The sequence below is a fragment of the Stylophora pistillata genome, chromosome 7, assembly GCF_964205215.1.
Source record: "Stylophora pistillata chromosome 7, jaStyPist1.2, whole genome shotgun sequence".
Taxonomy (NCBI): domain Eukaryota; kingdom Metazoa; phylum Cnidaria; class Anthozoa; order Scleractinia; family Pocilloporidae; genus Stylophora; species Stylophora pistillata.
This window is the reverse complement of record NC_142525.1, coordinates 23,161,029-23,225,716: the sequence shown is the minus strand read 5'-3', so window position 1 is coordinate 23,225,716 and position 64,688 is coordinate 23,161,029. Positions and strand designations below refer to the sequence as shown.

At 38.8% G+C, this 64,688-nt stretch overlaps 6 protein-coding genes, 1 long non-coding RNA gene, 1 other non-coding gene and 1 pseudogene across 19 annotated transcripts in view; 7 read left to right on the top strand and 2 right to left on the bottom strand.

Annotated features, from left to right (window-relative positions):
• The first annotated feature begins 4,401 nt into the window (after positions 1–4,401).
• LOC111331670 (bile acid-CoA:amino acid N-acyltransferase) lies at positions 4,402–10,809 on the top strand. The gene is made up of 2 exons (XM_022936825.2): positions 4,402–5,511; positions 8,749–10,809. Exons 1-2 carry the CDS (start codon positions 5,028–5,030, stop codon positions 9,570–9,572), a joined length of 1,308 nt encoding a protein of 435 aa, XP_022792560.2. The 5' UTR covers positions 4,402–5,027; the 3' UTR covers positions 9,573–10,809.
• Positions 10,810–12,170: 1,361 nt separating this feature from the next.
• LOC148727161 (uncharacterized) lies at positions 12,171–14,057 on the top strand (annotated as a pseudogene).
• Positions 14,058–16,665: 2,608 nt separating this feature from the next.
• LOC148727160 (uncharacterized) lies at positions 16,666–18,154 on the top strand. The gene has a single exon (XM_088728670.1). It carries the CDS (start codon positions 16,997–16,999, stop codon positions 18,152–18,154), a length of 1,158 nt encoding a protein of 385 aa, XP_088584796.1. The 5' UTR covers positions 16,666–16,996.
• A 791-nt stretch (positions 18,155–18,945) lies between these two features.
• On the top strand, positions 18,946–20,148 carry LOC148727159 (uncharacterized). The gene has a single exon (XM_088726443.1). It carries the CDS (start codon positions 18,946–18,948, stop codon positions 20,146–20,148), a length of 1,203 nt encoding a protein of 400 aa, XP_088582569.1.
• LOC148727158 (uncharacterized) lies at positions 20,081–21,269 on the top strand. The gene has a single exon (XM_088728671.1). It carries the CDS (start codon positions 20,298–20,300, stop codon positions 20,961–20,963), a length of 666 nt encoding a protein of 221 aa, XP_088584797.1. The 5' UTR covers positions 20,081–20,297; the 3' UTR covers positions 20,964–21,269.
• Positions 21,270–22,966: 1,697 nt separating this feature from the next.
• On the top strand, positions 22,967–23,039 carry Trnas-acu (transfer RNA serine (anticodon ACU)). Its single transcript has one exon. It is a non-coding gene; the product is annotated as a tRNA-Ser (tRNA).
• A 7,531-nt stretch (positions 23,040–30,570) lies between these two features.
• On the top strand, positions 30,571–34,845 carry LOC148727156 (uncharacterized). Of its 7 annotated transcripts, none has more exons than XM_088728574.1 (6): positions 30,571–31,608; positions 31,796–31,899; positions 32,379–32,494; positions 32,677–32,734; positions 32,973–33,068; positions 33,568–34,845. In XM_088728574.1, the coding sequence occupies exons 2-4, from the start codon at positions 31,797–31,799 to the stop codon at positions 32,716–32,718; spliced, it is 261 nt and encodes an 86-aa protein (XP_088584700.1). In that variant the 5' UTR covers positions 30,571–31,608; position 31,796; the 3' UTR covers positions 32,719–32,734; positions 32,973–33,068; positions 33,568–34,845. The 7 variants fall into 7 exon arrangements, with proteins under 7 accessions (XP_088584700.1, XP_088584699.1, XP_088584694.1 ...); XM_088728573.1 differs by having other exon boundaries at positions 32,349–32,494; XM_088728568.1 differs by having other exon boundaries at positions 30,571–31,899; positions 32,349–32,494; positions 33,568–33,623; positions 33,843–34,845.
• Positions 33,114–35,562, bottom strand: LOC148727155 (uncharacterized). Of its 2 annotated transcripts, XR_015990004.1 has the most exons (3): positions 34,926–35,562; positions 34,723–34,835; positions 33,763–34,323 (listed from the first exon to the last, which is right to left on the bottom strand). It is a non-coding gene; the product is annotated as an uncharacterized LOC148727155 (long non-coding RNA). The 2 variants fall into 2 exon arrangements; XR_015990003.1 differs by having other exon boundaries at positions 33,114–34,323; positions 34,723–34,952.
• A 16,890-nt stretch (positions 35,563–52,452) lies between these two features.
• The window catches only part of LOC111331663 (A disintegrin and metalloproteinase with thrombospondin motifs 6), a 31,213-nt gene continuing 18,977 nt past the window's right edge, over positions 52,453–64,688 (bottom strand). For 3 of the 5 annotated variants that reach the window (XM_088728406.1, XM_088728407.1, XM_088728408.1), the window contains 13 exons: positions 64,199–64,344; positions 63,538–63,604; positions 62,996–63,089; positions 62,646–62,770; positions 61,457–61,580; positions 61,075–61,164; positions 59,965–60,113; positions 59,431–59,572; positions 58,342–58,474; positions 57,163–57,373; positions 56,337–56,493; positions 53,379–53,683; positions 52,453–52,996 (listed from right to left, as the gene is read on the bottom strand). In XM_088728406.1, the coding sequence (XP_088584532.1) occupies positions 53,379–53,683; positions 56,337–56,493; positions 57,163–57,373; positions 58,342–58,474; positions 59,431–59,572; positions 59,965–60,113; positions 61,075–61,164; positions 61,457–61,580; positions 62,646–62,770; positions 62,996–63,089; positions 63,538–63,604; positions 64,199–64,344 (1,743 nt within the window). In that variant the 3' untranslated portion in view covers positions 52,453–52,996. Of the gene's footprint in view, positions 52,997–53,378; positions 53,684–55,329; positions 55,600–56,283; positions 56,494–57,162; positions 57,374–58,341; positions 58,475–59,430; positions 59,573–59,964; positions 60,114–61,074; positions 61,165–61,456; positions 61,581–62,645; positions 62,771–62,995; positions 63,090–63,537; positions 63,605–64,198; positions 64,345–64,688 lie in introns of those variants that run through there. The other 2 variants (XM_088728410.1, XM_088728411.1) reach the window with 2 other exon arrangements.

The window sequence follows — 64,688 nt, the reverse complement described above, 5'->3', positions numbered from 1 at the left end:
TGCGACTTCCTACGGATGAAAAATATGAATTTAACTCATTTGCCACGGTCTTGAAGTCTTTAGAATAGACAAGTTTCTCTTGTGTTTCTCTTGGATAAAACTAAACCAATTTACTCGCTGGGGAGGAGGGGGGCAATTTAGGTCGGTAGAGAACACTAAGGACCTCGGAGTAACTAGTCTCCCTCGCAGCCGTTTTTTTTGGATGTCACGCAACGCTCCCACAAAAGAACCGCCGTTCTTTTGGGGAGAGAGTTGCGTGACATCCAAAAAAAACGGCTGCGAGGGAGACTACGGAGTAACCGCCTCTTCTGTTTTGTCCTGGGGCATGCATGTATCTGCAACGGTAAATAGGGCAAATATGGTACTAAAGGGGTCTAATTGGAACTAATAGCCAGTTTTCGCAGCTCTATAAGTCACTGGTCAGACCCATACTGGAGTATGCGGCTCCTGTTTGGAGTCCGTATTTGATTAAGGATATTACTGCTCTAGAAAAGGTTCAACGAAGAGCTCCGTGACTAGCTTTAAGGCAGAAACGTGGCGAAATGAGTCACGAACACCGTCATATACTAAAATGGCAAACACTACTAAGAAAAGGGGAGAGAATCTCTATCTCTGGTTTAATGTTATAAGATAGTTTTTGGTATTGATCACCTCTCTTTCTCTTTCCAAGATTTCTTTGTGTTTGCCAATAAGCGTACAAGAGCTAACCACGACTATGAACTTTACCTGGAAAGAGCGGTTTGCAATTGTTACAAATATTCTTTCTTCATTCGCATTGTGGGGAAGTGGAATGGCTTGCCAGGATACATTGTACACGCCAAATCATTGTCTGTTTTTAAGAGTAGACTTAAAATTTATTTGAATATTTATTGAATATTATTGAATCTTTAGCCATTAAATTTTATCTTTTGTATGTTTTTAGTCAGGGAAATTATTTTTAGACAGGGCTAACCTCACCATTTTCCCTTTTCAGAATGTATTTTTCATATTTTCGTTGTAACTTCTTGAATAAATTTATGTTGTTATGTTATGTTAAGCCGTGAAACGAGCGAGGGTCCTATTGAATTTATCGGGTATCGGCTCTCGCAGTACGAGCAAAATGGCTGCACAGTCGTATTCACAAGGCATCAATCAACACAAGCGTGTCAAGCTTTTCCGATATTGTGATTGGTTGTCTAGATGTCCGTATCCAAAGTTAGAGTAGGGTAAAAAATCCAAGACGTGTTGCGTAAATGGACACCACGTGAAAAATATTTCAAATATCAAAATTTCCTGCAACTCTTTCGCTCGTCCTTATCCTTGCAATCTTTCGGGAAAATTTCACGAATATCGGTCAAATCTACATACTCTATAAATTCGCTAAAAGTGGATGTATTTCTCTCAAAATCAAATGCGAGATTTTAGCTCTTAAAGATTTGTAAAAACTACTAACGCTACACCAACAGATTATCTCGTCTCCTGAAACCGCGAACCAAGGAAGACGGGACCTCCTGGCATCAATGATGAATCAAGATTTTCCCGGGAAAAGTATCACATAGTAGTCGCGTTTTTTATCTCGCTCGGTTGAACGTTGAGTAAAATTGGCAAAGAAAAAACCCGCGGCAAAAAAGGTAAAGCCGAAGAAAGTGCTGAAAAGCAAAGCAGCTAATCGACAGACAGCTTAAGTAATACCTTTATCGCTGAAATGAGTTTCCTCAGGTAGGTTTAATAATGATTTCATACGATTCGAGGCGATTAGCTATGTTCTGTATCAAATCCGTACTTGCTTATTGAAAGGAAACTTCGTTTTCAACCTTAAGCGCGGCAAATATAGATTTGATGGCGACTTCTTTGTTCGTAATTTGGATGCCAGCGACAAAATAGTGTCATTTCTCTCCTCTTTGGACCTGTTTTTTCTTTTTCTTTGCCCAGAGACTCCTCTCTAATTTTGATTCCTGTTTTTTATCGATGAGTAAAGACTTTAAACCAGCAGAGAACTTACTAGTGTGAATTTTGTCAGGTGCGCGATGTAAACAAGATATGCAAATGACATTAAATTGCCACCATTATTCCCCAAGGGGGTTTGCCATTTACGTGATTATGACACCCTCCTGATTTATTACAATTTTTTTAAAAATACGTTTTCCTAAATAAGTCAGACGCTTTTTGAGATTTTAAATTTTCTCCTTTTTGTAAACGTTAGGTAAAATGTCTAACTTCAATCGAGTCCAATAAAAGAAAAAACGAATTTTTTCGCCTCTGAAGGTGGGAAGTAACCTTAGCAATCACATCCCAAAACAGAAACGTCACATTGACTACGCGCTACAATCTAAGAATATTAGCTAGAATATTTCAGCCTAGAAATCGGCAGAAAAATAACAATATTCAGCCTCCGCCGGAAAACAATATTCTCATTTAAGGTTACTTCCTACCTTTTGTGGCCGAAAAAATCGTTTTTTTTTTTCCCGACTAGATTGAAGTTAGACATTTAAACTAACGTTTACAAACAAAAAATTAAAATTCTCAAAAAGCGTCTGACTTACTTAGAAAAACGTATTTTCAAATAAAAGTTATTAAATCAGGAAGGCGTCATAATCTCGTCACTGGGCCAGCCCCCCAGAGGAATATTCGAGGCAATTTCATGTAATTTGCTATTTTGTTTACATCGCGCACATGGAAGTTATCTGCTAGTGAAAAGCCTTTTCTCATGGATAAAAAACATAACTCAAAATTAGAGAGGAGTCCTTGAATTGGGTAAAGAAAAAGAAAAAGAAAGGCCCAAAGACGAGAGAAATGGCAGCATTTTGTCCTTGTTAAAAGCGACATAATGCTCTTGGTTTGGCCAGGAGTCTTCGACAAGCTCGGCATCCGCTGAAGATCGGCAGCATTCGATTATCCTTGGGGCAAGCAGCTTAAAAATTAAAGTCAACACCACTAAACTTTACCATCATATATTAAAGACAGCCAACACGCTCTTCAAGGGTGGTATCGCTCTTTACAAGCCGTGTTTACACAATTTTAATTTATTCTCTTGAAGTTCTGTTTCTTAACACAGCATTGCATAGAAATAAATAACAACTATACGCGGTCTGATCGATTTTATTTATTAAATCAAGTGATGATTTAAAGTAGTCTTAACTTCACTCGATCAACTGAAATAACCGAGCAGATGGCAGAAATGCAACAAATGTTGTAATGAACATTCACATTCACACACGAAGTAGATGCCACGTAAACTTTAATTGTTCAGACGACGGAAATCGATGGGTAACGAAAAATACTGTGTCAGCCAGAGACATACCTGACTTCGTTACCTAGCAGTCTGAATCTTGCAAGTGAGGGTTTCGCTCTTCTTCCTCGATTTCCACATCCTCGTATTTTCCCGAAGAGCTTCGAGCGCTTCGAGCTTAATCAGATGGAACAGTTTCGACACATGGTTCGAATGATACGCTATATCCCATACCTTCCCACTGCATTTTCTTCAAAATCATTGGAAGTCGAGCAAGATTCGGGAGACAAAGAAGATATAATGTGGTGCTGACTTGATACTACTTATGGCGGATTTTAAATCGAATTTTAAGCTCACTTCAACATAGCAATTCTGAAGTCTCTTACTCAATTTCACTAACAACTACAAGAAATTACCAAGATAGTAGTAGACCTTTTACATGAAAAAAGTTCATCTTTGCACCGGTGGTCCCTTAAAAAGTATCCACCAGCGTACTTTGCCGTGAAACTGTCGGTACTTTTCACCCTCCGGTCAAGGATACAGCCCCAATTTCAGTGGAAATTACTCATTAAAGTGCACCTAAAACCAAAAAATTTTTTTCCGTTTAACGAAATAAGCTTATTTTTTGGAGTATTTCTGTGCAAAAATGTTTTAATTTGCTAAAATCTTTAATTTTCTGTGCCCAGTCAAAATACGGAAAATCGGCCGCCACCTTGCCCCACGACCGAGTTTAATGAGGAATGGCTCTAGCGGGTAATGTGACGTCAAATCGAGAACACGAAAGTCTGCATTTCACACATTTTCACTTGTTTGGGAAGGTTGTCGTCGATATTGTCCGAAATATGCCGACTAGGTGTGTTGTATGAGGAATGTATGAAGCGCGATACCCTCTTGCAAATTTCGCACGTTGGATGGGGGCGAACTTGAAACGGGGCGAAACCTCCAGTTACCGACGGTACAAGTAAATGTCTCTTAAAAAATTATCCACTGTTTTCAAAAAAAAAAAAAAATAAAAACTATAAACGTAGTACAAGAGCTATTATTGAAGATGTTAGACGAGAATAAACCACCTGGGATAAAACGTGAGATGGAAATGATGTAATATTACATAAATTTTAGGTTTTTATTTTTTAGATATTTGATTTTTTTAACGCTCTTTGACGTCATGTGAAGTCATCTAGTCATAACAAACGTTTATGAGGGCTTATTCACATGGAATAAAAATACAATTTACAACACTATTTTAATATAAAATTGAAAACCTCTTTTTCAACATTTCCCATGTATAGTCAGTTTGGAGCGCATTTTGTGTGTTAAACTGAGAATTTGGCGGGCGAAAAGATATGATTTACTTGATAGATTTATTCAAGGTGATCATAATAGTAATACAGTCTGTGTCATTGGGCATAAATTCGTTTTGAGCCCTCCTCAGGGTTATTTATACTCTCGCCTAGCGGCTCGGGCCAGATTGAGTCTAAGTCGCATTCAAATCAAATCTATGTCCAGTTGTTTAACTCTTGTGTTTGTCAAGAGAACAAGGGAGAGTAAGTCATCTTGTAAACAGATTTTCATCCAAATTCAAAAGTCTAAGCGAACTAGAAATCAAGCTTCTGAAAAAATCAATTCCATGTGAATTGGATGCTGAGACTGATTATTCGCAGTCTAATTTTGGCCAATAGATTGAAAACACATCACTGCATGTTAATGACTCCTGCCGAGAAGCCAAATGGAATAAAGTAAAGAAGAAGGATGTAAGAGATACCACTTTATTTTAAGGTCGTGGACTCGGAGCATCTCAAGCAATTCTTTCCTTAAGAAGATGCTTACCTTGTGGCCGAAATTCTCACTCATCGACCAAATAACCAAGGTAAAGGTATTTCGACTCAAATCCCTGCAGAAGATTACACTAGGGGCACGAGTTGTTGGAGATAGAGGGCAAGTGTTTCAGTCACACGCTCACTTCATCGCTGATAAACACGGCCAGGTTGATGTTTGTCGTGATCCGTCTGTGGGTGGATCTTACAGAGGAGTATCAGCCATGGGACTGTTATGGAGCATGATACCTGCACCGGGTCAGAGAAAAGGAATTCGACTGATGAAATCTGATGTCACTAAACCTTACAATTTCGCCCTGAACTGTTTTGATGGTCACATAAGTCCGCAGGAATCAAGCTCTTCCAAGCCTTTATCAAGTAAAACGTTTGAGAAGGGGTACATGGTGAATGGAGTGAAAAGAATTCCTGTGAAAGAAGGAAGAATCCGTGGGACTCTTTTTCTTCCACCAGGTGATGGACCTTTTCCCGGTGAGTTGCGAAAGCTTGACGTTTATCTATTGTCGTGATATCTTAAATGTGACGACGGTGTTGGACGTAAATCGTTTAGGTTTTTACCACAAATCACTTTTTGAATGGATCGTCTATTTGTTATCCTTTAGGTTGGAATTTTGAAAATATTTTGTGCTCGGCTATTTCAACAAATCAGCAGAGATTAATTCATTCATTGCGCGCTGCAAACGTTGTCTGCCATGTGATATTGAAAGAATAAAGAAATGTAAGATGTTTTTTCAATGGTTTAAAAAATTTTCATTAATGAGAGTATTCCTAGACTATCCTAGTTGTCTCAGTCTCCTAGGAAGGCTCATTTTTTATTCTCTTTGTAATTACAGGCTTAACCCTCATAAGAGAATTTCTCTCTCTCGCTGAAAAAGAGTAGCACAGACCTAGGGCTAATTTCACATTATGCAATAACAGGAAACATGAAGTTACGTAAAACAGTTTTAAGGAAAAATCAATGAAAAGAAACGAGGCCCTTACATCATGGCTAATTTCCTATTTCGTCGTGTTGTTTGCACATCATTTGAACTTACGTTGTCTGATCGGCTTTGGCATTCTATTGGAAAGGATAGTTAATATAGCATCTAAAAATGTTGTGTTCTGATAAACTATTTATGCAATGCAGGGGTTACTTTTGAAGTAAAAATAAAAATAAACCCTCTAGGGTGAAAGACGCGAGACAGAAAAAATCTCCCTTAACACAAGTGTTTATTGTTTAGATGTGCTGTAGCCTCTGGTAATAGTTTATAACTAGAAGTTTCCATGTGAAAGTGGGTGCTGGCGTCAGAGCTTGAAGAAAATGCTGATAATAACGATTTGAAATAAACGGTATAATAGGGGTTGGTGTAGCTTTTTAAAAGAGGATTACTTGCAAGTTTAATTGCTGTTAAGTTATGAAAGTATTCATCAATGCTGAACAAAAGGAAATACAAGGATAAACGGTGTCATTCGCATTGATCAACCCATGTCGACGCTCTCCATGTTTTATGTTGTAAATATCACAATCAAGCTTTTGTCCTTCTAAACTTGCGAACCGCCTTCCGACAAGACGAACACATTTCGAGGAATGTTCAACGTCATTGAGCAAACGACAACTTAATGTTGTACTCGAGAAGTTTTCTTTTGACTCAAAGGTTGAAAAACAATTGAACTAAACGATCGAAGGGATGCTCTCCACAGTTAAAATCGTCTCAGAATTTGTCTCAAAACCCAAACAGGGCAAGATTTCCATAGAACCCCATACATTGGTTATGCATAGAGTGTAAAAAAATGGAATGTAAAATTAATGTATGCGGTTATATGGAAATCTTTCCCCCAAAAGGTCGTTTGAGTTTGCAGTTGAATGGTTAGTTTCGACGAGCGATCCACATTTTGTTGAAAGGTTAGCAAGTTTTTCGTTCACCTCAACAGGAAAATGTTACCCAATGTTTGAATTATCTACCTCAAGGAGTAGAGATTTTGACTCAACGATCAAAGTTAACGCCTCAAGGGGCAAAGAATACTGTGAATAATTTGCCTGTGGTACCAGAGTCGCTTTCGACATACACCAGGCTGAATTGGCTTTATATCTTTCTCTCCTTTCTCTCGAGACCAGCAAGCGGCAGTCGGCAGTTTACTCCGAATGAAAGCTGTAACGAGGTTTCCTGAAATCAAGGAATCAATTAAGAACATCGATTTACCGCATCGCTATTTAATAAGTTGTGCTAAAAATTCTCCATATTCCGGAACATTCTATCGAGTTATATTAAGGATATGTCATCATGAGCGTCTAGAATGTTCTTGCTGCTAAAAATAGTGTTTTAAAATAAGTATGATGTAATCGGCTACTGCAAAGAAGGTTTTTAAGAAGCTTAAGAAACCAGTAAAGTTAGGTCGCAGGCCAATAAAGTGGAAAATAAGAATCTTCTCCTGGCTTCGTGACAGAGCACTTTTGCCTAACGCTTCAATGCTGCTGAATGCATGACGTAGGACTTGATCGATATCTTGGCATCTTCATTCGCGAATCGGCAAAAGCAGCCAAACACAGAAATATCTCTCACGATATCATAACTAGCACCCCGGATGTAAAAAACGTAATCGACTGCGCATGTCTCCGATCTTACATCCGACAAATTTTGGTTTTTTCGCGCAATTGTAAAGAATAGGCTGCTGCCTCGCTTGGGCTCGCTAGCAATGAACTATCGTTGACGTCGTATGACATTATCCAACCCAACGAAATGGGTGTATAAAGATTTTAAAAGAATCAAAGGTCTAAAATAGAATGCTTGTTTTAGAAGCCGTGCGAACATTCCTTGCACACTACAAAAAAGGTTTGTTTTGCTGCGAAAATTTCCCTCGTGTTTCAATGTCTTTCAAACTCAAACGGTGTTTCGGCATTTTGACGTCAATTTGTATCCTTGTAGTTTGCATAGAGGCTGAGTGAGTCGAGGCTCTGCGAACGAGGTAAAGTCTAAAGTTAATAAGAACTTCGGCACAAGCGTCTGCACTCTAACCTTCAGCCCCAAACTTCTAGAAATTATTGCTTGATTAACTATCACTTGCGCTTTTTTACAACTAGATGAGTTGTTGACACATGACTTGAATCAATCTTGCATGAAAAAACTGGAAGCATTTAAAATAGTATCGTCTTTCAGCTCTCTTGTGTTCCTTATATTGAAGGGATTCACTCGTAGGATAGACAACAGAATTTTAAAAGCCATTAGTTTAATTTTTAGTGTGAAAAAATTTAGCTCTAAAATTTGTTCAGCGTCAATATCTCCCATTTCCTCTGGATTGTAAATTCAATTGAATTGTATGTTGAGTGAAAAATCCTTTTAAAATCCAATCCTTTACAAAACTGAGTGATCCATAAAAATATCGAGGTCTGTATCGAGCTTTTCAATTTCTTTCTGACATAAGTCGAGCTTTGCTCACGGCTGATTTCCAGGCAGGAAGTATATTGGAATAAAATTTAAGCCAAAAAGGTTACAAAGCAACTAACAAGAACCTTCTAGAAAAGTTACCAAGGCACTCGTGAAGGATTTGTTATCACGCGTCCGACATTTTGAGTTGCCCAAAGTTGGTGAGGGCCATGCACAGGTCTTATAGTTTCTGCCGCCTCTCTTCGGCAAAAGATTACTTCTGCAACCAATCAGTCTTAAAATATAGGGATTTCGCTGCACATATTTACTATACCTTGCATTGAAGAAGTCAATAATACCTTTGCAGGAGTGATAGATCTGTTTGGTGGTGAACGCGGATTAGTGGAATATAAGGCTTCACTGTTGGCATCTCATGGATTCGCTACTCTTGCGTTAGCCTACATCGGTTATGAAGATCAACCATTGTCCCCATCTTCGATAAACTTGGATTACTTTGAAGATGCTGCTAACTGGCTTGTGAGTCACCCTGAAGTGCTTTCACATGGTATAGGTATGCATAGCATTTGCTATGGGTCATGGATCGCGCTGTTGATGGCAAGCTATCAGATCGCAGCAATAAAGGCCATTGTTGCTATTTCACCTCTGGTAATCGCCTACCGTCACCCTTTTCAATTCAAAGGGAGAGTCTCTGACGTGATCCCCCCTAACGATAGTAGAGTGCAGTCTTCAGAGAAAGGTAGCATCTGGCGTTTCGCTTTTTCAACTGACCTCGATTACATGAATCCAACAGTCTCCAAATACTCAGCCATAACACCAGTTGAGAACATCAATTGCCCAGTGATGCTGGTTTCTGGAACTGACGACTTAAACATCCCCGCTGAATTTGCGGCAAATTTCATTTTTGATCGCTTGAAGGAGAATGGAAAAGAACATTTGTGCATTAATCTGCTTTATCCTCAAGCTGGACATATCATAGAGCCACCTTATTCTCCTCTTTGTGATTCCTCTTTCAACAGATCTTCTAAAGAATTCGGTGGTGACTCTTATGCAGCGTGGGGAGGGGAGACTGGTGCACATGCCTGGGCACAAGAAGACTCCTGGCAAAAGATTTTACACTTTCTGCGAAAACATCTCCAACAGAAAACGGAGAGTGGGGATGAAGAAGACTAACTCGCGTATCTGTATCGAGAAGGGATATTTACACTATTTACTGATTAAGTCTACAAAAGAAACTCCGGCATAACCAAGTTATCATCGATATCTAACTATCTCGTCTTTATTGTGATAATAGGTGTGTGGTGGTGGAAGTGAGTACTAAAGAAGCGGCTAGTTTTAAAAATATTTTGTGGATTATAATTTCATCAAAGCAGCATTATAGACCCCCCGTAAAGAAGAGAAGCTTTTTGGGAGGAAGACAACTTTAAGAACCACTAGCATATTGTAACCCTCGATTCCTTTGAGTTTTTTTGGGTGTGTCTTTGATTTGCGAATTTATATGCATTGTTGAAGTACAATAAAGTAAGGGAGCAGTATCAAAGTCAATAATTGGTGAAAGTCATCCAAAAATGATACTAAAACGAGAAATTTCATTTACTTCTCTTTCTCTATCACTCGTTTGCAAATGAAAAGATAAATACGTTTACAGGTTCCTTTGACTAAGTCTGAATCCATATCCGGTTTTTGTCCATACGGTTCGATATCTGTGCCCGTTTTTAGATCGAAACAGCTGAGAAATCTTTTCCCGTCGGGCAATACCTATCGATGTGAATTAAAGGGAAATACCTCCACTTCAAATCAAAATTGCTCGCTCAATGAGTTTCATTTTTGTACGAACCAGATACGTTGATTGTGCTCCAGTCGAGCTATGGTATGTTATTCCAGTTGGGGCCGGGATTTTCCAGTGAGATGTAGCTTCGTTGCTTCTTGACTTGTTTGTACAAAATAATTCTATACAAATGTAATGAACGCTTTTACAATGGAAAAACGTTTATTGGCACTTCAACTTCTGACCTAATCACGGGGATATCGAGAGGCTGATGAGAGAAAATAATGTGAACTGAAAGGCTAAACTTAAATGTTGTGTCCGTCACTTAGCTTGAAGACATATAGTATTGTCATTGAAAACAAGGCTAACAGAGCCTGTTGTGGATGAAGATCTTGCAAAAATATTTGCAAGTCTAAACAGCTAGCACCAAAATGTAATTATTTATTACTATTTGATAAGAAGGCGGTTCCAAGTTGCCCTGACTCCATTCATTCAAAACCACTACTGACTACAAAATAGTTACTGTTTCTCTCTTACTTCAGTTTGATCTCCAGCTTCTGTAATCTATTACTGAGTCAGCAGTAAGAAACATAAAATCTGTTTGATAATTTTGTAGAATAAATGAGATGCTGCTTTGACAATTTTTAGGGGAAATGTGTTCTGTCTAACTTGAGATTGAATGTGTCTTGTTTGGTGTCCCAATTATTGGCGTATGACTAATGAAACCAATTCATGAGAATGAAATATAGCATTCCTCACGAACTATATTTAAATTGCCAGTGTGAGGTGAAAAATTCTAACTTTATGTACTCAGAAGATGATTTTTATTTAATTTTTTTTCTTGAGTACATTAAGTTAGAATTTTTCACCTCACACTAGCAATTTAAATATAGTTCGTGAGGAATGCTATATTTCATTCTCATGAATTGGTTTCATTAGTCATACGCCAATAATCATCTCCTGACTCAAATAAGATGACAGATGACACTGAAGATGTACTGCCGTTTCAATCGGCCGTAACATTTCAGTCACATATAACACCTCTTATTAATTTTCTCGCCGTGATATGGGAATAATGATAAAATTATATACTTCCTTTAATTATCCCTAAAACAATTCCAAAGTAATATTCTTAGTAAAGGAATAACTATTTACAAACACTAGGAAATATGCACTATGCTTTAATTATCATTAAAATAAACGATGCCTAAGTAAGCAATTCACCTCGTAATATTCTTTTTAGAGGCATAACTATAAACAAAGACTTGAAAATAGCACTGAAAATCGATATGAAAGAGGAGAGGTAATACAGCATACAAGTTATCAAACATGGTACTTACCACAATACCTGACTTAAAACGCTTTTTCCCAAACACTTCGAATTTTTTGCTGTTTCAAGAAGTGAGAAGCCAACTTTTAGATCCTCACCAAGTTTTATTGAAATAAGGAATCGAAAGATATCTATTTGGGTTCTATCCAAGCAATTTGTTACCTTCTTCACCTCGCCCTTGAGGCGCTGGAATGTGGGAACTGCTGGCTTGGGTTCTTCTTTGCGGACTTCCGAAAGGGCTTTGATCTGATAGATCATACACCGAATGCAAATATGGCGTCCAATTTGAATCGCCATTGTTCTGGACTGACTAGCCTCGTCTTCACATGGAAACACAAAAGGATTATTACATGTGTGAGAGGCTAGTCAGTCCAGAACAATGGCAATTCAAATTGGACGCCATATTTGCATTCGATGTATAACATTCTGTTAAGGTGGCTGGTACCAGTTTCCTCGCGCGGGGAACAGGTCACTCTTGCGTGACGCGCGCGAGAGAAACGTGCGAAAGAAGCGCGAGATCAAAAGATGAAAATTCAAAAAAAAGATGGCGGCGCGTGGAATTTTTTCTACTTTTGTGAGAATTTTACCTAAGAGCTTGTATTTGATGTGTTTAGCGGCCACTGTGAATGCAGGAGATAGAAACTAAGATAACGATGACGATTTTCGAAGAAGTTAAGGTTCTTCACTTCACATTTAAAAGAGATATTCAACCGATATGAAATCTTGCGACGGCGAAAAAAGAAAAACTCAAGTGAAGGATAATCTACCTGAAGTGGAAGAAGACTTTGAAACTTCAAGGAAAATAATATGATATAGCCAGAAGTCATGTGTAGGATTTTTAAGATGAGCTCGGGAGGCTGTCTTTGACGGCTGTTTAATGATTTTCTTAGCAGTAAACGTCTGTAAACATCAGATCGTAGGTGCTCGCGCGAGCACACGCAATTGTCAGGGGTAGCTAAAACAGATCATGAACAAATGTCAATCTTATAGAATCCAGATTTTTAAATGCGCGAGAACGCGCGTGGAAATTGCTAAACTCACGAAAGCTATTGCATGAAAACAAGTCCGCTGACCCCTTCTTTTTATTGTTCCAATATGATAATAACGTCGAAAGGAATCATCATAAAAAAAACTAGAAAATTCTACGGAAGGAAATTTGTGATGTGTGAAAATTGCCCTTTTTGTAGATTTTCTGAAATTCCGTTTCGTAGAATTTTTTAAAAATCTTTGCGCATTTTCCTTTTCAAGTGCCAAAAGCAATCACTAAAAAAAAATCAGGGGGTTACCGGGTTAGTTTTCGAATTATTTAAGCCACAAGCTAAAAAATGCGTCTGAAGAAGCCTATGAAAGCGTTGCCATGGAAACTGCAAGGGACGAAATGACACTTATTTTTGGATAACCAATGATTGTTATTCAACCCCGTATAATGACGCAACGGGATCGTTGTGTTTTGGCCAATTAAAGTATAGGTCTAGTACCTTCGGGTCGGTTCATTTCAAGATGGCGGCCACATTCGAGGAAAAGCTTGCGAGTGTAGTTGAAAACCTTGCTGTATTGTACGATAAAACTTTGAAGGAATTTAAAGATAGCGACAAAAAAAAAGAATGCATGGCAACAAGTTGCACAGCAGCTGGGTTTGGAGTCAGGTGAGCAAATCAATGTTTCTTGTAGGTTTAAATTGATAAGCTTAATCTTATAAACACTGCAATGTATTTTCTTTACAATTTAAGGCTCTGTTGCAGAAAAAAAATTCGAGAATCTTACAGCTCGATATTCTCGGGAAAAGCAAAGAATTACGAAAGCGAAGAAATCCGGAACGTCTTCCAATGAAGTGCTTCGTGCCCTGAAAGAAGCCAGTGACACGTTTCCCTATCTCCACTTTTTAGATAAGGATATTTCTCCACGAGTACAAAAAGTAATTTGGTTGTAAGGAGCGAAGAAAGTGATCACGACGACGATGGTGATGGAGACGACGAAAATGATGACAGCTACATGGAAACTAGTTCCGCTGCTAGTGCAGTCGAGAATACAGAGAGTGAAAGCACTGAATCAATGGCAGGATCAACGAAAGATCATGTCAGTGACTCATCTGCATCTAAACAAAAACAGCCCAAAGTACCAGGTACCCGCAAAAGTAAGCAGACTACAACGAAGATTGAGGTGGAATTGGAGATGTTGAAAGCTGTTGGGAAAGGTTTGAAGAGCGTGTAAATGCTCGAGTTAGCACCCGGGGCGCTTATTTAATTTTCTAAGGCAAGAGGGGGGCGCTAATTCGAAGGGGGCGCTTATTTGTAGCTGGGCGCTTATTTCATTTATCAATTTTTAGCCTCAAAATGACACTATCTTTATTTCTATTGGGAGCACAGTTTTGCGAGGAAATTAATAAAGTGAAGCAGCTATGTGCTCACATGGATATTTCTATCAAAGAAATGAGAAGCAAACCCGTGCGACTTTTAAAGGACATTACTATTTATACTATTTAACAATGCCACATTTTATTAAAAGAACCGTATACGTCTGGTATATCGTACCGAGTACCGAAACTCATTTTTTCTCGGGGGAGGGCGCTTATTTGAAGAGGGGCGCTTAGTACAAATGTGTTTGTTTGTTTGTAAAAGACTATTGTGAATCCTAGACATCGTGCTTTTATATTCATTCAAACGACCACAGATGCTACTTTTAAAAGGTACAATTAATTCAAAACTAAACGGCTAGAATTATTTTTTGACACACGTAAGTATGATCATATCACTCCTGTTCTTCGTGAGTTAAAGTGGCTACCCATCAAGTAACATCTCGAATTAAAGAATGCAATGATTGCCTTTAAATGCATCAATGGCATAGCTCCACTGTACCTGTGCTAAAAGTTCAGTAAAAGAAAGGATACACACAATTAAACAAAAAGGAATAAAGAAGATTTTCACATTAATAAACATTGAACTGCAAGTGGCCAATGTACATTCTTAAATAGAACAAGTAAGATTTGGAACCCTTTTGACACTTCTTTAAAATCTATTGTAAATATTGCTACTTTTAAAAAGAAGCTAAGTCTATCTTGATACAGAAATTTATTGATGATCTTCCCTAGTTCACAATGAGAAACAATTACAATCTTCATTTTGGCCGTGACGGAAGTAATCTGTCATATGACTTTCAATAGTAAATGTTACTCATTCATTGATAACGAAATTGATGTCTAATTAGCATTCTACAAAAATGTAGTTCACTTTTCACTGATCTTTGTCACTGAACTCATCAATATTGTTCCATCTTTCTACCAAAGTATAAAGTAAGGAGGTACAACAAATCCAGAACATTGCTGCTCATTATGGTACAAGGAAATGTGACCATATTACTCCTACCTTAGTACAACTTTTAAGCTGTACCAATTAAAACTGGTACAACTTTTAAGTTGTACCAATTAAAATTAGTTGCTTGTTTCATAATGAATTGTGTTTAAGCACCTTCTTTTTGTCTATAAATCATTGAATGGTCTCTGCCCGCAATATCCAATGGAACTCTTGGAACATTGCAAATCGACTAGGTCTCTACACTCGAACCTTCAAGACCTGCGGATGCAGCCAAACTGTAAAACTAAAACACATGGTGATAGAACTTTCTCTATACGTTCCCTAAAGATTTAGAACACTATTCCATTGGAAATTAGACAATCCACTACAGTATTGTCATTTAAGAAAAACTCAATACCTTCCTTTTAACTAAATTTCTTAAGAGTAACTCTTTATCATATTTTAATTTTTTAGCCTCTAGAAGCTAGTTTTTTATTTTCTAAGTTTTTAGAGTAAATTTTATGGTTGTACGATTACCAGTACTTTTTATAGCACCTCGCACTATCATTGTTATTATAATTTTATAATAATAATAGTTTTATTAATTTCTATAGCGCATTTAGCATGTATTGATGGAATGCGCTTTTGCAACACTGTGCGGGGGACTTTTCCAGACTGCCAGTGGCAGTTTACAATCAACAAAGGAGAAATTTTACAGATGGCCCCTTCCCCCAATTCCCAGTAAACAGGCCAGATCACCTCACACTAATCTCGTGATGTGGGTTCTTTAACATCCCCTGCCTAACCAAATTAACTCATTGACAGATGCAAGAGACGGGGCCTCCGGCTTTACGTCTTATCTGAGAAGACGAAGCAATGTGAGTGAAGCGTCTTGCTTAAAGGACACAACGCCAAGCCCCAGCCAGGACTTGAACCCGGGGTCGTCTGACCCAGAATCTAGCGCACTGACTACTAGACTACTTACGCCTCAAATTATCATTGTTGTTATTATTATTATTATTATTATTCCGATATTGATGAATAATGTATCCAACATCTCGCCATATAAATTATTGTTTTTTTTAACTACATAAATCCTTTACACACACATACTGTAGGTATATGCTGACCAAGATCATTACACATTAATGAGTCATTTCCCTTTCAAATCAAGTTATTATAAGGTCTCCTAGCTATTATGCTGATAATCAGACTAGATTTCTGTGCCTCTCTTTCTCAACTGGATTCCCTCGGAGCCACAACATGGTATTCCTACTATTATTATAAGGTACTACATTAATTTTGAGAAGCCTCTGCTGCCTCTATTAAGAAGACTGTACAGAACGATACAACACACCTTCAGAAAACATCAAGCACCAATTAAAGCACCATCTGTCATCAGTTCTCCTCCAATGAATAAAGGCCACTCAGAACTGTCTGTCATTGTGATTGTGGACGATGGAGAAAATTTGATTTTCGACAACTTTGACTTCATGTTACAGGTGCTTGGTATGACTGAAGAGCATCCTACATATAATGATTACATTTCCAGTGTGCTTCACACTCGTATGTTGAAAACCGTGTTTCAGGAAACCACTTGTGCTCGCAGCCAGCCACTTTGATCATTGTTTTTGCAAGTTTGGTGGCTCCTAAAGAGCTGTTGTTGCTCACAAGCATAAGGTTATTATATGCTGTTAGTGGCATTAAATCTTCTTCCATAAGGCCCATTCAACCAGGAGGGAATATCCATTCTACTGCAAATCTGTTAACAGTGTCTCTCTTCCAGCTGGACATATCACCAGCACTCTACCACAAGATAGAAACATGCCACACTATCAAGAAATTTCCCATGAATGGAAAAAGTTACTTGGATCAAGTATCCCTTCTCCTGATAAAATAGTCTAGTGCACTAAGCTAGAAACAACCTAACCAACAAACTAGAGATGTCCACATGTTTAATATAAAATCTGACAGGAATGACCAATATAGTGCTTCTGCCTCGTCATCATACGCACTACGAAGTCACGTGAGAAAGCACAAGCCGCTTAAGTGGTCAGTGCACTTCCCGCCTTTGCTCGAGTCGGTCAGCTAAAAACAGGCGCTGTGTAAGAACAGTTAATTCGAGAAATTTTCTCAATTTAGCCGCGAGGTACATTAGAAGGTGTCTACGTACCAAACTGGAAGCAAAAAATAGTCAATAGAGCTGAAAATGACAGAATCTCAACTTGCTGAAAATGGCGCTGCGCCAAGCAACAGCGAGTCGGCCATCGTTACGGCCATCAGTTCCATGAGCGAGCTACTAGTTTCTTCCATCACTTCACTGAAGTTTACCATGACTGAATCCCTCGGTCAGATGAAGGACACCATTGACCACCTCGCAATCGAGGAAGGTTCTTTAGAGGAAAATGCTGAAACTAAAGAACAGCTAGAAATAGCCGCCTACATGGACCAACGATCCACACAGCAGTCGGACAAAAACCAGCAATCTGGGTCCGCAGTGTCAAATAGTGGGGCTAAAAAGCCTACAAGTTCTCAAACAACTGAGCAGAACATTAACACTCTGATAAATCAGAGCTCTGAATCTCAGCGTGATGTTCCTGATGGGGAAATTGACCTACTGTCAGGCATTGCGAACGATCTCAAACTTGAACAAAAGAAGGCTCCTGCTATAAATGAGCAAATCGCCAAAATTGTCCATGGCTTAATGAGAGAAAAGCTTACGGACGAAGTTTTGACGGCGACACAGAATCGCTATAATACGCCAGAAAACTGTGAATGTCTCACCAGCACGAAGGTCAACCATCTCATTTGGGATAAACTTAAACCAGACACGAGGTCTGCTGATATCAAGTTGCAACGAGTGCAATCCAACCTTGTCAAAGGGCTCATTCCTGTAGTTTCTATGGCTGAGAAACTTGTGCAGGCACGGGATAAAATTCCCAAAGATGCTTTGGATGCCCCTGATTTAATAAGAGCGGCCACTGATGCCATTGCTCTGATAGGTGCCGCTAATTTCGAGTTAAACATGCGGCGCCGGGAGAACATCAAGCCCGAGCTAAATGAAGACTACAAGCATTTGTGCTCCAGCTCGGTCCCATTCACAGACTTCTTGTTTGGCAATGATGCCGATTTGTCTAAACAACTGAAAGATCTCGCGGAAGCGACCAAGGTCAGCAAAAAGCTTAACCCCAAAGTGGAAGGCCACAAAAGTAATGGCTACAGATGTTACAAACACGCAAAGTCCAAAGGATTTGGCTACAAGTACTCCTCGCGTGGTCCAGGCACTCAGATCAATAAATATTTAAACTGGAAAAGGCCAGGCCCCCCTTACAACACAAAGGACGAGGGGAGGAGGCCAAACAAATAGGGCCAGTAAACCCCTTAAATGAGGTAAGCTATAGCACAAGTTATTTTCGAGCTGGTAGATTGCAACAATTTGTCCCAGCATGGAGAGATATAACTGACGACCCAGAAGTCTTAGATTGGGTTGAGCACTGTCATTTAGAGTTCGTAGATGATGTATCCCCAGTACAGGAATTGGGTTATAAGGTCATGATACCGATATGATATAATGATACCGAATCTGCTATTATAGATTGTTAAACTCCTTAATAAAGGTGTAATTGTGGAGTCTCCTCTCTCTCAATTTCCTTAGACTCAAAAAGAATGGAGTGGACTACAGGATGATCCTAAATTTAAAGGAGTTAACCCAGATCATTGTTTACCGACACTTCAAAATGGACTCACTCAAGACAGTGACAGATCTAATGACCCAAGGATGTTTTATGGCATCTGTTGATATAAGAGATGTACTATACAGTGCCAATTGCCATAGAACATCAAAAATACTTGAAATTCGTGTGGCAGGACAAATTGTATTAATATACCTGCCTACCAAATGGGTTGGCATCCGCCCCTAGAATCTTTACTAAACTGTTAAAACCAGTGTTTAATGTACTCAGGCAAAAAGGTTCTTTGTCTTCCTCGTACATAGATGATTGCTACCTTCAAGGAGCCTCATACGGGGAATGTTATGAAAATGTACTAGAAACTGTTATGTTGCTCAGGAAACTTGGGTTTCCTATTCACGAAGAAAAATCAGTGCTTGTACCATCTCAGGTCTTGACATGCCTGGGATTTGTACTTAACTCAATCACAATGACTGTGCAGCTTACTGACAGCCGAAAGGAGAAACTGAAAAATGCCTGTCTCAACCTAGTTAACAAAGAGAACTGCACAGTCCAACAAGTGGCAGAGGTCATTGGGCTACTGGTGTCAAGTTTGCCAGGGGTAGAACTTGGCCCTTTACACTATCGCAGTCTTGAAAGAGATAAATCTAATGCCTTGAGAGAAAACAAAGGCAACTTTGGGTCTTCAACGACCCTCTCCCCCAGTTCTAGGGCAGAACTCAATTGGTGGATAACTAATGTCGACACCTCAAACAAACTTATTTCTCATGGTGAACCAGAACTCCTCATTCAAACTGATGCCTCTACCCATGGCTGGGGAGGTGTGAGGGGAGACCAGAGAACAGGGGGGAGGTGGAACCAACAAGAATCACCCCATCACATTAACTATCTAGAATTATTGGCTGTACTCTTAACGTTAAAGGCTTTATGTGGAGAGTGTGCTAATTTGCACATTCTGGTTCAATGTGATAATACTACCGCAGTTTGTTATATCAACAATATGGGTGGCTCAAAGTCCCCCGACTGCAACTCAGTCACAAAACACATATGGGATTATTGTGTTGAACATAACATCTGGTTAAGTGCCTCACATCTGCCAGGATGTGAAAACACTGAGGCAGATAGAGAATCTAGGCACTTTAATGACCATACTGAATGGAAGTTAGAGTCAAAAATATACCAGTCAATAACAAAGCGACTTGGTCAGCCAAGCATTGATTTGTTTGCATCTCGCTTAAATAAACAATGTACAGTCTATGCCTCCTGGAGGCCTGATCCAGATGCAGTGTTTGTTGATGCATTCTCTGCAAACTGGAAAACTTTCTTCTTTTATGCTTTCCCTCCATTTAGTCTGATTGGAAAATGTCTGGAAAAAATTCAAGCAAACAAAGCAGAGGGAATACTGGTGGTGCCCTTCTGGACATGCCAAAGCTGGTATCCCAAACTGATGCGACTACTTGTGGCTCCTCCACTGATCATCACACCCAGGGCAACACTGTCAGCATGTCATTTATGCGGAGACTCTACAAAAACAGAGGCTTTTCTGAAAGAGCAACCAACATTGTCTTGCAATCCTGGCGCCAGTCATCCTAGAAACAGTATGATGCCCACATCAGGAAATGGCTTTTCATCTGCACTAAAAGGCAAGCAGATCCTATTTGCCCTACTATAGGTTTGGCTGTGGAATTTTTGACAACCTTTTATGAGGAAGGATTGAGCTACAGCAGTATAAACTCTGCAAGATGTGCCCTGTCTGCTATTTTAGACAGCCCTGACTCAGTTCACCATACCTTTGGTGGGCACCCTGATGTCAAGAGGTTCATGAAGGGCGTCTTCCAAAGTAGGCCCCCTCTTCCTCGTTATAGCAAAACTTGGGATGTCAACTTGGTACTCCAGTACATTGGCACTATGGGCAACTCCCAAGAACTCTCTCTTAAGGACTTGACATTGAAACTCTTGATGTTAGTTGCTTTAACCACAGCCCAGAGAGGGCAGTCATTGCACCTTTTAGACACTCTGAACATGGTACAAGAGGAGACTGCTTATACGTTTCTGCTTGATAGTAATTTAAAACAAAGCAAACCTGGCAGATCAACCTCTGAATTAGTTGTTAAGTTATATACGTACCCACATGACCGCAACCTTTGTGTAGTCAATGCTTGTTCAGTATACCTTGATAAGACTAAGTCACTACGTGGCAGTGAATCTCATTTGCTCATAACTCATCAGAAACCACATAAGAGAGCCAGCAGAGACACAATAAGAGGCTGGATCCAGCAAATGATGTTGAAAGCTGGCATAAGTATTAATGTTTACAAGCCTCATAGTACCCGCTCAGCTGCAGCCTCCAAGGCTAAGGTCAACAATGCCTCCCTTGCTGAGATAATGCAAACTGCTGGGTGGAGTTCAGCAGTCACTTTCGCTCGGTTTTATGATAGGGAGATTGAAGGTTCCTCGTTTACTAACAGGGTACTCAGCCTAAGTTAAATTGGTATTAAAGAGCTTCTCCTGATTATAGCGTGTGCTATCAGTTGCTTTGAAATCTCACGTGACTTCGTAGTGCGTATGATGACAAGGCAGAATCAAAAATTAAACGAGACTTACCTTAAGTCGATGTTTGATTGGGATTCTGCCGTGTCATCAGTAGCACAAGAAGTCACGCCCATACCGTGTAGAGGTATTTATACCCGCCCACACTTCTTGTGCTACTATTCACCTGATTAGCACACTCAAGGCTTTAAAGACTGACCACTTGAGCGGCTGGTGCTTTCTCACGTGACTTCTTGTGCTACTGATGACTCGGCAAGGTCCCAATCAAACATCGACTTAAGGTAAGTCTCGTTTAATTTTTGATTGAACAATACCAGAGTAAGATCAAATACAAGTCTAAGTCAGTAGATATGACGTCCATAATATTACCGGTACAAAATCAATATAGATAATGACTCAAATTATTCTCAGCTTTTGATGTAAGTGCAGAGCTTACAGGGGTGTACATTCAATGATGCCACCAGTTTATAAGAACTTTCTCAAGACTCTACTTTCGATTTTATACGTTTCTGTCAGATCTTTGTAGTTGCAGAATTCATTAGTTAGAAGTTGTTATTCCTATCATTTTTACCGCGTTGTCAGAGAAGAGACAGTCTTTCTAATCTCCTGTTATGACTTTTGACTACCTCAGCACCACTAACAAAGTTAGTACTTTTGCAGAAGATGACATGGCAAACCTCCCAAGAGTGTTATTCTTTCAGATTAATGGGAATCTTTATAATTTTTGTTATTATTTAAAAACAAATTTTAACTTTACAGCCGACGTGGACCTACTATATTATCTGTCTATTATTATAAACAACAGAGCCACCCCGCTTTTATGGCGTTCCGTTGCGGACAAAAATACATGACACCGAAAAGCCAGTCGAAAAACTAAAAAACAACATCCATTCTAGAGAATGTACTGATATCAAAGTAAAAAAAAAAACAAAAATGTAATGAAGTCTTAAAAATATGAGTCCAAGTCAGTGTTACTATATAAGTCGAGAAAAACTAATTATGTGTCTATTATATGAAAAATATGAGTCGAAAAAAAAAAATAAAGAGTCGAGGAAAAAAAAATATTCGAGTCCAGAGTAAGAGATCGCTGACCAGTTATTATTATGAGCCGGCTATCTGTTGAAGGCAGGAAAATAGTGTGTCGTTTGCCATCGTTTGACTGACTGTGCCGTAAATTGTATTTTTCCATACAATAACGAGTCAGGATATACAAGAAATTGTTAGGAGAGTTGTAGCAAACCTGAATGTCGTCGGCAGTACAAATTCACAACAACAACCAGCCCCTGGAACATCCACATCTACTTCCACTAGTAGTACCAGCACTGTGGCGGATGAGGTCAATCGAGCATTTGCCATCCATCGTGGCCCTATTGGCGGCTCAAGCAGTAGCCAACAACTAGCGGCTAATCTCTCGGAGTTATGCGATATCTAATCCATCTAACGCCATCCGTCCAAGACGTCGTGGACGATTCCATCCATTCAGTCGGCCACAACGTACACCAACAGCTTCCCCACAAGCCGAATCATTCTTCTACAAAGACGTGTGCCTTCTGCCTGGTCCTTCTTGGACTAAAGTCCCCAGAGGGAAAACCAAGATATTTTGCATTAACAATATAATGTATGTATATGAGAACGATCCTTCGCAGTAAAGCACTATTTGAGCAATAGTGAAAATCAGACCTGAAAAAAATTTCAGGCCTGTACGGGATTCGAACCACTGACCTCTGCGATACTAGTGCAGCGCTCTACCAATTGAGCTAACAAGCCGACTGGGAGCAGGCCATCAAATTAATTCGATATAAACCCGTAGATGATAAATCAAACAACAACAAACATATGAAACATATGTGTGAACTGCGGTTATGAGACGTATATGAGAACGATCCTTCGCAGTAAAGCACTATTTGAGCAATAGTGAAAATCAGACGTGAAAATCAGTCGGCTTGTTAGCTCAATTGGTAGAGCGCTGCACTACTATCGCAGAGGTCAGTGGTTCGAATCCCGTACAGGCCTGAAATTTTTTTCAGGTCTGATTTTCACTATTGCTCAAATAGTGCTTTACTGCGAAGGATCGTTCTCATATACGTCTCATAACCGCAGTTCACACATATGTTTCATATGTTTGTTGTTGTTTGATTTATCATCTACGGGTTTATATCGAATTAATTTGATGGCCTGCTCCCAGTCGGCTTGTTAGCTCAATTGGTAGAGCGCTGCACTAGTATCGCAGAGGTCAGTGGTTCGAATCCCGTACAGGCCTGAAATTTTTTTCAGGTCTGATTTTCACTATTGCTCAAATAGTGCTTTACTGCGAAGGATCGTTCTCATATACGTCTCATAACCGCAGTTCACACATATGTTTCATATGTTTGTTGTTGTTTGATTTATCATCTACGGGTTTATATCGAATTAATTTGATGGCCTGCTCCCAGTCGGCTTGTTAGCTCAATTGGTAGAGCGCTGCACTAGTATCGCAGAGGTCAGTGGTTCGAATCCCGTACAGGCCTGAAATTTTTTTCAGGTCTGATTTTCACTATTGCTCAAATAGTGCTTTACTGCGAAGGATCGTTCTCATATACGTCTCATAACCGCAGTTCACACATATGTTTCATATGTTTGTTGTTGTTTAATATAATGTATATTGGTGCTAGCCCAATTTGTAGGGCCTGGGATGACGTTACACTTCACAACGAATTAGCGAAGTTATTTAGTTCTCTGCTTAAGGATGGAATTGGTCACAATATTGGGTAAGTTTTAACTTCTTATTAGTCTAAAAACATTAAAGAATTTTTTTTACCGAAGTTTAAGTAGTCAATTTTAATAGCTTTTTATATAAACTTCATAGAATTTGAATGTTAATATTGAAGTTTTCTTATATATTTTAGTATTTTTTATGTAGTTTCTTGTATACCTTTATTGTAATTAAATATTTTTTGTGGAAAGATTATCAAGTTTATATACTTTATTATTATTATCATGGTTGTTTATTTTCATCATTATGTCTTCTTAATCATGTATTATCTACTTATTCCCAACTCTTCTCAAGTTTCGAATTTGTAAGGGCTGTAGGAGTAAACATCATGCCGATTAGACTGCAGACTGGGCTGAAGATTACTGCCAAAGTGATAAAACACATTTCTGGCACAGCCCCCATATACATCAGAGCCCTGCAAGAGCTTGAAGAGCCTGAAACCTTTACATCTGATGACCAACAGCCATGTGGATCTGTTGCAAATTCTATACAAGACTACTTCTATAGAGACCATTAACCACCCCACCTGCAACCATTTCACCAGCAGCAATCAGAGAAAGAATCAAGTGGTGGGCTTAGCCCTTCTGACGCATCTCAGGCATGTGGATTAGGAGTTAATACCAACCATGGGGGTATTTTTAACAGGCTAAAAGAAGTTTTTCCCAATGCTTTCGAGTCTACACTGCTTGCTGCAGCACAAACATCATCCTCAATAGACGAAGCAATTGACACTATCCTCTCAAATCAAGAGGAAAAAGGTTATTAACATTATGATTATATATCTGACTTTTGCTTTGCAGACAGTGTACAATTGATTCCAATGTGCAGGTTGAAATTTAATACTGTGCTGCTTATATTTATGGAAATGACACCTGCATTCAGTCCCACAAGTACAAACATCAAACCAAGTGGCTCAGAAATATTCACAAGATTGGTAATTATACAGCCAATTGCAAAAATTATGAGAATCTTAATTTGTTTCAACATTACTATATATCTGTTGAATAGTGTGTAATATCAAAACTAAAATAGCCATAATACAGATAATAACTAAATATATTATTTTACAACTGTTTTAATGCAGTTACTTAGTTTAAAGTGCTTGTTGCATAAAAAAACACCATTTATGGAAATAACTGATTCATATGTTGAGACTCTGGGAATTTTTGCAATTTGCTTTGAGCTCTCGGTCATATATACACTTTACTCTATCTGTTTGGAAGGAGAGACTTTAATTTCATGTGATAACAAAATATAAAGTAGAAAGGAATTTGGGAGGTGATGAAATGAAAGGGAAAAGAAAAAATATTGTTTAAAATAAGGATACCATTGTATTTTGAATCAACAGGATGGTCCACTCCTTTAGATGTTGCATCTGTTAAAGGAGAAGCTCCATTATCTCAGATTCTGAAGAATTTTTCAACCACGCATATAGATGACCAAAGACCAATCTATCTAGAAGTTGACCGATCTGCCATTTGGAAACGAGCCCTGACATTTTACAAGCAGGCAATGGGAGAACCATACAAATTAAAGCAAAGACTATCAATTGGATTTGATGGAGAGGAAGGCATTGATGCTGGTGCCTTGCGGGTAGAATTCTTCTGTGAAGTGTTACAAGAGATGAACAAACGCTTATTTGAGGGAGATGAGTGCCACCGTGTTCCAAAGAAAACATTCCATGGAGGCACAAATTATGCAATTGCAGGAATGATGATAGGTCATTCCTTACTCCAAAATGGCCCAGCTTTTCCCTGCATGCCAAAAGCTATATATTCATACATTACCACTGGCTGCATTGAAATAGCTCTTAACCAACTGCCAACTATAGGTGACATTCCTCTTGATGCAAGCACTTCAAACTTGCATGAATTTATATGTAAGGTAAGTCCTGCATTAAGTGGCCTTCCCCAAATAATTAGAAAAATAATGCTCAAAGTGATGAGCTGTTTGAAACAAAATTTGCAGATTACCATTGTTTAGTGTTCTCTGGATTGCGTTCAATCTTGCGTATTTTAATATTATGGTTACCTTGCCACATATCCTATTATTGTAAATCTTGATCAGAGATGTTATTTATGATTATGAGGTTTATGTATTATTATTAATTAAAGAACTATGTGTAGCACCCAGCCTTCTTCTCATTCTGGAAAAGTGGATCTTTGTTCAACAAAAATCAATACACGCCTAAAAATACTCAAGAGAAAATACATACTTGCTAATATATCATCACCCTTCACACATTTTGGTAACTTATCTATCAGTCTAGCAGCTCCAATATGTATCATTTCTAGTTCTTTAAGCTTAGTGCCAAACCCCCATATCACAATTCCATGGAAGACACTTGGGATTACTGTCTTAAAGTAAATAGTTTCTAAAATAGATTTGGCTAGAAAACTTATATGTCTCAGCATTTTAACTTTCGTGTGAAATGAAGGACGAGTTAATTTGATATGTTGAGACCAAAATAATTCGTCATCAGTTGTAAGTCGGAGGCACACAGGGGGGGGGATACATCACCTCACTTCAGAGGTTTCATAGGACCTATAAGGACTTAGTGCTCAAAATCATCGCTTCGGATTTACCTTCGTGGAGAACCAGTCTGTTCTTAAGACTCCAGGAATTAACCTGGTCTAAGACTTCTTCTAAAATTATGACAATATTGTCAACAGAATTCCCCATAATATAAATTTTAGTATGCTCTGCATACATATGTAAGTCTCCACTGGTCATGTGATCCAGTAGTCCATTGACATAAGTAGCAAACAGTCTAGGGCCTAGCAAAGATCCTTGAGGAACTCCAACTCTAACAAGTTTTAGGTCTGATCTAACATTGTTAACCCGAGTCCTTTGCGTACAGTTGGTGAGATAATCATTGATCCAGCTCCACATATCACCTGATACACCGACTGCTTTAAGTTTTTCTGCAAGAATTATGTGGTCCACGCAATGAAAAGCTATGCAAAAATCAATGAATAAGACTCCAACCTTGTGACCTGTATCCAAACCTCTCCTGCAGGACTCAGTTAGATGGAGAAGGCTTTCAGTAGAGTATCCTTTCCTACAACCTAACTTTCAATGAGTTAAGATACCATTAGAAATAATATACAGTAAATGGTTTAAACCCAGGGATAGCATGTGAAACTGTAGTGTGATCATCCAGGTGAGTGTAGTCCTGAGAAGAACAGTTGTCAGTGGTGGTGACTGACATTCCGACAACCTGTGTGGAACTCATCATCAGAGTCAAGTGAATAGTTGTTGTCAGTAGAATGTTCTTAGTCCAGTTCTTGTAAAATGATTGGTCAGTTTTGCCGAGATGTTATTGGCTGTAAGACTCAAGTGGCGTAAGTCCGTCGTGATTGGTCTGTTTCGATCTGTCGGTAAAGTTAGGTCTTTCTGTTTGGTTCGTTTGTAATATTAATGTCGTGAATGAGTCGTTTGTATGGAGCCGGTAGTAGTTGACACCTGTTTAGGGGAGTCTGTCATCAGTTAGTAAGCCAGCTTTCCGGAGTCAGTTGTTGAAAGTAGATTGTGCTGTAGGTTAGACATTGTGAGTCCCAGTCAATATTGTGGTTCATAAGTCGATGATGTTCAGCAGTGTGGTTGTTGACATCACCTTTACTCGTGGTCTGCCTGTGTTCTGTCAGTCTTTTAGGAGGTTTCTACCACTCTCTCTAATGTAGGAGGCTTGACAGTCGGAGCAACTGATCTTGTAAATTGCTCCCTGTCCGTTCCTCAGTTCGTCCTTGTCTTTAACATTGGTTAGTAACTGACATAGTGTGGTAATGGATTTGTGGGCGACGTGGATATTGAAGGGTTGTAAGAGGCACTAGATGTTCTCAGACATGCTTTTTAAGTACGGTATGGTTGCTGTAGTAGTAGGAGTTGCGGTGTAGTTTGTTTTGGTAGTAGTAGTAGGTCGGTGAGTGTTTAGTCGGAAGAAGTGGGTGTTGTAGTTGTTCTTTGAAAAAACAAGGTAAAGGTATTTTTTCTTGTTGGATTTTGCTGTCTGCCGTGTTGCATACTACTTGTGCGCATCTTGTTAGAGCTCTGATATTTGTGGCTTTGTGTGATGTAGGGTTGCAGGATGACTTGTCAAGTAATCTGTCGGTGTGTGTTGGTTTCCGGTAAGCTGTCGTTCGTAGTGAGTTCTTGTCACAGCTTACCAAACAGTCTAGAAAAATTTCCCATTTTCTTCGACTTCTCTAGTAAACTGTGTATGTCAGTGTTTTGTATGTTAAGGGGGTGGTGGAATGCGTCAATTTCGTTGTGTCGTACAGCAGTGAAAGTGTTGTCAATGTAGTGTAACCAAAGTGGTATCATTAGTGGTTAAGTCGAAGGGCCCTTTCGACCTGCCCACAAATGATACCACTTTGGTCACGCTACATTGACAACACATTCACCGCCGTACGACACAATGAATTTGACGCATTCCACCACCACCTTAACATACAAAACACTGACAGACAGTTTACCAGAGAAATCCAAGAAAATGGCAAAGTTCCTTTTCTACACGGTCTGGTAAGCTGCGACGACAACCCTCTAAAGACGACAGTTAACAGGAAACTGACATACACCGACACATTACTAGATGAGTCATCCTTCAACCCTAAATCACACAAAGCCACAATTATCAGACCTCTAACAAGATGCACGCAACTAGTATGCAACACGACAGACAGCTCGTCCGACAACAACAAATACCTCTTCCGTGTTTTCTCAAAGAACAACAACAACGACGACTTCATCCAACGCAACACTCACCGACCAACTACTACTACCAAAACAAATGACAGCACAACTTCTACTGCTACAGCAACCATACCGTACAGAAAAGGCATGTCTGAGAACATCTCGCACCTCTTACAACCCATCAATATCCGCATTACACATAAATCCATCACCACACTACGTCAGTTACTAACCTACATTAAAGAAAAGGATGAACCCAGGAACAGGCAAGGAGCGATTTATAAGATCAATTGCTCCGACTGCCAAGCCTCTTACGTCAGAGAGACTGGCAGAAACCTCGCAACAAGACTCACCGAACACAGACAGGCCACGAGGAAAGGTGATGTCAATCACATTCCTGAACATCATCGACATACAAACCACAATATTGACTGGGACTCTCGCAATGCCTAACCTACAGCAATAACTACTTTCAACGACAGACTCTGAAAAGCTGTTTTACTAACTTAGAACAGACTCCCCTAAACAGGTGTCAACTACTACTGGCTTCATACAAACGACTCATTCACGTCATTAACATTACAAACGAACCAAACAGAACAACTTAACTTTACCGACAGATCCAGACAGACCAATCATGACCAACTTACGCCACTTCAGTCTTACAGCCAATAACATCACGGCAAAACTGACCAATCATTTTACAGGAACTGGACTAAGAATATTCTACTGACAACAACTATTCACTTGACTCTGATGATGACTTCCGCACAGGTTGTCGAAATGTCAGTCACCACCACCACCAACAGTCCTTCTCAGGACTACACTCACCCGGATCATCACACTTCACTTTCACAGAAATAATATGATCATCTAAAGACTTGCGTACTACCCTCTCGGGTATTTTCCCTGGAGCACTAGGCAAAGATATTGGTCGAAAATTGTTAGGATCCAGTCTATTCCCTTTTTAAAGATAGGTACAACTCAAGATTCTTTCCACTGCTAGGGGAACTTACAACAATCCTTGCCCTTTTAAAAGACCTTAAAGAAGCCTTGGATAATTGTATTGTATTGTATTGTAATCTTTATTTAGACACGATCAATTCATCAGCCTATAAAAATACATATCACATACGCTAAGATATTTAAAATTAAAACTACATACTATAACACTAACGCTGTTTTCCGCGAATGCCGTGCGTTAGACTTTAAAAATGTCATTGATCTTACGTTTAAATAACCCCAGAGACTCTGTGTTCCTTATATCGCGTGGTAAACTGTTCCATAATGTGGCGCCATTGTAGCGAAAGCTTTTTCTGTAATAATTAGTGCGCGGTAGTGGAACATTAAGCTTATTTTCAGAGTCCCTGAGGTCATAAGCAGAGTCACGCCACATAAACTTTGAATATAGATACCTTGGAGCTAGCCCGTGCAGACATCTAAACATCATGGTGGCTTTATGGATTTCCTGCTGGCGTGCAAGATTTTTCCACCCTAAAAACTCGAGTAGCTCAGTTGCATCAGCATCATAGTTAGAGAATCCCTGTGCCAGTTAAAGATCTTTAGGTGAGATTTGATCTAGTCCAAGTGATGTAATCTATTGCGCTGATAGTCCAGATATCAATAGGTTTAAACAAAAATTGAGGAATCGAATGAATATTTACTAAATGGACATTCTATACCTTTTTAATGGTATTTCTGTGATTTTTATATATTTCTTTATGAACTTGCATTTACATTAATGTACATTTTTTTTATTTTTATCCTATATTTCTATAGCCTCTGGGCTTCCTTTTTCGTGAATGAGTCGTTTGTATGGGGCGGGTAGTTGTTGACATCTGTCTAGGGGTATAACGACGTAAACATCACAAACGACCGAAAAAGAACAACCTACAAACCGATTAAATATCCTGCGCAGTGAACCAAACATCAGACTATCAACCCATTTTCCTTCATCTTTCTCAAAGACTGATCTCGCAAACACGTACGCCAATGACAGAAAATCTAAAAAATTGAGACATTCTTATACAGAACAACTAAGATTTGGAACTCTTTAGACGCTTCTTTAAAATCTTTTGTACATATTGCTACTTTTAAAAAGAAGCTTAAACACGAAGGCGCGCTATAAAAGGGCATTAGCTCCTCCCCCTAATTTTGAATTCACCCCAAAAAATAAAGATGGCGGACTATGAGGAGAACCGCAACGAACACTTAGTATTTGTTATACTTGTCAAAAGCAATAAAACATACCCAGAAACGGTCGCAAAATATCAGTAGAGTTATTTTTCTGTGAGTAGTTTTGTTTGGAGTTCAATATTTCCTCGTTTCGTGTAAAAAACTTGCGTTGTTACTGTCAAATTCAAATCGCCCGCCATTTTGAGCCTGACCCCTACCCAACAGGCTATCCGTGGGGCTATCTTTGTCTATTGCGAGTCTTCATTTCAACTGGTACCGTGGCAAGCAGTGTTCCAGTGAATTTATGCGCCAATATGCGATATATTCCAGGCCCGATCGAGCAGTAACGCGAACGAAATAATCGTCACTTCGCTTCGTAAGATCGGAGTTGTCTGAGAGAATTTCTCTTAGTGTGAGACCTTTTGTTGAGGTTATTCTACGATTCGACTCGGAAAATGGACAGCTTTCCCCCTCCAGATAAAAAGAAACGTACAAAAATCAACAAACGTGCAAATGAACGGCGAGATCCAGCGGAACGAAACCCATTTTCAGTCTGACAATTGAAGTAAAAAAGGATCAGCAAAGTCGTTTGGAAGCTATCAAACAGAGGATAAGCAACGCTAAATCGGCTCTTGGTATAGGAAGACAGACGCAAAATACTGATTTAATGGAAAGACTTCTCTCGTATTTTGAAATGATTTGTTCATCAGCTGTGGATAGTAGCTCTTCATCCATCACCAAGACTGATGTGCTCGAATGGCCGAAAATCCATTTTGTGAATTTTGTGGCGAAGATTACAAATAGGCTTCAGCTACTTTTTCAAGTCAAGGGCACGTTTGTAAGATTGAAGTTCCCTGTGTGTAATGACTCAGTTACTTGGCTCAGTTTTGGAGTTTTGGGACACCCTGCAAAGTACTACGCCAATGTTAGATGAGTATAATATGTACATGACCTACTTTGCAGGTAAGCATTATCGAAGAAAAATATCCCAGGAAAGTTTGTCACATATATATATGATGAGTTTACATGTACAAATATATCCTCTTCGATTATGTAAATTATGGCTTTCCATTCTGTTCTCCCATGTTTTGTTTCTTGTAATAAATCTGTATGCTCAGGTGAGTGATACTAAGAAAATATATATTTGCAGAATGGTTCCTGCATTCACATGTACTGGACTTACTGAAACTCAGTATCATGGTTTTACTGAGGCCACTGGCATTGGCTGTGTGATGGACAAAACAATAGACACAAGTATGTGGTTTTTAACGTATACACTGTTGTACACTATCTTTACTATTTCTAGGATGTGATCCTCCCTGTGTTTTAACAGCAGTGTTGTGAAGTCTGTAATAAACTTTATTACAAGACTCAGGCAGCCAGAGGGCCAGTATCTAAAATCAACCAATCAAAATGCTCTATTGCCGGTCCAATATTCTCTAAGTATTGGACCGGGCATTGTCCTAAATGATCCTGCACTTGTGAAAAAGCTTTCTTCAGTCGTATGATAAATCTCTTATTAACCAAGCTTGCTTGGGACTGTACTAGGAGAATATCGGCCCTCGCTCTTTTTTTGTACGGACCTCCCTGCACTCGGTCCATACTGTCAAGACCTCGGGCCGATATTTTCCCAGTATGGCCCTCGCACTTGGTTAACAAGATATATATCATGATTTAAATCTAGCTTTTACTGTACCTTGCAGCTTATTGGGCTGTATCATTTTGTTTGGCAGTATATAAAGACCAGGGATTTGGATATAGGTCTGTAGTTCAGGAATTGTGCAACAGGACAATGGCTGGTGCAAGGGTAGAAGTTAAAGCTATGCAAGGCTATATTGCAAGTGAGGATGTAAGTTGACATGCAACCAGCTACTTGTTCGTTGTGTATGTTCAGTGTTGTTGAAGTTATTTGCAGTGGGCAAAATTTGAAATAACACCTTATGCAGTGCTAGGTCATTTTGTACCATCATTCAAGTTACCTTCAATGCTCAGTTTCCTTCCATTCACTTTTTATTCTAATTACTCTTTCAGAGTATAATAACAGATGCCAGACATGACTGCATTCTACAGTGACAGCTATTTCTATGAGGTAAGCAATTCCAACCGAATGCTAAGCCCCATGAATTTGATAACTTGTGCCTCACTTTTCTGAAAGCCTGTTTCCACTTCTATCATCTTATCAGTTGTCTTAGTGATTTTTGCCCCCCCCCCCCTCACTGCAGCATTTTTAATAAATCGATAGCTCTGTTTCTCCATTTCGGCTGTTATGATGTGGGATTCCTGTCTTACTAAAAAACAGAACATATCAAACATACCCCTGCTTTTAGCATACAACTTAACAGAGGTGGCCCATGACTGTGTCAGATCATTGAAAAATTGGTTTGGGCAAAGAGGCATCAAGAATTCCTTTGACACCTGGCATGGTAAGTATTCATAAAAGTTCATATGTCAATGACTGTGTGGTGCTCTTCAGTTTTGTAATAATTTATTTAATCTGTTACCAGCATGTTATCTAATAATCTAAAGGCATCAAACATAAACAAGACTTTTGATGTTTGTTGATCAAAAAAAGTACTAAATCATCCACTCGTGTCATGTCATGCATTGAGTGCACTTTACAATTTACAACACATTGACATTGTTTTCCTCACTGATAAAGTTGTTATTGTTGTAATCTATCTATGGTCATGATCAATCACAACTTATTATCAAGACTGAATTCATTTGAAATTAGTGTCTCTTTCACATTTGCATCTATTTTATTCAAGACAGTGCTTGTATTTACATGTATAAAATAGTGACGATGCTTGTAGGCTTTGCCATATGCCTTGCCTAGTGTGCATTTGGCAGCTTCTAGGTTGTTTGCAGAAGCTCTTAAAGTGTCACGATATAAAGCTACTACTTGTTTACTTTCCTTTTCAGAGATGATGTAGCTTTGGTCTTGGAATAAGTTTATTGATGATCAAGGATGGTTCAAGGCAAAGTATTATTTCAGTTGCTTTTCCATTTTCTGTTGAAATGACTCCTTTTTTCAGTTGATGATGCTCATTTAATTCTCTTGAATGATGACATCATTTTGGATTCATATGCTCAGAAATCTTTGCGACTCAATGACAATTATTATAAATAGCATCTGTGTATAATCTTTATTGAGAGGAAATAAACTACAACCCAATTCCTTTTTTTTCTCCTAGTAGGATCACAACCTAAGGTACCAGCAGTGGAAGAAGAACATGGAAAATGCTGATCAATCCCTCAAGATATTGCATAGTGGAGTTCAGAATTAGGGCATACAGTGTATTGTGAAACAATATAGCTTCTATTGTACCTTATTGTCACTATACAAAGAAATGTATACTATTTTGGAGGGAAGTGCTGATGGAGTATTGTAATGCTGATTTTATGAACGACGGTGAGCACAGTAGGGCACTCCATCAGGATTTGGCCACCGTTTCCGAAGATCTTCCACAACACAGACTGGCATGACCTTTCAAACATCTTCCACGTAACATGATCCCAATACTTCCTTCCTGGCTATGTAAATAAGATCGCGCTATAAACCGTGGCGGTTTAGAATTGTATAAAAACATCTATTGTCGATCTCTTGACTAACGAGCTCGTGCTGCAGCTCGACACATGTTGCCGCTGCATTTTCCGTGGCTTCCTTGTCTTCGGAAACTGTCAAAGAAAGCAAAATTAGAATGATGCATGAGAACATAACCTGTTTTGAACTGGTAAAGCGCTGTAAGGACATCGTTCGAGAACGTTGCAAATGGCGGGTAAAAATATGTTTCGGCAAACTAAAAAGCCCATAAGATTTTGTAGCTAGCAGAAAAGGGCATACAATTTAGATTAAAAAGTATGACCCAAAATATGGCCTTGAAATATTTATCCGTTTTGCGAGTTCCCGATCATTGGAAACAGCACATTGAATATTTATGTATCACGATCTGACAGTATTATACAATATCCCCTCGGATCGGACTTGACATTACATTGGCATATACATTGCGAATAGTGGAATAGTATCAGTTTGTAATGTTGTTGTAAATACGATTCGTTAAAGAGCCAACTTACCCTGGCGTTGATTTTTTCTTTCGTGGTTTCTCTACTCGAACGATCTCCCCGTTGTTCACGGTAAGCCAACCGTTCAGCTCCTCGATTAAACTTTCGTCTAATAAAATTCTAATCTTTGAAGTACTACTTGGTGTTAGATAAAGATATTTCAATTCTAGGGCAAGTAAAGACAGGAAAGGCACAGCAATTCTCGTATACCTTACCTTTCGAGTGTTCAAATCGGCTGCCATTTTAAATTTGACCCGCGCACGTCAACGGTGAGTGACAAATGAGCCTAGGTCTTCCCAGGGAAGACTTCCTTATATAGCGCGCCTTCGTGTTTAAGTCTGTCTTGATACAGATATTTATTGATATATGATAAAATTGAAAGTTGAACTTGAAAGTTGATTGAAAGATGATCCTTTTAAATACATTATTTTGTGAAGTTTTCAGTTTTTGTAATTTGGCATTGAAAAGCCATTTATTGGAGTGTCAATATATATAGTTTTTATTGAGTAAGGGCACAATGAATCATGAGATGAAGGCTAACTTCAGAATTTTCATTTTCACAGGCTTATATTACATTCCACCAATTGTCATGTCCTGGTCTCAGGACTGCTTTGAACTGACTAGTATTTGTAAACACTTTTTGAACTCTGAAACCAGGGGAGAGGTCTAGCAAAGCCACTGTATCAAGTTCACAAAGCAGTGACAAAGGAGGTCACTTGAGAGTGTAGTGTTACCAGTTGCTTACAGAATCCAAGTTGTTAGAGATCTTAAGTGTTGGATTGTTGAGGATTATCACCAGAGAACTCTAGCTGAAAGGACCCATATTTAGAGCTTTACCATGGACAGGAATCATCAGAAAGACTTTAGTTATTCATGTGCACATCTGCACCAGTCTTACCCAAGAACACATTTTATGTATAAAAAGAACCCCTGGTTGATTACAACTTTCATTTTTGATCAATATTACAGGGATAACTTGAGTACAATCAGTTTGCATATATTTTGTTTTTAAGAACTCAGTCTTCCCAAGTCATAATGAGAAACAATTACAATCTTCATTTTGGCCATGACAAAAGTATCTATCATATGACTCATTCATCAGTAACGAAATTTATGTCTAATTAGCATTTGATTCTACAAAAATTTAGTCCACTTTTCACTGATCTTTGTCACTGATCTTTGTCACTGATCTTTGTCACTGATCTTTGTCACTGAAAAGTCATCAATATTGTTCCATCATTCCACCAAAGTATAAAGTAAAGAGGTACAACAAAATCCAGAACATTGTTGCTCCTTATGTCACTGGTACAAGGAAATATGACCATATTACTCCTGCCTTAGTACAACTTAATTGGTTGCTTGACTCATATTAAATTGTTTAAGCACTTTCTTTTTGTCGATAAATCATTGAATGGCCTCTGCCCGCAATATCCAATGGAACTCTTGGAACATCACAAATCGACTAGGTCTCTACACTCAAACCTTCAAGACCTGCTGATGCAGCCAAACTGTAAAACTACAACATAATTATGGTGATAGAACTTTCTTTCTATGCTCCTCAAAGATTTAGAACACTATTCCATTGGAGATAAGACAATCCAGGACAGTATTGTCATTAACGAAAAAACTCAAGACCTTCCTTTTTTTAACTGAATTTATCCGAACTATCATATTTTTAATTTTTTAGCCTCTAGTTTCTATGTGTATTGCTAGTTTTTTAATTTTCTAAGTTTTTAGAGTAAATTTTATGGTTTTAGGATTACCAGTAATTTTGTAAAGCACCTCACACAAATAGTGGATGAGTGTGCTATATAAATGAACAATTACTATTATTATTATCATTATCATTTTTATTATTATCACAATATTGATGAATATAGTGTCCAACATCTTGCCATATAAATTATTGTGTTTTTTTTTTGCTTCATGACTCCTTTATACACATATACTGTAGGCATATGCTGACCAAGGTCATTACACATTCATGAGCCATTTCCCTTTCAAATTAAGTTATTACAAGGTCCCCTAGCTATTATGCTGATAATCATACTAGATTTCTGTGCCTCTCTTTATCAACCTGATTCCCTTGGAGCAACAACACGGTATTTCTACTATTATTATAAAATCATAAATGCTACATTAATTCCGAGAAGCCTCTGCTACCTCTATTAAGAGGATTGTACAGAACAATACAACACACCTTCAGAAAAACATCGAGCACCAATTAAAGCACCATCTGCCATCAGTTCTCCTCCAATGAATAAAGGCCACTCAGAACTGTCTGTCATTGTGATTGTGGACGATAGAGGAAATTTGATTTTTGACAACTTTGACTTAGAGTTACAGGTGCTTGGTATGACTGAAGAGCATCCTACATATAATGATTACATTTCCAGTGTGTTTCACATCCTTCTGTTGAAACCCATGTTTCAGGAAACCACTTGTGCTTGGAGCCAGCCACTTTGATCATAATGTTTTTGCAAGTTTGGTGGCTCCTGAAGAGCTGTTGATGCTCACATGCATAAGATTATTATTTGCTATGAGTGGCATTCAATGTTCTTCCATAAGACCAATTCAACCAGCAGGGAATATGCATTCTACTGCAAATCTGTTGACAGTGTCACTCTCCCAGCTGGATGTATCACCAGCACTCTACCACAAGACAGAAACACCACACAAATTCGAACACACAACTCCATTACTTAAGAAATTGGAGTTGCTCCCCATAAAAAAGCAGGTTTACTTCCGAGATGCTATTCTCGCATTCAAGTGCATGACAGACCATGCACAGACCTACCTGATGTCACAGTTTGCCACAAGAAGGCAGATATCTGACCGAATAACAAAAAACTCCCAACAACTTAACATTCCTTTATATAAAACCACTGCTGTTCAGAGATTGTTTCACTAAAGGATAGTAAAACTATGGAACTTGTTAAACAGTGATTTGAAACTGTGTAAAGACCTCACTAACTTTAAGAAAACTTTAAAATCAAGGATGTTGAATGAGTTTCTTGCAACAAAATAGTTTTGACATATATAGTTTTATATTTTTTACTATACATGTATATCTTTTATTCTTATTGTATTGTACTGTTCACTGAAAAAGCCCTTAAGGGAGTGTTCAATAAACTTATTACTTACTGCTATCACAAATTTCTCACGAATGGAAAAAGTTACCTAGATCAAGTATCCCTTCTCCTGATCAAATAGTATATTGTACTAAGCTAGAAACAACCCAACCAACAAACTAAAGATTTCCCCATGTTTAATACAAAATCTGACAGGAATGAACAAAATAGTGCTTGAACAATACCAGAGTAAGATCAAATATAAGTCTAAGTCAGTAGATATGACGTCCATACTATTATCAGTACAAAATTAATATAGATAAGGATTCAAATTATTCTCAGTTTTTGATGTAAGTGAGCTTACAGGGGTGTACATTCAATAGTGCTACTTATACGAGAGTGTTTACAGTATGTTTTATATAAAAAATTTGAAAGAGTTTGGTAAGTTTCTGACTGTCAGATCTTTGCAGTTGTAGAATTCATTAGCTAGTTGTTATTCTTATCATTTTTACATTGTCAGAGAATAGATAGTCTTTACAATATCCTGTTATGACTTTTGACAGCCTTGGTGCCACTGACAGAGTTAGTACTTTTGCAGAAGATCTGACATGGCCACCCTCCCAACAGTGTTATTCTTTTATGTGGCTAAATATAATTTAGGCAAGGTTAACCTTGAGCTAATGTGGCCGGCAGTCCCGCGTAGTTTTGCACATGCTCTGCAGGGTTACCCCTGGATTTCGCAGGGGCAAACCATGCTAGCCTTGCTTGTTATCGATCATTGCTTGTTTCAGCCAATTCTAGCGGATTCATCAGCCCCACCCTTCCCTCCCAGAAGGCATTTTGAACCGCAGAGGTAAGTAATGGGTATGGTAAGAATCTCCACTGGACAAGTTTCAGTGTGATGGTGCCTGTTAGCAGCTGCTGCTGGGGTGGTTCCCACTTGCTGGGTTGCCATGGAGACCTGCCTGTGGTGCCTGGAATTCCCCAGGCTCCTTCACCACTAACTTTTATGGCACCAGCTTTCCCAAGCCCATCAATTAGTGACGAGTTTAAACTAGATTAATTGCAATCTTTATCATTTTTATTCTAATTTAAAAGCTTAGTGCCAAACCCCCATATCACAATTCCATAGAAGACACTTGGGATTACTGTTTTAAAGTAAATAGTTTCTAATAAAAATAAATTTTGGTGGAAAACTTATACGTCTCAGCATTTTAACTTTCGTGTGAAATGAAGAATGAGTTAATTTGATATTTTGAGACCAAAATAATTTGTCATTGGTTGTAAGTCTGAGGCACACAGGGGGGGATACATCACCTCACCTCAGAGGTTTCAAAGGACCTATGAAGGGCTTAGTGCTCAAAATCATTGCTTTGGATTTACCTTCGTGGACAACCAGTCTGTTATTAAGACTCCAGGAATTAACCTGATCTAAGACTTCTTCTAAAATTACGACAAATACCGTCAACAGAATTCCCTATAACATAAATTGTAGTATCATCTGCATACATATATAAGTCCCCACTGGTCACATGATCCAGTAGGTCATTAACATAAGTAAGAAACAGTCTGGGGCCCAGCAAAGATCCTTGAGGAACTCCAACTCTAACAAGTTTTAGAACTGATCTAACATTGTTAACCTGAGTCTTTCGCATAGAGTTGGTGAGATAATCATTGACTCAGCTCCACATATCACCCGATACACTGACTGCTTTAAGTTCCTCTACAAGAATTATATGGTCCATGCAATCAAAAGCTTTGAGAAAATCGATGAATAAGACTCCAATGTTGTGACCTATATCCAAAGCTCTCCTCTAGGACTCAGTAACATGGAGGAGAAGGCTTTCAGTAGAGTATCCTTTCCTAAAACCCAATTGTCTATTAGTTAAGATACCTTTAGAAATAATATGCAGTAAATAGTTTAAACCCAGGGATAACATGTGAAACTGTAGTGTGATCGTCCAGGTTAGTGTAGTCCTGAGAAGGACGGTTGTCGGTGGTGGTGACTGACATTCCGACAACCTGTGCGGAAGTCATCATCAGAGTCAAGTGAATAGCTGTTGAATGTTCTTAGTCCAGTTCTTGTAAAATGATAAGTCAGTTTTGCCGAGATTTTATTCACTGTAAGACTCGACTGATGTAAGTCGGTCGTGATTGGTCTGTTTCAATTGTTGGTAAAGTTAGGTCATTCTGTTTGGTTCATTTTTAATGACTTTTGTTGATGTCGTGAATGAGTCATTTGTATAAAGCCAGTAGTAGTTGACACCTGTTTAGGGGAGTCTGTTCTCAGTTAGTAAAACAGCTTTTCCAGAGTCAGTCGTTGAAAGTAGCTTGTGCCGAAGGTTAGACATTCCGTGAGTCCCAGTCAATATTGTGGTTCATAAGTCAATGATGTTCAGCAATGTGATTGTTGACATCACCTTTCCTGGTGGTCCGTCTGTGTTCCATCAGTCTTTTGGGAGGTTTCTACCAGTCTCTCTAATGTAGGAGGCTTGACAGTCGGAGCAACTGATCACCTAAATTGCTCCCTGTGCATTCCTCAGTTCTTCCATGTCTTTAACATTGGTTAGTAACTGATCTAGTGTGGTAATGGATTTGTGGGCGACACGGATAGTGAAGGGTTGTAAGATGCACGAGATGTTCTCAGACATGCCTTTTAAGTAAGTAGGAGTTGCGCTGTTTTGGTAGTAGTAGTAGGTCGGTGAGTGTTTAGTCGGAAGAAGTCGTCGTTGTAGTTGTTCTTTGAAAAAGCATGGTAAAGGTATTTTGTTCTTGTCAGATAAGCTGTCTGTCGTGTTGCATACTAGTTGCATGCATCTTCTTAGAGCTCTGACAGTTGTGGTTTTGTGTGATGTTGGGTTGTAGGATCACTTTTCAAGTAATCTGTCGGTGTGTGTTAGTTTCCTGTAAACTGTCGTTTGTGGTGAATTGTTGTCACAGCTTACCAAACAGTCAAGAAAAATTTGCCATTTTCTTTGACTTCTCTGGTAAACTGTATGTCAGTGTTTTGTCTGTTAAGGTGGTGGTAGAATGCATTGATTCTGTCGCGTCATAAGGCAGTGAATGTGTTGTCAATGTAGCGTAATCAAAATGGTATCGTTAGTGGGTAAGTCGAAGGGCCCTTTCGACCTGCCCACAAATGATACCACTTTGGTCACGCTATGTTGACGACAAATTCATCGCCGTATGACACAATCAAATTGACGCATTCCAACACCACCTTAACATTAACAAAACACTGACATACATATAGAGTTTACCAGAGAAGTTGAAGAAAATGGCAAACTTCCTTTTCTAGACTGTCTGGTAAGCGGTGACGACAACCCACTACAGACGACAGTTTACAGGAAACCAACACACAACAACAGATTACTGGATGAGTCATCCATCAACCCTACATCACACAAAACCACAATTATCAGAAGTCTAACACGATGCATGCAACTAGTATGCAACATGACAGACAGCTTGTCCAACAAGAACAAATACCTCTTCCGTGTTTTCTCAAAGAACAACTACAATGACGACTTCATCCGATGAAACACTCACCGACCAGCTACTACTACCAAAACAAACGACACCACAACTTCTACTACCACAGCAACCATACCGTACATAAAAGGGATTCCTGAGAACATCTCGCGCCTCTTACAACCCTTCAATATCCACACTGCACATAAACCCATCACCACACTATGTCAGTTACTAACCAACATTAAAGAGAAGGAAGAACCAAGGAAAAGACAGGGAGCAATTTATAAGATCAATTGCCCCGACTGCCAAGCCTCCCACGTCACAGAGACTGGCAGAAACCTCGCAACAAGACTGAACGAACACAGACAGGCCACAAGGAAAGGTGATGTCAACAATCACATTCCTGAACATCATCGACATACAAACCATAATATTGACTAGGACTCTCGCAATGCCTAACCTACAGCACTAACTACTTTCAACAACCTACTCTGGAAAGCTGGTTTAAATACTAACTTAGAGCAGACTCCCCTAAACTGGTGTCAACTACTACCCGCTTTATACAAACGACTCATTCATGTCATTAACATTACAAATGAACCGAACAGAACGACCTAACTTTATCGACAGATCAATACAGACCAATCATGACCAACTTACGCCACTTGAGTCTTACAGCCAATAACATCATGGCAAAACTGACCAATCATTTTACACGAACTGGACTAAGAACATTCTACTAAGAACAACTATTCACTTGACTCTGACAATGACTTATCGGCATTGGTTGTCGAAACGTCAGTCACCACCAAGAACAACAGTCCTTCACAGGACTACACTCACCTGAACGATCACACCACACTTTTACAGATTATTATATGATCATCTAAAGACTTGCATACTACCCTCTCAGGTAGTTTCCCTGGAGCACTAAGCAAAGATATTGGTCAAAAATTGTTAGGGTCCAGTCTATTCCCTTTTTTTAAAGATAGGTATGACTCAAGATTCATTCCACTGCTGGGGGAACTTACAACATCCTTGCTCTTTTAAAAGACATCAAACAAGCCTTGGATAAGAGATCCCTGTGCCAGTTAAAGATCTTTAGGTGAGATTTGATCTGGTCCAAGTAATGCACTGGTAATCTATTGCCCTGATAGTCTAAATATCAATAAGTTTAAACAAAAATTAAGGAATCAAATGAATATTTACTAAATGGGCATTCTATAACTTTTTAATGGTATTTCTGTGATTTTTATATATTTTTTCATGAACTTGCATTTATATTAATGTACATTTTTTTTATATTTTATTGCCATATTTCTATAGTTTTTTCTTTATTTAGGAGACCTTAATATAGGTTAGCCTCTGGGCTTCCTTTTTCTTAATAACAGTTCTTATTTTAACAGTGCTGTTATTTTTTTTTAAAAAAGTATTGTATTATAATTATACAGTACACTTCTCTTCTTAACCAAAATGATGGCAATCATGTCAGAGAAAGTAGAAAGCATACTTGCCAACAGCTTTTGTAACATTCAGGGAAAAGCTGGGAGAAATATTTTCATAGATTCATTCCATAAGAACAAGAATAATTCTTTAATGGCAAACTTGGATCTCCTTGGGCCAAATTTCAAAGAAGAGTCTGTCCAGAGAATAGTAAGTTTAATTGTTGTCAATCATGGTATTTTGATTGATAGTAGTGTGCATCAGGCAGGGGCTTCATTAATGTTTTCTGCAGGAGGGCAACTGGTTTTCACAGGCGGGCAAAACTCTTTGAACTGAACTTCTTTATAAGATAAACTTTCCTCCAGACTGTCAAATCAGGTGGGTAAAACCGTCCTCACAACTGGTCAATTTGCCCGGTGCCTGGCCCTTAATGAAACCCCTGATCAGGATTGTAAGAAATCAAAATATGACACCAGACTCAATGCTTTTGTGCACATCCCAGGAAGAGAAGGTTATCGCTGCTTTCAAAAAAATAAGTACAAACCTTGTGAATTTAATAGATTATAGAGACTTGTGCAGATTGACATGCACAAGGCTACATGAATAGGCTGAAATTTATTAAAATTAGTCAATGTGAAGTCACTTCACACTTAAGTAGACAGTATATCACAGTTAAAGTTATAATAAAAAAAATGGATGCTCATCTATCACTATGTACTAGAGAGGAATAAGTTAGTTCATTTAAGTATCACTAAAAAAACACAGTAGTAAATTTTGAGCATTTGATATGGCTTTGTCACTAAAATCAACCAAGAAGCCATAAAGTGACTTTTTATTATTATTATTATTGCAACGCATAGTTTTTGTCATAGTTTAAAGCATAGAAGTGTACATAGTTCTTGTGATAATAAAAGATCACATGTTCATATTTTTTTCTCAGCTTGAAGATGTTTAAATTCTCAATTACAAAAGTATTCCCATTGGCCTGAAGGTATTTAACCCTGAAGCTGACAGAAATAGTTTGTTTGTCTCTTAGTAAAAAAAAAAAATGCAATAGTCATCTGCACTCAAAGATGGAACAGGTTCAATAAAGCTTGTCTTGTAAAAAAGCAAAAGCTTATCTTTCAAACTGGCAGTCTAAATCCCACAGGTATCAACAAATGCTTTTCATTCCACTAGTTCATTCGTATTTTTCTCGTTGCCATGTTCCCACCAATCACATAGCTCCTTTTTCTGCCTTTAAAAGCACACACAACCTTCAATTCCCTTATTCACTCCGACGAAGGGCTAACACTCGAAACGTCAGCTTTTATAATTGTAACAGTGGCCAATTTACCATTTCAACTTTGTTGATATATTCAAATTATTTTATTACCCCCACCGACGCAGCCCTAAACAGTTTCTTTAGAAACTATCCGCCTCTATTAATTGGATATATTGCCCGCCTTCAGCATCTCATACCTTTAACCACTCCATTAACTATTTATCACTCTTTGATCCTCCCTTACCTATCCTATGGTGTGGCTGTTTGGGGCCAAGCTGCTAAATCCCGTTTACATAAAATCCTCGTCCTACAAAAACGTGTTCTTCGGTTGATATATTTTTCTGAACCCAGAGAACATATGGTGCCTTTATTTATCTCCTCAAAAATCCTCCCCATAAATATGTTATACGTTGAATCAATTTCATCAATTATGTATGACGTCTCATGTCTAACTGTACTTACTAACATTAGTAATCTTTTCATTAAAGCTACTGAAAAGCATAATCATGATACGAGGTTCTCTTCTTTTGGAAATTTTTATATCAATCCATCAGGACTGAATCAAAGCCAGGGCTCTTTTGCTAGCTTCGGAGCTAAACTTTGGACCTCCATTTGAGATGCTCTTCATCAACTCCCAAAGAGAGCTTTCAAAAAACTCTTCAAGGACATGTTATTTTTGTTCCTGGAGGCTGAGGATTACTATGTTGAATCGCCCCTTCTATTTCAAAAAATTATTAATTATAAACTGGCTTTATAATTTATATTCTACATTGTAGTGTTACCATTTTCTTATGTTTAAGGATGCAGCTGTATATATGAGTTTTAAGTGGCTGTCTTTTTCTGGAAATGATATATTTTATGATTAAGCTTTATTTGTACTCTATCACCACTGCTGTACCTCTAATTCTCGCCCGCCTCGACTAGCTCCTGCTATTTGCGGGCGTGAACGGTCTTCATGACCATGAAAGTGTAAATTTGATCAATAATAATTAGATTAGTTTGTAATTTCTTATTAAGCTTCAATAAACTTCAATAAAGTTCGATAACAACAACAGTATACAGCGGCCGATATTTTCAAAATAGAGGTTAATTCTTAACAAAACCAAATCTCAGGACTTATTGTGATGAAGCTGTACGATTTTCTGTCCTTTGTTACTGTATATATACATCAGTGTTACTTCGTAGCAGGTTGTAACCATAGTGAGGTACATTTCGGACAAAGTTTTGTGAAAACTACCTCTGTACCAACCTACAAACCGATTAAATATCCTGAGCAGTGAACCAAACAACAGACTATCAACCCCTTTTGGTTCATATTTCTCAAAGACTGAACACGTACGCCAATGACAGAAAATCTAAAAAATTGAGACTTTCGGCAAATAATTTCAGAGGGTAGCTTTGTGGCGATCATGCAAAGTTCTGTCAACCTCAAATAAACCATATGCGCCGAAATCGGCGAAATCATCAAAATCATTATCTCAAAAGAAAGGAAGCACTAGAATAACAGTAGGTTGGAAACTTTAACAACACTAACGTAACGAAAGTGGTTCGCAAACCTTTAGATCAGAAGCACTGATCCTGAAAAGCGTGATATTTGATGTGATCAATTTGCGTCCCAAGAGTTCCAACCGCAAGTATTCCATAGAATCTCTTCCTTCCAAAACTTCAGGGACCTTTGACAAATCGAAAAAAAAAAAATAGAAACAGTCATTACACAGATATTTCAAATGACTTCAAAGTGGATTTCGAAAGCTACTGAGGATCATGTTTGAAGTCTAACGCAAAATTCTATCACAGCTATGTGTTGCTGCCGTATGTTCGTGCAAGACGAGCTATGAACTGAGTAACGGAAGTTTTCTTTACAAAAGGTAGCTTACCCTGACATCTAAAAGTTAAATACTACTTGTAGACACCCACTACAGCCAAGAACAGCACCAACACACCGTTAGGGTATGTGTTCAAATATGTTGTCCTGACACAATCACGTGTCTCCCTCGTCTCCCTCATGTTTAGGCAACGAAACCACAGTATACGGTCAGCGGTTTTATGTTCTCATTTCCTGTAAATTATTGTTATTTTCATTCTTATTATTCTTTTATCACCATCATGATAATGGGAACGCAGACTTATCAAGGGTTTTCGATTCTCAGAAGCGAAGAAAGGTGACAACCGTCGAGTTCGCGGGCTACATGTGACCTTCCATAGCTAGCAATGACAGATTGGTTTTTATCCCTTGACGAACACTTTTCGTAAGCTAGCAGACGGTGTCTGTTTTTATTTTGCAACCCCTGGAGTCTGTCACACGGGCCTTTTCCTATACATCCCCAGACTTCGGAGCAATAATCAAAATAAGGAGCGACTAAAGCAGCAGACATCTTCAGTAGGGTTTGGCGAGGTACCAGGGAACGAATACCTTTTAAGGCCCTTATAGCTGCAGATACCATTTTACAGATGGCATCTACATGGGATTGCCACCCCAATGCCTCGTCAACTTCTATTCCCAGATATCTATAATGAGTCACCCGAGTCAGTTGTTGACTGTTAACGGTAACGTTTAAGTCACCATTTAAATGCCTTAGTCGGTAGTAGCTTCCAATTATCATACATTTTGCCTTTTTGACATTTAATCTGAGTTTATTGGATTTCAGCCACTTTTGAACCTCATCCAAGTCTTTGTTTAACTTTTCTTCAAGAGTTGCGGGATCATAAGCGGAAAGGGTAAGCGAGGTGTCATCAGCATATATGAGTGCAGATGATGACAGCTCGCATTCTTGTAGATCATGTATATAAATGAGAAACAACAAGGGTCCAAGTACAGAACCTTGTGGGACCCCACAACTAACAGGAAGATAGTCTGATAGAGTTCCATTTAAAAAAGTACTCTGAAAGCGATTTGATAGGTATGATTTGGACCACTGAACTGCATGCGGGCCGAGACCATAAAGCTGCAGCTTTTTTGACAATATGCTGTGGTCAACCGTATCAAAGGCTTTCTTAAGATCCAGAAAGAGTACACTGTTAATTAGGCCATCATCAATATTTAAGTACCAGCTGTTAGTAGCTTCAAGCAAGGCAGTTAAAGTAGAATGCATCGGTCTAAAACCATGCTGAGAAACTGTCAGCAAGTTATTGCGAATTAGGTATTCATAAAATTGTCTGAAAACAACCTTTTCGATTATTTTACTGACAACTGGTAGAATAGATATAGGTCTATAGTTGTTAGGATCAGACTCAATACCCCCCTTTATAGAGGTAATACTTTGAAAATTTTCCACTCGTCAGGACAATACCCACACCTAATGGATAGGTTAATTATATGGGTGAGAGAAGGCACGATTTCAGGACTAGCTTCTTTCAAAAGCCTTGCAGAAATACCATCTATGCCAGTAGCCTTGTCGACTCGAAGGGAACTCACTAAACGGCGAACAACACCGCAGTGAGTCTCGTTCAGGGTAAAACTAGACTCGATGACGTAGTGTAGTCCTCGAAACAAATACTAGTTTTGGGAATATTATCGGCTAACCTAGGCGCAATGTGGGTAAAGTGATAATAAAGAGCATCAGAGATTTCTCATGGAGTTGTACTTGAGTTATCTCCAACATCTATTCTATTTATTTCAGTTAAAAGTCTTGGGGACATTCATACTTGGTGTAGGAATAATAGGCTTACAACCCATGTGGAAAATCTGAGGTTATGTTAATTTGCTATAAAAGCTTTAATGGTCCCTTAAGACAAATTATAACATAACCAAAGTAAAGTGCGCGCTCTGATTGGTCAATTTAGCGTCCCCCATTTGCCCATGGGTGTACGCTGCTGACGTGAGCAAATGCAAAGACTATTTTTCCGCGCGCGCTTGTTTTTTCTGGTCGCGTAAGATTTGTTTAATAAAAGGGAACTCTTTAGCTACAATGTATCAATGTTATGTTATAAAACAAATGGTAAACACCACAGCGTACACTATTGAGTTATGGATGCACTTGGGAGGTTTGCTAAGCACTCAAGAAGCTAGAGTCGCTCTCGGCTATCGCCTCGAGTGACTCTTTCGCTTCTTTCGTGCTTAGCAACCTCCCGCGTGAATCCATAGCTCAATAGTGTACGCTGTGGTGTTTACCATTTGCTAATTATACTTGGGGATAAGGCTTTGAATTACGTTAATGCAACCTGCTGCCTCGGGGTAGTTATTGACTCCAAGTTATCTTGACCTATCTTGGCAGCCGCATATTGATTCAGTTTGCAAGAGATATAGTCAAAAAGTCAACTACTTAAAACGCCTGAGGATTTTACCGAAGAAAGTTTTGGAAAATAGTTATTTTAGCAGTGTTGTCCCTAATGTTACCTATGGCATGTTAATCTGGGGTACCTGTTTCCACTTGTTACTTAACCTTGAGTTAGTACATTTAAGGGCAGCAAAAGTAATCCCGGCATGGTCTCACAGACAGCTTTGATTATGCGCTAAAACAAATTAATTGGCAGCCATTAATTAATGTATATAAGTGTAAACTAGCCTCACTTATGCACTCAGTTTTCTATAACCAAGCTCCCAAATCCATTTGCCTTGTGAGCTGTTTCATAAAGACAAGGAGAGTTATCATAACTTAAGAAGAGCAGAAAAACTCATTACACCACATTATAATTATTCAATAGGTAGAAACTCTTTAAGATATAGAGGTGCCACTGTGCGGAATTTGTTGCCAGAACCTTACAAAAAAGAAGCCAACTCTTCAAGCTTTAAGGTTAAAATTAAAAACGATTCGGAACTCTTAGAGAAAATGAGCTTTGGGAAGTAGTCTTGTTTAATAACTAATAAGCGATCTGATTTTTATTACTATTAAACCCCAAACAAGTTTTGAGAATTTTAATGTAACTTTAACATAGTTAGAGAATCTTAATGTAGTTATTTATATCTTAGTGATTGCTTAGTTGTATTAAGTATAGTTTAGGTAGGTCCACATCAGTCTTTGACAGCCTCCCTTCAACCTACAAATCAAATAAAGTTGTATGTATGTATGTAAGTATGTATCACAGTTGACTCGAACTTAACGTTTGACTTTTTGACGGAGTGGTACTCGATTTTGCCTTTCCACCTCCTGTTATATCTTTTTACGGCTGTACTTGATTCTTATGAGCTATTTTCTGGCTTTTGAAAAAGCAAATCTCGAGAAAAACATGACGAAGCACTTTACTTCGCCAACAGTAAATGATAGGGTTAACAAGAGAACCTAACAATACAAGAAAACCTGTAGCCGGATAAATTAGCGACAAAACTCGAAACATTTGGACCCGGTTTAAAGAAATTCAAAATTACAACAAAATTACAACAAAAGGAGCTGAACTGTAAGTGATTAATAGGGAAGCCAAAATGATAAATACTGTTTTGGAAGCTCTTTGGTCTTTTTTTAATCGTTTGACCTCTTCTGCGGTACTTGTTCGATTTGAACTCAGTTGTTCTGACGTCGTGTTTCAAAAAATAGATAAATGTTAATGCATATCACAGTTAAGAAGCAAATTATGCAAAAAGAAGCCTCTATTCCTTGGTCAATCACCCCCGAATGCTAACACAATTTCAAGAATTGCAAATATCACTGCAAAGTCCATGCCAAAAGTTCTCTCATCAACAACGCTTCCTTCGTGACAAGAGTCTGGTACCTCAGGGGGTGCTTAACGGCAATATAGCGATCTATGCTGATTAAAAACAAGTGGCTCAAAGAGCCGATAATTCCCAGTGCTATGGAGGTTACGAAGAGCTTTCTAATTGTGCAGAGTGGTCCTACACCGAGGAGTGGCGTCATGTTTATGGCTTTGTGCATCGGTCCAGTTACCAGCCTTCCAAACAAATCCGTACTCGCTAAACAGGCCAGAAGGATGTTCGCGTTGTTTTGCAGGCGAGGTCTGGTTGTCACGGTAAAAATGACCAAAGAGTTTGATAGGATGGTAGGAAGGACTGTAGTAATGCTGATTGCTGTTACTGAAACTAGAAGGCTGAAAACGTGGCTGGTTTCAGTCAGATTATTTTTTCTCCAAGCTCCGCCGATCACATAAAAGCAATCTTCTTTTTCTGGGAGGAAAGAAGTATCAAATGGAGGAGAGGTGTTCGACATTTTGCATATAAACACGGAATGGTTCATTTTGCGACAAAATTGGAATAGAATTGCGCAACTCTTCTTCTAATCATTCACTCTGAATGTTTTCGTTTGGACTAGCTGCTGTAGTCGTGGGAGTTCACCGGGTGCCTGTGCTTAATTAATGTTTAATTAAATCCCTGTTTTCGTTGTGATCCTTTCGTGCGTTGTTATTAAGTAGTCAATGACGAACGAGAAGCCTTAAATGAAATATCATAGAATATCTCACGGACAAAAGCGAACGAAACAGATTTAATTAAACAAAATTAAGCACAAGCACATTTCTCATTTCCGCCGATATGTTCTAAGCACCTTCTTAAAACGCGGGCATTTATTATTCTTTGATATGAAAATACTCTATTATTCCTTTTTAAATAAAATTCATCTTTTACAATAAAGCTTCAATGGGATGACAGGAAGAAATGCAAACAGTCTGATCACGGTTACAGCAACGAGAAGACTGTAGGAGGCATCTGGCAGATAACACTTCTGCCATACATGCACAAAAACACATTCCAGGTTGTTTGGCACTACCGAAGGAGCAGTGTTGGATATTAAGTTTAAAAATACAGGGTGGTGCAAAATGCGACAAGTAGGGATACAACTGTGCAGGTGGTGAAAACAGCGAGCCGTACTGAATATTTTGCATTCTCGAGGAAGCAATTGGGAAGGGTTATGTCACGTGTTACCTTTGTTTGTCTCATTTGTTCTGCAGTAAGCTTTCTACTTTCCCGACGGTAATTAACAAATGGTAAACACCACAGCGTACACTATTGAGTTATGGATGCACGCGGGAGGTTGCTAAGCACGAAAGAAGCGTAAGAGTCCCTCGAGGCGATAGCCGAGAGCGACTCTAGCTTCTTGAGTGCGTAGCAAACCTCCCAAGTGCATCCATAACTCAATAGTGTGCGCTGTGGTGTTTACCATTTGTTTTATAACATAACATTGATACATTGTAGCTAAAGAGTTCCCTTTTATTTAACAAATCTTAAGTGACACATCAACACATTAAGAGTTTGCAGAGGCCCTTGGAGAGATCTTTGCATTCCGCTTTGTTGTTGAGATCTGACCTGCACGTAAAGTTTGGTGTGGTTTCCTTAAAAGAAAAATATGCCGCGCATATGAATTTTTTTCTTCAAGAATTTAGAGTAACTAACAAGCTGGTCTGTGAAGTGAACCCGTTTCCAATCAGTCATAAACAAATACACCATAGAATGTTCTAATCAATATGCGAGAGAAACAAACGAGGAATCACCATATTTCAGTCTGATCAGGTCTTTATAATGTCAGAGAATGTAAAATTTGAATAAGATTTCAGCCAGCAGCCCAAGTTTTAGAAAACTAATATTCTTCCGTTATAAGTCATGAAATTGTCTTTTCTGACTTGATCTAAAGTCACTTTTCTTTTTCACCTTTGACTAGGTTCGAAGTAAGTAAAGACGAGAGGTTTCGTCATGCAGCTGAACTGTGTAAAAATATCTTTAAAATAAATGAGAACTAAACAGATTGGATTCAGCATGGAGCATCAATAACATATATCTCAGGTTTTTTTACATATTTCCTCTGAAGCCGTCTCGGTTGCGTGATGGTAGCGTGAAGTGTAACGAGTTCGCTCCTTTCATTATTTTGTGTTAATTTATGTTATTTCATGCTGTTTCATGTTATTTCATGTTATTTCATGTTGTTCTATGTTATTAAATGGTCCATATTATGCGTCTCCATTGAAGCAATCTCGTTTTTTTGTGGTTTAATTTTAATAGTATTTTCTTGGGGTACTATTTTTAGTCAAAGATTACATTCATGGTCTCCACAGCCGCATGGGGACAGAGGCAGACTTAAAGACTGAGAATAAAGTGTTTTTAAAAAATCGCATTCTTGTGGTTTTTCAATGGCCAACACGTCTCTTGAGCCTCTCCGACATATTCAGAAAAAAGGCATTACTACGTCTCGGATGGGATCATTTTTTTCCAGACAGGATCAGTGTAGTTTTTTGGGATCAAAGATCAAGTTATCCGAAATTTTGGGATCATCGATAAGAAGATATGGATGAAAATTGGGATCATTATGCAACCTCCATACCTGTGACGTATGAAAAGGTTGCGATACAGGATTTATCATTATACTTAAGGGTTCATTTTCATATCGGGAGTTTCGACATGTGATTTAAGGTCTTTTTACACCGCGGTTTTTGCTGCGCAGTGGGTTTCTTCAACGGGATGGTCGGTACATGGCGTTCAATTATATTCAGATGTTCATTTATATCTAATGAGCGTTATATTACTAGGTGGCTACATGCACATGAGGACAGAGGTGGCGGGCCAGGCCCTAGTTTTTGAACTATTCAGTTATTCAACAATTATTTGCTGAGGGCGAAGTGGATATTGTTGACGTTTAATAATACTCGAAACGAAGTAGAGGGGATTATTCAACGATAATCAATAAGCTTTTAGCGACTGATTGTTAATTAAAATTTGTTCAACTCTGAATAGTGCATTTCTAGTGTTCAGCCAATAACATCACGGAAAAATTGACCAATCATTTTACACGAACTGGACTAGGAACATTCTACTAACAACAACTATTCACTTGACTCTGATGATGACTTCCGCACAGGTTGTCTAAAAGTCAGTCATCACCACCGACAACAGTCCTTTTCAAGACTACACTCGCCCGGACGATCACACTACACTTTCACATGCTATTCCGGGTTCAAACCATTTAATGCGATGTGATTTTAATTCAGATGTTGTAGCAAAAAATTTCTCTTATCATTCTGTTCAATAAAAGAGGGATCTTTCTACCACGATATTCTATGTTACATCAGGATTCCACTGTAAGCTCACATATCAAAAATAAATTCGTATTCCTTAAAAGACCTATCTCTAGAGATGTTTGTAGCCGATTACTTCTGTCATCTGCAAAAAGAAAATAATAATTGGTGTTTAGAACAAAGGATCCATTTATTTGTTACCGTCGTCCGGGGGGGTAGGAGAGGGTCAATTTATCGTCGGGGGAGGAGGGGGTTGGGGCATTTTAATGGGAATCACATGGTTTTCAAGAAGAACAGAGGAGGATCAGTCTTTTCTAATAAAATTTAAAGTGGAGACTATATAATTGACTTTCAATTATCAGCTAATGAGAATGGGGGGTATCGTGACACGGTAAAAGTCCTCTGACCCCTCTCCCCTCAGGGAATAAGTAGTTACTGATCTCCAATGGGAACATTTTTAGAGACCTTATCAGCGTCAATTGACGTGCCTTGTAATACTGAGGATAGAGCTACAGGATATCACTTACCTACAAAACTTCATAAATGTAGTAGGTATGGGCCTTTCCAACAGCATGTTTATAGCACTGTGTTAGGACGGTCTTGAAATGGGAACTCGGCATTGTACCGACCCAACATTCACCATAGAATTTAACCCCAAACACCTTGTAATTTGTGCGTTCGACAACTTCACGGTAGCACTTTTCCACTACAGTTTCTATCGCGTTCCACTTGATGCCACCAGAACGAAAATTATGTTCCAGAAGTGGCAGGAGGCGCTTATGGGTATTTTCTCTGTAACAACCTAGTGGTCTGAATTTTTTTATTGGACGAGCTGAAAGAAAGAAAAAGCACATGAATACATTACGTCAGTTTAGTTGTCTTGTATCTTTTTCTCTAAGAGGGCGCACTCTCATTGGTTACTTTAGGGTGATATGACATCCACAGTGGCGGAGGATGGAGCAACCAGAAGAGAGAGGAAGGGAGCTGGTCCACCAGGAGGAGAAGGGAACGATGATAATGGTTATGACTAAGTGGTAGGGCGAACAGCACCTTGAGCTTCAATCTGTTTCCGTGGCAGGGAAAAAAAGAGGTGTATATATTATATTATTACACGACTCGAGCAGTCAGAGGGCCAATAACTAAAATCAACCAATCAAAATGCTCTATTGCCGGTCCAATATTCTCTAAGTATTAGACCGGGCACTGTCTCGAATGGTCCCGAATGATACCGCACTTGTGTCCCTTTGAACTTCAGTCGTATAATAAATCTCTTATTAACCAAGCTTACTCGGGACCGTACTGGAAGAATATCGGCCCTCGGTCTTTTTTGTACGGACCTCGCTGCGCTCGGTCCGTACTGTCAAGACCTCGGGCCGATATTCTCCCAGTACGGCCCTCGCGCTTGGTTAATAAGATATATATATTGAATACTGAGGTCTGATCCTTGGAGTGAGAATGTTATCGGTAGTAGCGAGTGACGTCTCGATAGCTTTGGCAGAAGTGAAGGTCATAATCTGAGTTAACTGGGGAACTGTAGGCTAATTAGGAGCAAACTGTAAGAAAAGAGCGCCTTAACCATCAACCAAACAGATATGATCGCGGTCCTCTAGATCTGACCGAAGTCCTTTCAAAGCTCTAACGCATCAGTCGGTGGGACACTGCACTTCTTAGGCGAACGTAATATTTTTCTTCAAAAAAAGGCAAACAAACAAACAAAAAATAGGGGAAAACAAAGAAAATGAAGCAATCACAGTGAAGATGATCAACTACCGAGGTTAACACCGAATCGACTCTGAGGAAAAATTTGATGTTTTCGCTCTTCTCCCCAGCAATTCACCAACAAAACCCTACTGGCAGTTTGACGATTCAGTTTTAAAAATGATTTTCTTCTACTTGTTAAGTAGAAAATGAAACTTGTTAGATCTTGAAAGAAGAGGCAACCTGATTAACGCAGGATTTAACGTATCCACCGGTCAACCGGAAGGAACTCAATTTGAATTTCAAGGGGGTTCACGGTACCCATGACGTAATGACATAGATAAAATACTCGCTATTTTCTCTAAATCAGATATAAATTAAGCTTTAACATTGTTAATTTTCTCAAGTGATCACTTTCATGCAGCAGCTTGGAGCGAATGGAGCGAACAGGGACATAGGTGGGGTGACTCACTTCCTCTCTCTCTAAACCTCTCTCAATAACATCTTTAACTAACAATCAACGTCTTCATCTTGCTGGCTTCTAGATCTTACCGGCGATGGAAATCATGTGCATGCGCTTTTATCGTCTTAAAAACGGTGAACATGGTGACTGTGTCGTGGGGTTTAGAAAGTTATTTTTTAGTTGAAATTGCACGGCGCATTTTGCGTCATGTAGAATTTCGCAGTGATTCCGCTGAACGGGTATGATCTAAAGTAGAAAGGGTCATTAGATGTTCTGATAGTAGGGTCGTGCTAATTGATTCATGAGATTTCACGGTTTTTAGAGGGTCTTTTAACTGAACACAAATAGTATTATTCAGATTAGGGTTTGTCTTTTTGAACGTGGTTTATTGATATCATATAACTCGGGCTTTATTTATGTGTTATAGGAAGGGAAATGGAAAAACATATTTTTTAACATTGAGTTAAGTTCTTTTTTAAGTTAGTTACTCGTTAGATAATTGTGGCAAATGTTGCATCTAGTTCTTCATTTCCAGCTTTAAATTTCTACTGTGTCCTCGTCGCTATGCTTTTATGTTTATGGTATTGCTGTCAATTGAAAAATATCATCAAATATCTTTAGTATCTGTAATGTTGTTTATGGGATATCACTGGCTGACGTTCACGTCCCCCATCTCTTAAAAAAAAATTCTATATGAACTGAAACGGTAATTTCATCTTAACATTTACCTTGTTCATTTGTGGCAAAACTAGAACAGTGATATCATACTTAGGAATAAAAATTGTCGGGAGCTGACATACGAGTAAAAAAATTAAAAGGAACTTGAAACGCACTTCCGGGATGTAGATTGAAAAAAAGAGTACCTTATTATGCGAATCCTCGTACAATTGAATTTCTCGTTAATGGTACATCCAGCGAAGAAGTTTATATATCAGTTAAAATACTCACTTGCACACGGCACATAGTGACTGAATATATTCTTCATTTGATATATCAAAACTTGAGGGTAGTTTAAATGTTATTTTCACGACTTAGAGTGAGATCTTTTTGGCTTTCAGTTGTATGCCAGGGACTGAAAATATCATTAAAAAATTCTTACATCCATAAGCTACAAGATAACATGGAGGAGTTGACTTTTATAGCGGTCTGGTGAGCGTGGCGTAGCAGAGGGCAAACAGAGCGCAAAAGTGCAAAATTGATTTTGATTTTTCTGTCCACGACCGGTGACGTCTAGTGATATGAAAATACGTTAAGTAGAAACATTTCCTCACCGATTATGACTTAATTTCCGACAAACATGCAGTCGGTTTTAATGCACCCTTACCAGTACAGGAAATATCTTCGTTGCACTTCTCTCGTACTGGCGGTTTGACGGAGTACCGGCAGAAGCTTTCTAACAATGGGTGGTAGTTACCATCACCGAGCGGCCTTCCGCAACTCAACGTGCGTTTCATAACGCCTCCTATACAGGTCTTTGAACACTAAAAGACGAACAAGTAATAAAGGTAAGAGCAATTTTTTACAATGGATGGATTTTTTGGGGAACCTGTCATCATTTATCGCTGTGGGGGGGGGGGGGGAAGGGGGCTGGGGGATTTTTGGAGGATCACGTGGTTTCCTGGGAGAATCAGGTAAATTTTATTGTGACAGGGCGATTTTAATGACCTGTCCCTAAAAACCGAAAAATAAAAAAGGCCAATCAAAGTTAAGGAAATTCATTTTATAAATGAAACACCAGTAACTCAACACGATTTTAGCTTTAAACACTATTTGAACTTTGTAGAGCATCATAAAATAATTTTCGAGTGCCATGTTGTGCTAAGTGACCGTGGCTCATTTGAATCTGCTAATCAGCCAATAAGGTTTCGATTCTGCCGACAATGATTCCATCGCTGGTATTGGACCTGAATGGCTAGTTCGCAACCGTAAATAAGAAGCAGATTTGAATGCTTTTGAGATTTTTTTTTCTTTTGTAATAAATTTTACATAAAGACCTTACTTGCTCTAGGTCACTTCATATGCTTATGATCCACGGTGACTATTCTTGGTTTTAACATGAAAGATGCAAACGTTGTGTGTGATGACTGACGCCGGAAGATCACGCAAGATCTATCCGGCAGCCTTCTTTAAGAAGCAAGTTTCCCTTTTACCTTCCCCCACTCAGATGGAATCCATTCCGGTCCACACGGCGTCTTAAAACAAGGTTTACTCAGCGGTGTTGGTTTGGGCCCCTTACAGCTGCTCCACCTCAACATCTTGTATCCTCCTGGGTTTTTATACTTCCTTCTGCAGGACAGTTCACGTTTTGTTACCCCGTGTCCGCAGGTTTTTGAACAAGCGCTCCATCCACTCACATGCCATCTGTTTTAATTGGTGGATGAAACAGGTTATTAGTGAGGAATAGACGGGGTTGAGCCAACTAAGGCTGGCTCACACCAAAAGTTGATCTAATCTGTTCTTGGCCATTCGAATACTTTTGTCGAGCACAAACAACCGCAAATCAATGATAAACTTCGGAGAAAATACATAAATAAGTATTGTAAGAAATAGACAACTTTTTTGAGAGACATGTTTTGGCATGCTTATGCCATCTTCCATCAATGAGTAACTGAACGAGAGTAGATATACTCACGTTCAGTTACTCATTGATTGGAGATGGCATAAGCATGCCGAAACATGTCTCTCAAAAAAGTTGTCTATTTCTTACAATATTTATCATACTTGCTACTACTACGACCTTACATAAATAAGTAGAAATTTAAAGACATTTTGTCTCAAGCAAGGGGAAGTAACTAGAGTCCCCTATGAAGAACTGAACCTTAGATCTTTGGATTCCGTTGTTCGATACACAACCACTGAGTTACAGAGAACCCTTTGTGTTGAGTCAGGCCATTGTCGGGTTTATATGCAACACATATATGTAACATATTGAATAGAGGCTAAAAGTTTCTAAAGAAACTGTGGCGCTGCGTCGGTGGGGGTAACAAGGTAATTTGGTTATATCAACTCAGTTGAAATTGTAAATTGGCCACCGTAACGAATAAAAAAGCTAATTCTTTTTCGTTACGGTGGCCAATTTACAATTTTAACTGAGTTGATATAACCAAATTACTATGTAACACACTGCCGAGATCAGGAGTTTTATAAGCTTCATGTGATCATGAGTAAGTTTGGACTCATACATGAACCGTTTTTACTCAAATTCTAAAGTAACTCTATAGTACTTCGTGTCTCAGTTGCTTTTTCTGGACTTGCTTTAGCTCGGGTCATGTGGAAACTGATGCTTCCAGTACAAAAAGTTGGAGCTTATTGTTTCACTTCTTACTCACTCTGGTGGACACTCCTGAGTGTTACATTCCATCTCATCCTTTGGCTTACTCAGTCCTCCCTTCTCGCAGACACTGTCGGCAACAGCCGACTCGTCATCCTTCCTCTTGCACTGAACACGTCGCGTTTTCTTTCCTAACAACAGAGGAAAGCGATCGCTGCGATTGGCTGGAAAACACTTTGTAAAGGGAGGTAATTAAACGTTTTCACAGAATAGCCTGCCTTCACTTAGAAAAAATAAAGAAAAAGAGCGGCCTGCAAGTGTCATTGTAAATGAAGGAAAAAGTATGTAATGGTTTAAAAGTAATAACTGAATACGCAACCAAAGGGATTCCTTGTATTGCTTTTGTATAATTGCTAGGGTGCTTTCAAGCTCCGTTGTAAGTTTGCTTTGTAAATTGTAAATTGTAAATTCTGCAACAACAGTTTGGATAACTCGTGTCGAGATAAGCAGCCAAACTAAAAAAAGAACGGCGCGCAATTGTCATCCCAAATGAAAGAAAAAAGTATGTCTTGGTTTAAAAGTTATAACTGACAACGCATCCAACGTCAAAACTGCGGATCCTTGGTTATAGCTAGAGTTACCTATCCGAAGTTTGCATTTAACAGTTATTAGCCGAAGGCGAAGTCAATATTGTTGAATAATTAGTAAAAAAATATTCACTTCGCCTTCGGTGATTTATTGTTTTAGTATAATCACTAAGGTGCTTTCGAATTCTGTTGTAAATTCGTTTTGCAAATTAACAATTGTAAATTCTGTTACAATAGTTTGGATTACTCGTATCGACTGGTGATGAGCAGCTACTAAAGTATTTTCACTAGAATTCAACAGGTTCATTCTATTCATTAGCAAAAACATAATATCTTTCTTTCGAAAAAAAATTATCAGCATTTTCTGTGCTCTTCAGTAATAGTTATGACTTGGATCCTGAGCCATAACTTTGGATCCGTAATCACATCTTTGGATTCGCGGGTACAACTTTCTTCCTTTTAACTTTAACACCAACAATGATCCACTTTCTCCTTTCTTCAAGAATGGAACTGACAGACCACCTAATTAATACGATAATTTTAACGATGGAGAGTTTTACCTCCGGCACAGGTCTCCGAGCAAGCCGACCAGCCATACTTCGTGTCGGCCACCCATTTGACGTCGGCTCCTGTAATATCTGATTTATAGGGACTCAAGAATCTGCATTCAACTCCTTTGTTTTTTTGACCGTTGAATATAAACTTAAAAAAAAAAAGAATATTCATATTTAATTTTTCAAAGGTCATTTATATCATGATGATAAAAGCCAAACTTCCAGAAAAAGACTAACTTCTTACTAACCGAGAACGGTGGCCGCCTGGTATCACGAACCGAGCGCAGCGAGATCTGTACAAAAACGACTAGGGGCAAATGTTTCCCTGGCACGGTTCGGAGGAGCGAGATCAGTTAGAGATTTATTACCTTGGACCAAACCTGTTTATTTTAAATTTGCCAACTTTCACGTACAAAAATATGACCATTTCCGTGGAAACGGTCCTCATAGCAAATCCCGACTAAGCGAGAACCAATCAGAACTCTCGAATCTACCTCAGTACTACCTTGCCATAAAATAAACATTAGTATAATTCCTTACCATAAAACGTAGATGCACGTTTGTTGGGCCAGGGATGTATAGGTATTCTTTTCCACTACGTTTACCATACGTGATGCTGCTTCCAGCTGCATTGATCGTTTTAAATTGTCCGGGGCTTAACAGATACTTTTTTCCCATGTTCTGTACACCTGATGGTAAAAAAAAAAGATAATTAAAACTGACTAATTGAGGTGAAGAAGAATAGTAGTGAATTACAATAACGTAGATATTTTGGAAGTATTTCCTGAAAAAAAGGGAAAAGAAAACATTTGATCAACTCTGGAGAGCATGACTCTCTGAAATCGTCCATCCTCTTTTAATGTCAGGTGAAAACCAAATTGTCCTGGCCTTCCTTTGATAAACTGGTGACCAAGGAAGGCATTGATGGTGATAAAAAACTGAAACTGTTGACGCTATGATGCTGATCGTGCACTAGGAATGTGATGATGATGATGATGATCATGATGATAAACTTTATTCATGTGTCGATGTATTTAGCTAACGCTAATTGGGGACACAACGTAAATGAATAACCTAATTTATGATAAGAAATAAGCTATAAATTATATAACCTAAGAGGTACAAATACGCACGCGGGGAATTGTTACCATTTATCACTCCGGTAAGATCCTTACACCTAATATGAAACTTAAACCTAGAAAGGCTACTAATTTCAGTGATGTTTTTTTTCAGTTTGAGAACTGCAAAGAAATTTTCACCTGTATCAATGACACCAGTTCCTTCTTTTACTTTTTGTACCTGTCTGGATTTATTTAGAACACCTTCTCTTAAAGGGCACGTTATTTAAGAAGGCCAAAGGATTACACAAAAAAGTTCAAAAGTAAACAGATAAGTAAGAGAAGACTAACTAAACACCAATAAATGAACTAAATTAGAAAACAAATCAAAGTCATATGAAATGTCTTTGCTGTGTTAGCGAGCCCTGCTTGAAACTTAGTGAAACTGGTTTACTCTAAGAAAAAAATTCACAAAAGGTAACAAAAATTTAGATCGGCAACGGGAAAGTTTACTGAACAATGTTTTGGCGAACAAAGCGGTTACACCTGGCCAGAAGACCATCTTGCCCGATTTGGTGGCCAACTTTCTCACCTATGTTGTTTCTATCAGCAGCCATCTCGAAAACCCAAATCCGTCTGGACTTTTTCGGGATCCAGCAAGCTACTGCTGCGTTTGCAGGTCCTGCATTTAGGAAAACAAAAAGTATGGTTAATTGCTAAAGTAATTATTAATCAATAGAACAATGAAAATAAACACTTGACCCTTTATTGCTTTAAGACGTTCAATGCTCTTATTTGGCTAGTATAGAAAATAGATGGCCAAGGCGTGCTTTAAGACAGTTCTTTTCTTGGCGATAATTCTCGCGAAAAAATCGTGATTTTTCCAAGTTATATAGATTCTAATTATCGGTTTAGTCATGGAGGCGCAATACTCCAAAATTACTTTAAAACATTTAGCACGACAAAATTTTTACCTTTTTGTTGCCAATCCACAGTGTAAATTTTTTTTACTGTCTTACATGAAGTGCTATCTCCATTACATACTCCACAACGGTCAACTGTATTCACAGATCCGACCACGTCGTCACAACCAACAGGCTGTAAGAGAAAATTATTCTCAAATTTAAGGCCGGCATTATGTAGCTTTTTATACAAAGCATTTTCCATTTCTTATCAGTCTACGAAATGAAATCGCCAAAAGAAGCATGTTTGTGCGTGTGTTAGCTTTGGTCAAAACTTTTAAGTTATATCTGGTACCATGGACCATCCATATGATTGCAAGAGGAAGCTGTTCCGGGTCAGGACGAACCTACCGGTAAAGACTGCTCATTGTATTCCCACTGATTGACGACTTATCTCTGAGAGGCACAGGGATAAAACGCGAGGTAAGTGTGTTATATACATCTTATTAACCAAGCGCGAGGGCTGTACTGGGAGAATATCGGCCCGAGGTCTTGACAGCACGAACCGAGCGAAGCGAGCCATCAAAAAAGACCGAGGGCCGATATTCTTCCAGTACGGTCCCGAGCAAGCTTGGTTAATAAGAGATTTATTATACGACTGAAGTTCAAAGGGACACAAGTGCGGTATCATTCGGGACCATTCTGGATAGTGCCCGGTCCAATAATGAGAGAATATTGACCAGCAATGGAGCATTTTGATTGGTTGATTTTAGTTATTGGCCCTCTGACTGCCCGAGTCTTGTAATAAATACTGTAACTCCTCGCTTCTCGAAAGGGGTTGAAAGTGCAAGCTGAGGATAGTTCCCAAGACAAAGAAAGATCCAATATCTATGAGAGTGTTTTTAAGTGTCTACTTATTTTCATGAAGAATTTTAGGATACTGGAACTTTCTTAGCCAGGTATGTCCTGGGTAAAATAAGTTGAGGGGAATCATGTAAAACAACTAATTAGAATGGTAAATAACTCAGTTATACACTCCCTTCAGTTTGTTTTTTTTTTCTTTTAAGTCGGTCCAATAATTTTTTTTTTTAAAGATGAAGGGTTAAGTGCGAGATATGTTTAGGCACATCTAAATAAGGTTTCTAATTTGCCTGAAAGCTTTTTTTGCGTTCCTATTGGGATGGATATCAATTTTTTAAAGCTTGAAAGAGAGAAGAGGAAAGCAAACGAGATCCAGCTAGGATTGTAGAAATGATCATACGTTGCATTTTCCTTCAATACACATATCCCGGCTTTTTGATGCACCGATTTCACATCTTGTTCCATCTTTGACAAGGCCTCTGGGCGAATATGACCATCCTTGGCGGCAATATAAGTTACATGCAGCTAAAAGAGGAAGAAAACATATTTTAGATACTCCTTTAGAATATGCAAACTCCAAAATCTTTTCTAAACAGACCTTTTCCTTATAAAAAAATTGAACAAAGTTTGATGGGCCACGTATTGCTTGATCCAGAGGTTCGCGGTAGTATTTTCTTGGTTTATATATGAGTTTTCACGTTATCAATTGAATATATATTACACTGTTCCATTCTAATTTAATGTACTCACCAGCTCCTCCCCTGTAGTATATCGCCGTGTATTTGTTATTTATGGCGTGGCACTGAGCTACTCTGAAGTCCATGGCACCTGAGGGGCATGCCACCTGTAGGAGAGTCGTATCAAGCAACTAGCTCTCTACGGTGATTTTAAATATGTGAAGGGTATGGCCAGCTAGTCCGGGCTGTATGGCATGGAATTCCTCTGCCCATAAACAGTGCAGGGATAGGAACCAGCATAGGTAAGCCACCGATAACATGCTACCACGTAGCTCCTGGGGTGCCTGTGCCACCCCCTCCCCTTTGCCCTGTATATATCTCTTTTAAGTAAAACGCGGCATCAAAGTCAACATAAAAATCTGGCGAGTACCTCAGTTTGACATAGTGTGACCGCCCCCTTTTCAAAAACCTGGCTACGCCCCGGATATAACTAGCTGAGGAGAGCTGCTATGCTCAGTAGACGCTACAGAACCCGAAGGTAAGTTCCCATCACCCAATATGTTTGACCACATCGTCAAATTATATAAACTTTTAGTTCACAAAAGGTTTCGTTACCTTTCTTTTGCAGACTTTTGGGTATCCTCGACTCTCCCCTATGCAGTTTTTTCCTCCATTTTTAGGACTTTTTTAACAAGAAATACAGACAAGTCAATAATTTTTGTTGAAAGAAGGCGTGGTCCGGCGCTGCATGTTATGCAACTCGTGTAAGGGTATAAAGAATTGGTTATTTTTCAAATACTTCAGGTGGAAAAAGACATAAACAGAAAGAAATTTTAAGCATTGTGCTACACAATAGCTGCCAGATGAAAAGAATAGCCGAAAACACAACGAAATTTTAAGAATTATCTTACTTAGAAAATAGCTGGTAGTTGATATGCATGTATTCCACTCTATATCAAAAAGTCATATCTACGTATATCATACGTTTTTTGGATGGGTACCTCCGAATTATAACTAAGAGTGGCTTTAAACACTCTATTTTATTTCGGCGTAAGGGGGGGGGGGCAAATTTGAGAGTAGGGGAAGGAATGGACTATTTTACTGACTTAGTTTTTTTTCTCATTTTTAACAGAAACGGAGATCCGTTGAATTAGGTAGTTGCTAACAAAGGGGCGATTTTCGCTGCTTTCAAACCTTTCTGCTTAAAGAGTTCTGATTGGTATGGTACACTTGTCTTTTCTTGATTCAACCAGAATTAAAGAAACTCGAGACTTACCGTGGATTTGAACACGTTCGTCGTCTGAAGTACACTCCTCCTCCACATGTGCGGGAACAAGTGGAAGAATCATAACCACTCCATGCACTCCAACCACCATCTACAACTTCTGAGCCATCATAAACACATTCACCAGCTATACACCACTAAGAAAAGTAAAGGAAACGTTTGTGGATCAAACTTACCAGGGTAGAGTTAACAATATTCATAAATTACAGCTTGGAGAATGAACAAATAAATCACGTTATTATCCAACTATACTCCGTAGAGTACAAATAACGCCATAGACGAGTACAAATATCACGCGGTATTTGTACTCCAGAGAACCGGTTAGACAGGTTTTCTCGCACGCGCAAGCGAAGAATTTAATCATAGGGAAAAAACATGGCGGGCAATTTGAATCGTATATCTAACGACGAAGAGTCGGAATGGCCGGCAAATATAGATCCAAGTTTATTAGATGAATCATGACAGGACGGAAAATGCCTGC

What these genes read in the sequence shown, in the direction of transcription:
- LOC111331670 (XM_022936825.2), top strand. Translation starts at nt 5,028, where the DNA reads ATGCTTACCTTGTGGCCGAAATTCTCACTCATCGACCAAATAACCAAG. An exon ending in AGGTGATGGACCTTTTCCCG is followed by an intron (nt 5,512 to 8,748) that starts GTGAGTTGCGAA and finishes ATACCTTTGCAG; the next exon opens with GAGTGATAGATCTGTTTGGT.
- LOC148727160 (XM_088728670.1), top strand. Translation starts at nt 16,997, where the DNA reads ATGACAGAATCTCAACTTGCTGAAAATGGCGCTGCGCCAAGCAACAGC.
- LOC148727159 (XM_088726443.1), top strand. Translation starts at nt 18,946, where the DNA reads ATGACTGTGCAGCTTACTGACAGCCGAAAGGAGAAACTGAAAAATGCC.
- LOC148727158 (XM_088728671.1), top strand. Translation starts at nt 20,298, where the DNA reads ATGAAGGGCGTCTTCCAAAGTAGGCCCCCTCTTCCTCGTTATAGCAAA.
- LOC148727156 (XM_088728568.1), top strand. Translation starts at nt 31,509, where the DNA reads ATGACTCAGTTACTTGGCTCAGTTTTGGAGTTTTGGGACACCCTGCAA. An exon ending in GGACAAAACAATAGACACAA is followed by an intron (nt 31,900 to 32,348) that starts GTATGTGGTTTT and finishes TGTACCTTGCAG; the next exon opens with CTTATTGGGCTGTATCATTT. An exon ending in GCTATATTGCAAGTGAGGAT is followed by an intron (nt 32,495 to 32,676) that starts GTAAGTTGACAT and finishes TTACTCTTTCAG; the next exon opens with AGTATAATAACAGATGCCAG.